This window comes from Lepisosteus oculatus, chromosome 14 (assembly GCF_040954835.1).
Source record: "Lepisosteus oculatus isolate fLepOcu1 chromosome 14, fLepOcu1.hap2, whole genome shotgun sequence".
Lineage (NCBI taxonomy): Eukaryota > Metazoa > Chordata > Actinopteri > Semionotiformes > Lepisosteidae > Lepisosteus > Lepisosteus oculatus.
Window position 1 is genome coordinate 27754076 of NC_090709.1, and position 72089 is coordinate 27826164.

Genomic DNA, 72089 nt, shown 5'->3' on the forward strand with positions numbered 1-72089 from the left:
GCGCACTCTTTCATGGAGAAAAAAGCGACATTAGCAAACAATTGTATGTTCTTACAAAGAGGCTTTAACGAACACATCTTAATACCTCGTAGCGGTGACCTTTTTTAAAAATCATAAGAAGTAATCAGTTTCGCATTGTCTAATTCTTAAATAAACAGGCATCAAGGGACATGTGAAGATTCGACCTGTCTGTCAAGCCACGTATTTAAAAAGACTTGAATTTGCAACATTCTGAACATTCTGAACCATTGTTGCTCTTTTTTATGCAAAGCCAAAGTGAAAAGGAACCAGGACTTCAGGACTTTTTTTTTTAAAGGGGCACTATGTACAAAGTTTACACAGTTCATAACACAACCGAGAAACAAGAGTCTATCATCTCACACATGAACACCGTGGCAATATTGGAAATTGTTTTTATTTTCACAGAACAGAAGTGAACATATATCTAGGTTCTTTGGAAAAACTGGCATTATCCACGTGTTTGTATTTACAGGGGTCTTATGCACAAACATGAAACGATTAGCTCAGTCCTTTTATCTGTATTTCTGGTCAGTCCTTGGTGTAGAAAACAGCATGAGGGCACACCTTGAGCTCTGAAGACACAGATATGACTGCCTTTGTTAGATCGCCAGATTTCTCCCAGGTGAAGTCGTGTCTTTAGCAGTATGCAATGTAATGACCCAGGACAGGTGGGCAGAATGCAGTGACACCTCTTAATTTGAAGGTCCCATTTAATTCCAGGTTATGTGGAAAATCTGAAAGTTGACTCTCAAAGATATTTTGAGACTGGACAGTGTTTTCTTCACGACTCAGCCAGTCAATGACAGGATGTTGCCCAGTTGACAAGCGGTGCTCTACAGTACCATTACACAAGATGTGTTCTGATAAAGCTGGGTCACAAACTTGCATTTCTATCGGAGTGTTCTGCACATCTGTAATTTGAACAAGTGTTAACAACACTTTTGCTATGATTTCTGAAATATTACATTCAGCTCTCACTTATTGTAGCTCTGACTCTGTTTTAATTGCACCAAAGATGTCCCTCAAAATTTTAGCTCTTAGAACATAAACATCTTTGTGCACACCTTTCTGTGCCAAATGTTTCACCAGTTGTAGATGCTATCTACAGCCTGATTAACATAGCTGCTATAAGACCTGCTATCGCAATAGGCCCTGCATAGGCACTGGCATCAAAGGCACTAGTGTTCAGTACACTCACAGTGTCTCCACTCACCTTTACTGGGGGCAGGTCTCTGCTGCTTCAGTTCCTCATCAGAGCCACTACAGCCTTTTTCACAGGAACCGAACAATCTATGTTGTAACCACTCAGAACAAGGCACAAGATAAAAAGATGGTTTCCGTTTTTTAAGTTGTGCTGGATGTCTCTGCCTCACAGGTTGTAGCACTGACAACGGCCCTCTCACACTGCTGGGAAACACTATGAACACCCATTGATATTCTCATACCTCCTATGTGTGCTAGGTGCTTCATAAGGAACCTGTCATCTCGCATTGGCATTGTCATGCTTCAGCACTGATTGTATTAGGTTTTTGAAATCCGCCTCCTCATTGGCTGAACTTGCAGTAATGTTCACACTTTTGAAAAGTGGAACCATTTAGCCTATCCAGAGTGGGAGATAGCAAGCAAGCCTCGTGAGATGAGGAACAATCTCCGGTAGGAAATGCAGGTTATGTCTATCACCACTGTCCACAGCAAGCAACCTGCATTCTTCACAGATTTCTGTTACCCAGTCTTCCAATGCTGTCGGGCATGCATCAAGGGTACAACTTGGCTCTTGGTCCCCAGCTACACCTATTTTTTCTAGAACTTCATCAGAAGGAAAAGCATCGTATCCTTCTGCTATTTTTTTGTGTGTGAGGTTTTAAGTGTGATTTTATCTGTTATGCATGTATACATTTATTCTTTGTTACCTTTGCAGTCCTGCAGCACTTGGGTATATTCTTTTGTCAGGTTATGTCTGGCAGCACAGCCTGAATGTTAGTACTGTTAAGTTCCTACCCTCCTAACAGTGCCCGTAGGTGATGAATCCTGGAATGAAGGGCAAATATGTAGAATGAGTACTTTGGTGCAACAACATACATTGTTTAAAATACAAAAAAACAAATCCTGTCCTCACATCGACTTTCGTAACCAAACAATGTGTAAAATGTTTAACAATGTCAGAATAACAATGAACAATGCAGAGCTTTAATCCAGTACATTTCCTTGGTCTCTTAAGTGTGGTAACAGTGTAACACACCAAATGATGCAATTTTATACCAACTCTGTACTTCCTTAATATACTCTGTTATGTGAGGGTATAACTTAATAAAGCTCACAAAACTAATTTTATCCTGTTCTATGCTCTGTGAAGGCAGACCTTAATCTATTGTCAAATGGTTAACTCTACTACATTTACTACAATAGTGGAATCACCAGTTTCGTGCCTGCTGCTTCTGGGACATGATACAAACAACGTAAACCGTGCAAACATTCCCAAAGATGCTCAGAACTTCAAAGAGGCAGGTACTTCAATGTACATTATAAACCCCTCTCCTCCTCTACAGGTAATGGAACAATAGAAAGTCAACAGGTCCTTAATAAGCTACTGCATGCAGTAGGTCTGATATCTACTTTTCATACACAATTAAGAATTAACAATCAAAAATCACAAATATGTAGTGCAGTACGTGGAATCTGACCGCTCAAGGTTTAAAAAAAATCAAGCAATTGATGAGTAGTTTAAATCCCCAGAAAGAAATAAGGATGAATGCAAAACACTGTATATTGCTTGGAACTGAAGTCTCAAACAACAAATCGTGGCGAGCTTTACACTTCTCTTTTGTTAGCTCCATGATGTCACCCTTTAATCTTAGTGTTCATGTGATGGCCGAATCCCTAGCTAGACCCATGGCCCGGGTATTATAGGAAATGTTTAATGCAAAGTATAGAGAAGTCCGATTAACACTCAAAAATGTAACAAAAAATGAATTTCACCAAACCTGGCTTAAACTGTGCTTCTTCCCAATTTTTACGTGATTTATAATAATATCCTTTCAGTTACATAGTGCTTCTCTGGAAACCCCAGTGAAAGCGCTCTACAGGTAATGGGGACTTCCCTCCACCGCGTAAATGAAAATAACTAAGTTTTTTACATTGTTATGGATTACAGTTTAAGTGCACATCAAAAAGTCTCTGTATATGTAGATAGAAATTGATAAATTAATATTTTGTAGACCTGCCTACTCACGTTAACTGCAATACCAAGGCCCATCACCACTTCTTTCATTTATGATATGTTTTTAAAGCATTGCATTCACCACTTAATAATTTCTGCTTTCACATCAGCAATTTCTAACATGTCAGAGATTTTTTGGGGTTCAGTTCTCCTTGTAACACTTACAGAAACAAAACATTATAATTTAAATTCAGAAGTGTGACAAATCCTTTCAAGTTTCACTTGCATGTGTAGAAATATCATGATAACGGCAAATGCAGCTTACTAATTTTTGTAGTATTCCCCACGATATAAAACAAGTTTCTCAAATATCTTTACTTTAAAATAAATTCATGAATGTCAACGTAGCATCATAATTACAGTATAGCATTTCTAGTTTGTAAAGTAACTTACGATTTGGAAGAAGAGGTCTTCGCCAGAGATGCAGATAATAAATCAAACATCAACTGCAAAGGCTGGGGTCAGCTGATCAAGAGATCACAATTGAAAGATCTGGTGGTCGTGAACTTGCGGTTTTGTATGGTGCCGACGGCACAGAGTGACGTCACGGCCAGAAAAAGAAGGCGCTATATTAAAATGTAAAACATCCACCCCCACCCGACCAGACAGAGTCGGAAAACAAATTGCATTCACTGTTTTCATCACATCTAGTAATTTAAGTACTGAGTGTGTTGGTACCTGTAAACGTCCTTGTAGTCATATCTGTGTATTCAGAGGTCAAGGTGTGCCCTCATGCTGTATTCTACACCAAGGACTGACCAGAAACACAGATAAAAGAACTGTGAGCTAATCGTTTCATGTTTGCGCATAAGACCCCTGTAAATACAAACACATGGATAATGCCAGTTTTTCAGAGAACCTAGATATGTTTACTTCTGTTCTGTGAAAATAAAACTATTTTCCAATATTGCCACAGTGTTCATGTGTGAGATGATAGACTCTTGTTTCTCGGTTGTGTTATGAACTGTGTAAACTTTGTACATAGTGCCCCTTTAAAAAAAAAGTCCTGAAGTCCTGGTTCCTTTTCACTTTGGCTTTGCATAAAAAAGAGCAACAATGGTTCAGAAAGTTGCAAATTCAAGTCTTTTTAAATACGTGGCTCGACAGACAGGTTGAATTTTCACACGTCCCTTGATGCCTGTTTATCTAAGAAGGAGACAATGCGAAACTGATTACTTCTTCAGATTTTTAAAAAAGGTCACCGCTATGAGGTATTAAGACTTGTTTGTTAAAGCCTCTTTGTAAGAATATACAATTTTGCTAATGTTCGCTTTTTAAGTCTACACCCGCAACTCTTCTAATTGGGGTATGATATTGGAGACAAATTATATTTTCTTGTTCACACAAACGCATAGAAGATAATGATATTAAATGTAAAATCCTCCACCGCCCCCCGTACCTGGGCAAACAGAGGAACAAAGTTGCAGAATTGTTACTCTCGCGCTGGTAACAGAGTGCTTGAACTTGGCAGACGGGGTTACTTGAGGTCCAAGTCACCGTGCATGGTCACGTGATCATCAGAAAAACAAGGCGCTATATCTCGGGAATGAAAGCAGCACAAACGCTACTTTCAACGGCACAAACACAGCACTAACGATTGAGACCGGTCTGGTTCCCCTACAACGTTGTAGGGGGGCTGAGTGACGTCACCACCTGAAAAAGAAGATGTTATATCTAAGGAACAAAAGTAGCTGGGAAGTTACTTTCAATGGCACAAACCGGCACAAAAGCAGCACTAACGAATGAGACCAGTCTGGTTCCGCTACGATCTTGTAGGGGGGCTGAGAGATGTCATGACCCCGAAAAAACAAGGCTCTATATCTCGGAATTGAAAGCAGCACAAATGCTACTTTTAACGCCACAAACGTAACACTAACGAATGAGGTGAGTTTAATCATTTGTGCTGTTTGTAGAGGGGTCAACTTCACGGAGCCAATTAACCCCACTCTCTCAGTGCAGTGATAATGTACTGTAGCGTTTGGTCAGTGTGTCTGTATGAACCCCCTCTCTCAGTGCAGTGTTCATGTACTGGAGTGTCCAGTCAGTGTGTCTGTATGAACCCCTCTCTCTCTCAGTGCAGTGTTCATGTACTGGAGTGTCCAGTCAGTGTGTCTGTATTAACCCCTCTCTCTCAGTGCAGTGTTAATGTACTGCAGTGTCCAGTCGGTGTGTCTGTATGAACCTCTCTCTCTCAGTGCAGTGTTAATGTACTGGAGTGTCCAGTCGGTGTGTCTGTATTAACCGCCCTCTCTCAGTGCAGTTTTAATGTACTGGAGTGTCCAGTCGGTGTGTCTGTATTAACCCCTCTCTCTCTTTCAGTGCAGTGTTCATGTACTGCAGTGTCCAGTCAGTGTGTCTGTATTTACCTCTCTCTCTCAGTGCAGTGTTAATGTACTGGAGTGTCCAGTCAATGTGTCTGCATGAACCCCTCTCTTTCCCAGTGCAGTGTTAATGTAAATGTATATTATTATTATTTCTGTAGTCTTACTTTTTACATGGTAGTTAGGTTTCTGACAAAGCTTGTATATCTAAAATCACATAATATTAGAAACCCCCTTAAACCCTCTTATTCCTCTATGCTTAAACAACCCAAATTGATTGCGAGTATACTAGACGTGTGTTTGTGTAGCTTAAAGCTTACAGCTTTAGCTTGAAGCATTTTGTTAGATCACATGGCCTCAGCTATCATTACTATGCTAATGATACTCATATAAACATACATACCAAACCTTATGCTGATGTGGGTGTCTCTATTCTAATTGCATCTCTGACATAAGAACTTGGATGACTCAAAATGTCCTTCATGTTAACTGTGACAAGACTGAAACCATGCTTATTGGCACCACCCATCAACTTTATAAAACCCGTAAGAAACCCTATCTGTAGATGGTCTTGTACTTGAGCTTCAGTCTAAACTGAAAAACTTGGGGATGATATTTGACGTTCGACCCACATGTGTAGAATGTTGTCAAAACATTTTCATTCACTTCAGAAATATTCCTCGACTACGCCCTATGTTATCACTAACTGTGGCTGAAAAGTGTTGTCTAATCTTGAATTGACTATTGTAACCCTCTACTCTCTGGGGTTTCTAAATCACCATTGAAGAAACTCCAGTATGTCCACAATTCGGCAGCCAGAATCCTAACCAGGTCTAGTGCAAGTGTTCACATTACTCTTATCCTGGAGTCCTTGCACTGGCTTCCTGTCAAGTTTCATATTGACTTAACAATCCTCCTGCTCACCTATAAGGCTCTCCATGGCTCGGTACCTGTCTGAGTTATCACCCTACTCCCCACCTCACAACCTTCGCTCTTCTAATTCTGCTCTCCTTACTGTCCCCCAAGCCTGTCTACATTGTATGGGTGACATGGCCTTCACCTGTTATCCCCCCAAGCTGTGGAACTCTCTCCCTAAGGATATCGGCGAGTCACCTTCTCTAAACTCCTTCAAATCCAGACTCAAAACCTTCTTCTTCAGAAGAGCCTTTATTTAACTGGTCTTTACCCCTCTGCTCCTACTGTACTTAGTACCACCATCTACCGTCTCCTCTAACTGTGTATTCTCATCGTGCTTAAATTGTGTATTTTTTGTTGTTGTCATTCTATAAAACGCTTTGAGAAGCCACCTTTAAAGGTGCTATATAAAATAGTTTTTTTATTATTATTATAAAGGTCTTGTTTTCTTGTCCTGTGTTTACAGGCTCAGAGGCCAGTACTCTCTCTGAAGCTGGGGAAAGGGCTCCTCTTGAACAGCAGCACAGTGAGGAGGAGTGGGGCTCCAGTCTGATGCAGGAGACAGTGCTCACTGCAGCACAAGAGAAAGAGAAACTCAGGGAGCAGCACACCAAGAGCAGACAGAGTGTCAAGGATCTGGACTCTGTGCCCACGATGAAGACAGACCCTGAGAGTGAGACTCCTGGGCTCTTAGTATGTGATGATTTTACAGAGATGAATAATCTGGACTCGAACAATATTACACAAGGTTGTAATGAACTGGGCTGTGTCTCTGTACAAGAGCACAGTGAAGAACTGGGTGTCTTTAATCTTACAGAGCAGGACATGGAGCCCCAGTTGATTGACTGTGCAGAGCAGCAGACTGATGTACCTGGTGAAGAGAACAGTGTTGAGATACAGCACCGAGAGGAGAGTCAGTACAGGGAGGAGCAACAGCAGCTCCTACAGGGCTTGATAATAATTAGGCCTTGTTCTGTTCAAGTGGAGAGACTGTCATTGCACAGTCTCAAACAATCATATGATCCCTTAGCATCTGATGACTTTACACACGGGTTTAATAATCTGGTTACTGAAAAAATCGTTGAAAGTTTTAATGAACTGGAGAGTGTGTCTGTTCTTGGGCAAAGAGAGGAACAACTGAATGAACTGGATGGTTTAAGTCTCAGAGAGCTGGAGATGGAGTCCCAGATGATTCACACTGCTGAGCAGCACACTGAGGGATGTAATGAAGAAAACAAATCTCACTTTCATCACACAGAGCAAGACCATTCCATGGAGCATTTGCAGAATAAGAGACCCCAGCACGATCAGAGGATGAGGAAGAATCACTCAAGGCCTTGCTCAGATGGAGTGGACAAACTGTCATTATGGCACAGGGAGGAGCAGGGTTTCTGTCATTCTAGCATTTCAAAACCCTACCAGCACCTTCACAGAGGAGAGAGACCTTTCAGCTGCAGTCAGTGTGGGAAGAGTTTTAGTCAATCACGCATCTTAAAACGACATCACCGCATTCACACAGGAGAGAGACCATTCAGCTGCAGTCAGTGTGGGAAGAGTTTTAGTAAGTCAAGTCACTTAACAAGGCATCAGCGCATTCACACAGGAGAGAGACCTTTCAGCTGTAGTCAGTGTGGAAAGAGTTTTAGTCGATCACACATCTTAAAACGACATCACCGCATTCACACAGGAGAGAGACCATTCAGCTGCAGTCAGTGTGGGACAAGTTTTAGTCGGTCAGGTGACTTAAAAACCCACCAGCACATTCACACAGGAGAGAGACCATTCAGCTGCAGTCAGTGTGGGAAGAGTTTTAGTAAGTCAAGTCACTTAAAAACCCACCTGCGCATTCACACAGGAGAGAGACCGTTCAGCTGCAGTCAGTGTGGGAAGAGTTTTAGTCAGTCAAGTAGCTTAATATCCCACCAGCGCATTCACACAGGAGAGAGACCATTCAGCTGCAGTCAGTGTGGGAAGAGTTTTAGTCAGTCAAGTAGCTTAATAACCCAATAGCGCATTCACACAGGAGAGAGACCATTGTAGCGGCAAGGTTTATTCAAATACAGGAATTAAGTTTGCTGCTCGCTTGCCAGTCTCTCTCCCTCACCTCCAATGGTGCTTGATACAGAGAGGTCATTCCATTTGGTTCACATTTAAGGTGTTTTTGTAGCTGATAGAGTGTCCTGATAAGGAACAACTCCCAAAGCTGAGACACATCAGCCACCCTAATGAATGGTCATCTCTGGTGCCTCACTGTCTGGGAGATTCCAAGGGAGAGTCTCATCCCAAGTGGTTTAGAACCCCAAGGTCAGAGTTCATGGCTACTCATCCTCACACGGGGCACCAATAAATGTAGGCAACCATTGAGCGACCGTAGTTCTCCAGGTAAAACTCCAGGTCCTCCTGGACATCCTCAGCTCAGACAGTCACGTAACTGCCAGTGTGTCCCAGTGCCAGGACTTTTCCTTGTTCTAAGAGTTGAGAACGGAGGTTGCCAGCGTGTAACCAAAGGATCCACCCGAGGTTAGCCCAGCAGCAAGCCTCGTGAACCCACCGCGAACGCTCACCTGATCAACGAGTGAACTACAGTCGGAACTGTGGACAGCTGTATATCAGTATTCAGAACTTGCACTACATCGGGAACGAACCGGTCTTCTTCCTGTCTAAAGATTGTGACTTTTCTGTGTGCAAACTCTGCTAGTTTCAGCCAACACTAACTAGCCGGTCTTCAGAGAGCATCAGCAGCGCACCGCAGCAGAAATCTCTCCCTCCTTCTCCTTCTCTCAGGTCGAACCAGCACTGCCTTGCACCAGGCCACAGAGCGCCGATTGGACACGGCAACAGCCTGCCACTGCTTCTTTGTGTCTGCGGGAGATCTGAATCCTACCTCTAACCATATATGTATAATACTCCTCTAAAGTTTACCGGAACTCCAACCATATATGTATAATAGTCCTCTAAGTTTATCCGTATACTAGAACTCCAACCATTTATGTATAATGAACATCTAATCACAGACGTATAACGATAGACGTATATTAGAATTTTAGTACTGTAATCCTTATATTTTAAAAGACAATTTTGCAGTTTTACACCTTGCACATTCAGTGGTTAACACATAGGTATCTATAAGCTCAATTCTGTGGATATGTTAACTTGATCAAAGTAAAAATGTAATGTAAAAACATTTTAAAAATCAACAAGCAATACCTTGACAAGACTGTGAACACACTTTCTCTGACATCACTGCCGCCTACTCTCCGAAGTTGGTTTATCTGGAAATAATATTATATTAGAAATAATGTTAGAAGCTACTAGATCTTCATTAATTAACTAATGAGACATACCCATTTACACATTCAGTGGAACAAACACATTTTCACATATTAACTGCTTTTTTGCAGTATTTTCTCAGTCTATAAATAAAAAGTGTCCATTTTTCAAAGTAAAAAAAAAATTGTATGAACTTTTTAGAACATGAAAGCACTTTATTTTGCCATTAAAGGATAAGCAAGATTATACATTAAAAACAGTAAGATCCATCAGGATTGCGAGCAGCTCAAACTCGGTCTCCCGGACAGTTGGCTGGAGAAGCTCTGTCCACAAGACGGGGCAGCAGGACCGGCTTGGCCGGAGCTGTGGGTGAGACGTGCCCAGATCCGAGCTGGCATGGATCTGGGCACGTCTGAGGCTGCCTTTCCTGCCCCAGAGATGCGAACAGCTGGACTTCTTCATCCGTCACAACTGTGTTTTCCCCAAGATGGTGCTGCAGTGCTTCCATGCTGGGGAGGACTTCTTCTGCCTGGTGTGCGTGCAGTGGACGGAGGGGCTGCTGCACCTCTTTGTCAGTTGTGATGGATTGAAGGATTTGAGGGTGTATTTGACAGACCTGCTGGATGGCCTGTTTCGCTCTGTTCGAGGAGCTGTTCTTGACGGGGTACCCTGGAAAGAGCTGTTCCTCTTTGGATACCGCGGGTCTGAGGAGGGGGTTAATGCCATTTTAGCAAACCTCCTCCACAGCCTAGTGAGGGCAGTTGTCTGGGAGAGGGGGAACCTGGTGATGTACAATAGCCTGAAGCCAGACCTTATCAGGCTGTACATCGCCAGGGTGAAGGACTGCTTCTCTCTCAGCCTGGCCTACTGCAGGGCTGAGAGGCGGATGGCCGACTTTCGCAGGATCTTCTTTAAAAATAACATTTTTGTGGAACTGCGAGAAAAAGACCTGTACTTCAGGCTCTGAGGTGGGGGTGTCTCCTAATAGAGAAAGATAAGATCCGAATATATTTTATGTTTGTGGTTTAGGGTTGTTATATTTATTTTGTTTTCTTGTGCCTTAATTAGCTTATTTTTTTCTTGAACTATGTTTTATATACACATTTGATTGGTGTTGTAATTGTCAATTTCTTATTTTCTTTTTGTTTTTAAACCATTTAAATACTTTATTGCATTATTGGTAAATGAAAGATAAAAAAGGCGTTGCATTTAGGTTGCAGTTTCCACTGGCGACATTTGTTCAAATCTCACTTCCGACAAAGAGCCTCTCTCGTTAGAATAGAAACGACAGAACTTCTAAGTAGAAAACTTTTTCACATCTCACATTTTATGTGTTTAATGTTAAGTGTCTTAGTGGTTGCCTCGGTGAATGATGGCTCTTCTCCCTTGCAGGGTGACGTTAAACTTCTTCAGAGGAGTCTCCCACGTACAGCTTTTCTTCATCAAGAGCCAAAGCAACAGAGACAGACTTCAAACTCAAATGAATTACTCATTGAGTGTTTATGACAGTCTTTAAAAAGATGAGAGCAGGCGAAACCGTCTTTGGAAATGAGCAAATTTAGTTCGTACAGTGCTGAGTACCCCCATTTGTTGCGCGTGAGACCGGGGTACGTTTCTGTAACAGGGCGCTGGTTTAATTTTTTTAATTGTTTGAATCAAATCTGAATGGCCAAGTGGTTAAGGTGTTGGACTTTAAATCCAATGGACAAATGTTAATGTGGGTTTAAACCCCCCTCCAGGTAGACTCTTATAAATATTCTGAAGTGATAGAATAGTTTGAAGATTTACACTCTATTTAAATGTCAATTTATTAAATTTCAGTTCTCCCCGGGATAACTGAACTCTCACAATCTCATACTGAAGGCTTTACATGCAGTAGCTGTGTTGCAGTTTCTAATAAAGATGGAATTAAACTGTTTGTTTTGTGTGTCCCTGATCCACTTCTTGATCCAAATGAAATGTTTAATATGATCCCTCGAGAAAAAAAAGTCCTTGAGTCATTTTCCACCTGGAATGATTGATGCCCCATCAAACCTTTTGTAATATCCCTGGAAGTTTAAAAAGTAGAATCCTGGTTCGTGGCTTAAATTCAAGGTAAACAAGACTAAGGAAATGAGTTGGAAACTTGTCCATTATATAAATGAACAGCACCTGAAAGCAAACGTTGGGTCTGGTTTCCTTTCTCACCAACATGAAATAGCAATCATTACAAATAGCACCAGCTTATGTCCAATAGGGTTAGTCATTTTAATTAACATGAATATACTGTAAGGTCCTGGTACATGGGAGTGGATTTCATCCACAATTAAAAAAGGGCAAATTATATTTACAGGCTTGATACTTTTTAATACAAAAGTGACCCAAAACTCCCTAACTTTCAGGTTTCCTTGAACCTGTGATAAAAAAGGGGTCTGAAACTTCCATTCTGTTATGTAACTGTCTCTAAAGTCGGACGTGGTGTTTCGCGGATGTGCCTTTTCTCTTGTCGTGTTCAAGATGATTCGCTCCTGACTGCATGTTCTGTACTGCTCTGTTATTTAGTTCAGATTACCTATGTGGTGTACAGATAAAACTCAACGGCCTGGTGTATTTTCCTGGTTCAGCACCAACAGAACCAGAAAACACATCAGGTGACTTTGACAGGATTTGAACATACAACCTTCTGAAGGGGAGTCAGACACGTTACCATTGTGCCACAAGGTCACTCCTGCTGAGTGATTTTAATTCCCCCAAGGAGAAAAATCCGCATCCCTGAATTTTTTTTTTTATTCTCTCCTGTGAGGAGCAGCGCTCTTCCGAAGGGGTTCTCTTCTTCCCAGATCACAGATTATTCTTCCTGCACATCTCTTACACATAGACCAGACACACCATCTCCACTAACATCTTCACTATATCTATAGATCTGACCCGCTACAGCCCCGATATTCCTGGACAGGATATTTACCACCAGCCTCATGAAATTTCCTTACGAGGATATGGACATAAGAATATTTGTGTTTGGTTAAAAAAATGGTGTAAATGGCTGTGAAAACATTCACATTGTATTTTATACACTAAGTGTTTTCGTAACTGTAAGATGTTTCGTGAAAATGTTACTGGCATGCCAAAATCGTTTTCGAACTTCAAGCTAACTTCACCGCGGTGTAGGGCAATAGGTCAGTGTGCGGCGGTTATACAGCGGTGTACTGGAGAGGTTGTGAGTTTGATCATCACCTGGAGCAGTCTCCGTTTTCAGCTGCAGAAACTTAATGTTGAATTTAAGTTGGTTCTTGTATTACTTTTTCCGCTCGATGGAGCTGTATTAATGCAGGCACACCTGCTTCCACGTACAGTTATTTTATCGTTGCTCACAAACCAACAGACTGCAGACATCTCTGATATTATCACTGCTTTTGGGCCATATGTTCCTGCTGTCAGCCTACCATGATCATACACCTATAGAAATATTACTGCTGTAGTATAGGAGCAAACGAACGAAACGAAAGCACACCAAGTTTAAAAAGGTCTTCATGAAATTCCTCGTATTTGAGCCAGCACTAAAATATTTCATTCGGGTTCGCCCAATACATCATGGAAACAGTATTTGCAGGGGAATGCTGTCACACACGAAATCTTATTCGGTTCTGAAGTTTGAGAGGTATATTACAAAACGAGTGGGTGAATAGAAAATGAAACAGTTGTCACTTCGTAGACTTAAAGAAATCCAAGCAGCATAAAAACCTGTGAATTTTAACAATGTAGAACACTCAAAAATTGCTTTGTGCTGCACCTTTCTGCTGCTGCTTTTATAATTCAGTCTTTCACATTTTAATGCCCATCTTACCGAACATCTTTTCTCAATTACAGAAAGCCCAAATAGTTCTTAAGGCAGAAATCGAAGGCTATCTAATTTTTCCTTTCTGCTAAAGACAGAGTTTTTGGGAAGCATTTTTCTGTCCATTATGTTCTTGCTAAGCAATTTCTCAGTTTTCCTCTTATTGTGATTGTCAGTGGGTACTGGAATAATGCTAGACAGGAAAAGCTTAGCTATTGGGAGTGACCGACGCCTCCGCTCAAAGACCAGAGCACATAAGCAACATGAAAAGACAAGAGTCCTTGTGGCTGGCACCTAAGACCACCCAGCCATCCTGACAAGCAACAGAGGTTGGTGTTTTGAATGCACCCGTTGCTTTGTCAACTCAAAATCAGGGCAGATTATGCTAGAACAACAGAAGGATTATTTACCACTACTGATAATTCTTTTCCTCTTATTACAGAGATTTCTACATTACAAGACAATCGACGACTTAGATAAAGGAATGTCATAGTAAACACAACAGGCAAGGAGAGGGTTCAAACCCGCACTCTTCACTTTACAAGAGCAACATCTTACTGCTTGGACACCACACTCCATGTTATTTCCCATCAAGGCTATCACGTTTTTAAAATAAAAGAAAATAAATCTGTGTGTACAAATTGTAATGAGGGAATAAAACAAATATAATTATTATATGATTGTTTAAATTAATTCTACTGAAAGTTTAATAAATCACATGGAAGCAACAAAAACAATACCGTGATTCTTAACAAGGAGATTTGGGGCAGCAGTGGGATTCCAGCTCACGCCCATGAAGAGACTGGAGCTTTAATCCAGCCAATTACCAGTTACCATTCATAGCGGCTTTTCAGCACTCATAGTCTGACTCTGTGGTGCTATGACGCTTCAACCTCCTTTTTCAGAGATGCTTCCTCTCACTTGGTGCAATATTCACTTCTTTGGCCCTCTGAATACAGTTCTTCTGCGGAACAGGCTCAAGATTCTGCTTATAGTGCTCGTGTAGATATTTTATTTTTACAGGAAGACGCATTTCGAAACCTCTCCTGTTTTGGAAAAGTTTGAACAGCATATTTTATACAACGCACAAACAGTATTCTAATTGCAGACTGCAGATCTGTGCAGCAATCAGACTAGATTTCACTGTGATTCTGAAATATTTTTAGCAAAGATATATAGGTTTCCTTGAACCTTTAATGGAAAACAACCTTGCTTCCAATCTCTGATGTCATTGTTAACCTGTTAGTACCAGTGACATATTTAGCCAATGTCCGCCTGGAATTTCCCCCCCTTAAACATTTGTTATATCTCTGCAGCAGAACATAGCAGGAGCCTGGTTCAGGTCTTAAAATTGAAGCTAACCCCCTTGGCTTTAAGTTTCTTATATTTCTTAATGTGTCCACTCAGCAGACAAACATGAATAAAACCCAAAAAAACAGCTGGCGAACATTTTTTTTTGGTCTTCAGAGGTCAGATTTTTCAACTATATGCATGTCAAGGGCCTGGGAATGATTTGAAAACCTTGTTCTAGGTGGCTACTAGCTTGGATAAAAATTTGGGACAAATTGATCAATTAGAAAAAATTCTACATCATGTTTTGTGAAGACTGGACCTGGAATGAAATTTCACGCCTATAATAAAAAAAAATCATAAAAATATTGAAAATAATAAGAATAAAAACCATTGCAATTGCTATAAAAACCTTAAGACACTGCTAGAGAGCCTTTATCTGCTGTTATGCAATGAAAAAAAACCTCAGAGTTGCCTTCTGGTGTGAAAAAAAGGAGCACTGATAAGAAACTGATAAAAAACTGATTGATTATCCCTTCTGAGTCAATGATTGACAGCTAAAAATGCAGCCTGAAGCTTCTAGAGGAAGTCTCACCTCCTAAGGGCTCTGAATGGCTGAAAATACAAAGAATGACAGCGGTTTTTACCAATCAAATCGCCTTATTTCTGGCACTCGTTCCTCAAACATTTACTACGTAATCAGTAACGTTTACTAGTCTCTAGCTCTTGAGATAAAATAGTCTGGGTTATTTTGGATATATATCATGCTCCAGAATAAGGTAAAAATGGGATATATATATATATTTGCTGGTTTTTGCTTTTGCGGTTTTGTTGGTAAAAATGTATGATATTGACATGCTGTGCTTGACGGGTTGCCGTGTGTTTTTATTGGGATTCTGCTAGCTAATTAATTTATTGGTTTATTGCATAATAGTGTCATGTCTGTGGAAACAAACTTTATGGTTTTGTTGTGGTGATATTTGAGAATACGTGCATGTGAGAAAATTTGTGGAGCGGTTTCAAACAAACGTTGTTTATCTCGCGTTTATCTTAAAAATAAAAAGTGTCATCTGGGGAGACAAGAGTGGTCCTCGGTGACCGCGATCCGGACTAAGTTAACAGGTGTGTAATTTAAAAAAAATAAAACAAGTTAAAAATAAATGCTAAATGGGTTTAACATTCAGGAATGTAATTGGTCAGATGCTTACGATAAGTGATGCTGGTGTTTCGTGTGATTTAGCGAATTCAAAAAAATATTCATTTTAAAAACGGCAAGAGCTCGTATGAAAAAAAAAGTATCTTTGTTACAACAGCCGCGCCAGAACTATTCAGATACTGTATATCAGAAAAGTACCTGAACTTGACTGGTTTATATTCAGTTATGTGCATTGGGAACGAAAGGGAAACTTAGATGGATTTTATTAGGGTTTTAGGAATCAGAAAATCTATTTTTACACGTTTATGCCTACGAGCAGAAATAACTTCCTGCTTTCAGCACTTTTTTTGTTTCTGCTTGTAACCTCGAACAGAGAAACCCAGTACTGACTCACAGAAACACCCCGGAGTTTCTGTGTTTCTGGGATTTAAGAGGGATGTATGCAGCGGTGTTACGAGTCTGGAAGGAGGATACGTGCATTCCGCACGGGGAGCGTAGAGCAATGAGCCGCACCTGCTGCGCGCTGAGTCCTGTCCTATATAACCACAGAGCACGGACACAGAGTCTCCAGCCAGTGTTGGAGATTTATGATTTCAATGTTTTTTTTTTCCTTTTGAGCAGAAGCTGGGTTTCTTCCTCTAGTTAAAGTTATTGGAGTTGTGGTTACTGTGCTAGACTGTCGGGAATAGCGCTTTTATTTTTTTTTTTCGTCAAGCAGTCTGCTGTATACTGTACGTGAAATAAAGATAAGAGTGCTTTGTTGATATTTCACAAGAGTATACATAATTTTTGAGCTGTATTAAAAAAATGAACTGGAAGAAAAGCAATAGGGCTGGAGTTTATAGACTGTGATGCAAATACGAGAGTAGGAGAGGAGGGGACTAGTTCAGGAGCACAACCGGCCCTCTCCTGCCCATTCTCCCACCAGGGTCTGTTGTAACCCAGTGTGAAATTCAGCTCCTTGCAGTTCAGCTTTCGATCACTCAGCTGCTTTGCCCTGGGAATATAGGGCAAATAAACGAGATAGCAACCAGACTAGAGGGAGAGTTTTTATTCCTAAGGGATGACTTGTTTTACAACAGCAGACAACTTAAAGAAACAAAAACCTCTGTTCTGCTGCTCCAGGTTGGTCAACAAGGCCAGGAGCTCATGAACAGTAATTAGGGGTTGTTTCCACAAGGGGGGCTGGAGTAAGTTAGATGTCAAGGGCAATAAAACTCATTAGACCTAATTGACCAGTTAAAGTGAGTTGTTCTGCTTTCTGCACAGAAACCAGTGCTCTCTTCTCAATGTGTGGGTGAGTCTGTCAGTGATATAACAGCTAGGCAGGACTGCCACTGTGGTCTATTTCATCACCTGTGACCCCATCTTCCAAACACAACAGTCCAATCTAGCATAGAGTGTCCCGGACTGCTCCGTCAGTGACAGTGGGAGGTTTATCTTGTCTCTTCTTCCGCCAGAATGTAACAAATAGTGACCCTTTAATGGAGGAAACTTTAGCTTTTGTAGGTAATTATACCACTTGACAATGTTACAGGTGTTGGGGGGGGGGGGAACCCCTAGTGATCCCACAGTCTCACATAGACAATGGCCAGTCTACACAAAAATCCAGTCAACACAGCCCTGACCTCTGTTATGTCACCCAGGTCTTCTCTGTGAGACAATGATTATTTAGAAAAAATTGTAAGGAATGCATTCCAAAGCAGTCAATGGAAGTATGGAATTAAAATAGTGAAGTCTTGATAAATAGAGTATATTATCTATTTATTATACCTTTACATTGTGACAAAAACAAATTTCAAGTCCATTATGAGCACACACAGCATATTAAAGATGGGTCTCTGCACTGTAAAGGGATCTCAGTTCACTTATAAAAACTTTAGCTAATAAACCTGAAATGTAATTTTTTACTGCTTGTTCTTTAAGGTACTAACTCATTGACATTATGTAGGTTAAAATAAGACTATTCACAAAGAAAAAGCATTCATCACAAATGTATCATGCCAAATAAACTCTAGTAATCAAGAACAATTAAGAAAAGGAAACAAAACCATCTTTTGAGGATGCCAGATAGAAATGTAAACACTTACACGTGGGGCCAATCTTACCAGAAATCAATTAACCCATCAATGATCTTGGACTGATGTCTGAAAACCAGAGCAAACAGTACAATATTAAGGTATTACAGCTATTAGTAGAACAGATCTAGCTTCTCAACATATTACTTATGTCTGAACTTCATTGAATGGTCACACTTCAATCTTTCATATTCAATATTTTTCACAAAATCAACAGCTGAGAACAGACCGCCATGTACCTTTATCCAGTGGTTTTCAGAGCAGAGACATCCATGTGGGCAAGAGTCTTTCCCTGAGGTCCACTGCACGTCAGCTAGCCACGTTCTGGCTGGGTTGTGTGTACTCCTGGGAACGTCGCCTGTAAAGAATATTGGGGACTTTGTACAAATGAATAACGTGAGCATATTAATATGATTTGTGTTGATGCCAAACATAGAGAATCACTGTTAAAACTTGAATTCAACCTCCATTGTCCACTCTTGAAATGCTGACCACCCATCTTCTGGCTTCTAGATGCACGTTAATGGATATTTCTTGTCATCTTTTTTTTCCCCCATATGCTCTTCTCTGCATCATTAAGTACTCTGGGTCATCTCATGTACCTCGTGGCATCCTGGCTGGTGGTGAATGGCAGACGGCTGCTATAAAAATAAAATGCCTATTAGTATGATGTTGAAGACAAAACCAAAACAATACAACTTTGTTTTGCACTTTAAAATTTATCACTAGCTTGTCATATTTACAGTCATCAACTGATTTAGGCTGCTTTTCCTGTGAAAAATGTCCTTTGTTTAAGAAAGATTCAATTTTAAATCTTTAGGTTTTAAATATAAACCACTGGCAATATGGTAATCACTTTTACAACTTTTAAGAAGTTGCAAGATAGCTCTACAACTATGTTGTCCTTAACCTATTCAGAAACTACCACTAATATTATAAGAAATTGTTCTCTAGACTCATCTTGTGGGCTCTCTTCTCGATGAATTGGAAAGGTGTCGTTCATGAAGTCCAGTACTGTCGATGTCTCTCTTATCAAGAGACTACCCATCTAACACTGCAGGAAACTCCAGTGCCTGGTCTGGGAATGCTGTGCTATTCAGATTCTATCAATACATGTCAAGAATGGTTCACCTTTTTGTTTACACTGTGGCATTTCTTTGCAGTAACAATTGAGTGGGATAGTTATCTGCCTTCTATACTCTTCTGAAAATCATGTATCTTTTTAGTACTCCCATATCCCTTCTTTATATCCTTGCTGATTAGAATGAGAAATGCTATTTTCAAGACATTAACACAAACATAATTTTTACATTAATTCCAAGGTACAAGAAAATGAATATCTTCAAAATATGCACTTTACAGAGGAGCTCTTCTCCCCTCAACAATGACCCTTTTTGTCACAGACAGAATTATGACAGGCTGTTCGTTGATTATATTTGACTTTCTTATAGCCCTAACATTGTCTTTTCTCTTTGATGGATTTATCCATCTTCCGATTTGCCTCCTTATCCGGGAGGCAGGCTCAGTGTTTTTCATGAGCATCAATGCACAGTTTTTGTGCAGGTTCATCTGAAAAGAAAAGACATCTCATCTCTCCCTCTGTCATCTGTGAGCTTCAGCAGTTGTCTTTGTGATGACCTTGCCATTGTAATCACACACCACCTCTCCCTTCTGGAAACACCTGGAAGTCACAAACTTCTTCCCCTTCACAGGATCGTCAGTTATGCTCAGGCCTTCCCAGATTTGATACTTTATCAACTTTTAAATTTGCATGTCATTTGGTGGCAGTCCTGTGTTGGGCTTCCACTTCTCTAGCACTTCGACACTGTTGATACATTGGCTGACCAGTCCATCTTCTTTGTCTCCTTTCACAGCTGCTGACCTGGGTATTACAGCATAGTTTAGTGAAGTAAAGATGAAACGGCTGATAAAACACAAATAAAATGCAATTAAGGTACATTCCAGATTTTCTTAAATACTATACATGATTGGAGCTATGCAGGTGGAGGTCTTTTGTTCTGTATTAACATGGATTTTAATTGGCTTCTATGAAAATTGGCCATGGTGTGAGTGAGTCCTGTGATGGACTGGTGTCACATTATGGGCGATGCAGTGCTTTGCATCCACTGCTTGCCAGGATAGTTCCAGCTCTACCACAATCCTGAATCGAGTGGATGGGTATATCAATGTAGCCATCAACTTGCATGTTCCCCTTCTTCACTAAATGTAAAGGAAGCCAGCTGCTGTTTTAGGTTGTGTGCTCTTTAACAGCAATTATGACCATTTTTGTGCCCACTTGTTGAAACAACTTTTTCTTTGCACCCATTCCTCGACCTGTAATAGCGAGAAAATAAAAATGAATACACCAAACTGTAAAAATCCCATATATGTAATTTCTTACTTTTGTTGTATGAAAGTATCCTTACTCTCATGTTCTTTACCACCCCTGGGTGCTGCAGGTGCTTCAGGTGGAGAAAGGCCTGCAGGTAATACAGTACAAGAAGCTGCTCAGGCAAGGTGATGTCTTGCCCAGTCTGTGTAACACATCTCTTTCTTTGCAATCTCTCTCTTTCTCAACTTGAATTAAAAAAAACAATACAGACTTTAAAGCATTTCTTCTGCTCCACAAAACACTAAAGGGTCTACCGCCCCTTTATTTAAGTGATCTGGTAAAAACAGACCAAGCAGAGCACAGCAGTTAGATAGTGGACCCTAGAAATTACAAAATAACTGCTGGGGGCAGTGTCTTTAGCTACAGGACCACTAAATTGTAGAACTTCCTGAAACAGTCTAAGAGATAACCCTGTGCTATCAGAAGTGTTTTTTTATCGTTTAACTGCTGTAAAAACAAACTTAATGGTTGGATTTAGAGGATATTGGAGATCACTCGCAAAACACTGATAAAACACGACAAGAACAGCAGACTTTAGAAAAATCAGTTGTGATCATTGTAAGAGGACCCAGGGAAGGGTCATTTATAACTGGTATTTCTGGAATGAAACACTGAAAATACTCAATATAGACCTGGGCAAGATGGCCACCCGGGATAACCAGCTGACCCGCTATTGGGAAAAGCCTATGCAGCGAAACAAGGAGACACAGCTGAACTACATCAGGAAACAGGATATAAATGCCCCAGAAGCGATGAGCCGGCGCGGAAGCCGATAAGGTGAAAGTGTTTAGATAAGAAGGAGAGATTTAGGAGTGTGCTGGAAGGAATTTAAGAATAATGGACAATTGGATACGGTTTTTGAATAAGATTATGGATAACGGCTTGGATACGGCGCGGAGTAGTGTGGACATACAGACTTTGGAATTTGGATCGTTTAAGGATACTGGCAACGGATTGCGGAACGGATTTGGGGAGATGTACGGACGAAGAACAAAGAAGTTCAGTGTGGTGTGAGTTAGATCTCTTTTACACCTGTTTTCCCCCGGTGACACCACAATTGGTGGAGGATGCGGGCAGCTCCCGCTCGGGTTTGAGAATCGGAGAAAGCAAGTTTTTTTGTGTGTGTGTGTGGGTTTTGCTTTGCGTGTGTGGAGAAAAAAACATGGAACAATTAATACAGCAATTGTCCCAGGCCACTCTCGCCCAATTTCAGGCATTAAAGGGACAGCAAGAAGCTATCCAAGTGCAACAGGAGGCGGAATCAAATTCAAAGCGAAACTAACGAACGAATTATAGAGGAGCAAAAATTAGTACGCAAAGAATTGCACAGATTAGGGGAAGAAATGCGGCAGACAGGGAGAGACCGTTCAGGCTGAACAAATTGGGCTACAAAAGATGACAGAACTTGATGATGTGGAGGCTTATTTAACCACATTTGAAAGAACTGCATCTCGAAATGCATGGCCCAAAGAGCAATGGGCTGGGAGAGTAGCCCCTTATTTAATTGGAGAAGCCCAAAAGGCATATTATGATTTAAAAGAAGAAGATGCCGAGAATTATGAGACTCTGAAAAAGGAGATTTTGGCAAGAGTAGGGGTAACCATGGCAATACGAGCCATCCGGTTACACAATTGGAGATACCAAATGGACAAGCCTACGAGGTCTCAGATGTTTGACCTGGTACATCTGGCAAAGCAATGGCTCCAGCCAGAAGAATTAAACCCAGGACAGGTGGTAGAAAGGGTGGTGTTGGATCACTTTGTGAGGAGTCTGCCTGTTCACCTGAGAAGGAAAGTGAGTGATAGGGATCCCCAGACACTAGATCAGGCAGTGGACTTAGTGGACAGACACCATGCCACAGAGGCCTTGATTAGGGAGGAAAAGGGGGACTTTCAAAAAGAGGAGAGAAGAAGCCCAAAGAGTCTGGAAACTGAGATGAAGAATTGGCCGATTAAGTACAATGATTTTCGAGGACCTATACAGTTTAAGAAACCCCTTCAGGAAAGATCAGACTCCAGGCCCCGACCATGGAAAGAAACCCGACGATGTTTTAATTGTCAGGAAGAAGGGCACTTAGCCAGCCATTGCCCCAGCCTGTCCAACCCATGCAGGTAGACCCCAGAGATGAACCCAAGTGTAACTACCTTACAGCACCGGTCCCAACCTGCGAGGATCCCCATCTTACGAAAATCGAGATAGGGGGAGAACCCGTCGAGGCCTTGTTGGACTCCGGCAGTACTGTGATCCTGGTGAGCCCTACAATACTTCCTGGAGAACGGGAGATCTCGTTCTCCAGGAAGAACAGAGGGGATACCCATTACTTGCATTCACGGGGATACCAAGGTCTATCCGACAGTAGAAATTAGCATCTCTACGGAACAGGGGACCTACCGTTCAACTGTCGGAGTGGTTGAGCAGTTATCTTACCCTGTGGTACTGGGACGAGACTGTCCCCACTTCCTCCAAATTTGGAAAACTGTGCCAACAGCTAGGCGAAGACCAATGCCCTGTCCGGAAGGCCGAGGTGACGCCCCTAATGATGCCCCAGGTGAGACGGACCCACAGGAAGGAGGAGCTGTACTTGGAGATGAATTTGTAAATATGGATTTACCGGACTTGGAGCCACCCGAACATCGTGGTAGGTTTGGAACGGCCCAATTAGAAGATGGAAATTTGAAGCATGCATGGGGACATGTCAGGAAAATCGATGGGAAGTGGTGTACTGATCCTAGTACATTGAGTTACTCCTATTTCATGATAAAAAATAATCTCCTCTACCAGGTGCAGCTGAAGGGACAGGAAGAAGTGGAACAACTCCTGATTCCCCAGGCCTACCAGATGAAGCTCCTTAACTTGGCCCATAGCCATCTTCTGGGTGGACACCTAGGGGTGAAGAAGACGTCCAAGAGACTACTCTCTAGGTTCTTTTGGCCAGGGATCTATAAGGCCATTGAGAAGTACTGTCGGGAATGCCCGGAGTGTCAGAAAACTGCTCCACAACCTTATTATAGAAACTCTTTGATTCCCCTCCCTATTATTGAAACCCCCTTTGAACGGATTGGGATGGATTTGGTGGGGCCCCTGATCAGAACCACCAAAGGTAACCAGTATATTTAAGTGATAGTGGACTATGCTACAAGGTACTCTGAAGCCATTCCGTTGAGAGCTGCCACTGCCAAAAATATAGCTAGGGAGCTAGTACAACTGTTTGCTTGGGTCAGAATTCCTAAAGAGATCTTAACTGATCAAGGAACTCCTTTCATGTCTAAAGTCAATGGAGACGTATGCAAGCTACTGGGAATACACCAGATCTGAACCTCAGTCTATCACCCTCAAACTGACGGTCTAGTCGAACATTTTAATAAGACCCTGAAAAGCATGCTGAGGAAGGCTATGCAAAAGGATGGGAAAAACTGGGATCAGCTGCTCCTGTATCTCATGTTCGCGGTACGAGAAGTGCCACAGGCCTCGACCGTTTTTTCTCCATTTGAATTGCTATACTCTCAAAAACCATGGGGCCTATTAGACGTCGTCAAGGAATCCTGGGAACACCAACCCTTACCTTTACAGACCATCATTGAACATGTGGAACAAATGAGAGAGAGAATAAACGTTATTGTTCCCATTGTGAAAGAAAACCTGGAAAAAGCACAGGCTCAAGAAAAACAAGTTTATAATAGGGGAGCTATTGCAAGAGAATTCCAACTGGGTGATAAAGTACTGGTATTAGTTCCGACCCCCGAATGTAAATTCTTGGCCTCCTGGCAGGGTCCTTATGAGGTGGTGGAAAAGATGGGACCGGTCAACTATAAAGTCAAGCAGCAAGACTGAAGACAGCAACATCAAATCTACCACATCAATTTATTGAAGAAATGGCATGGGACCGAAGTTCTGCTCACTCACTTCTTCCCCGAACCGTTGGAAGAAGAAATGGGAGCTGTAGCCGTGGGAGAAGAATTCCTGTCCCAAAACAAAGATGTTTTTTCCCGGACACCTGGTCGAACCCATCTTATACGACATAAGATTACAACGATACCAGGGAAGAAGGTAAGACTACCCCCGTATCGAGTACCTGAAGCAAAAAGGAAATTGATTAAAGAAGAGGTGGAAAAGATGCTAGAGATGGGAATAATAGAAGAATCCCATAGCGTGTGGGCTAGCCCGATAGTTCTGATCCCCAAGCCGGATGGAACTGTTCGATTTTGCAACAATTTCAAAAGGTTAAATGAGATCTCGCTGTTTGATGCATACCCCATGCCCCGTATAGATGAACTAATTGAGCAATTAGGCAATGCCCGATACATCAGTACCCTTGATCTTACGAAGGGATATTGGCAAGTGCCGCTGGCCAAAGAAGATAAAGCCAAAACCGCTTTTGCCACCCCTGAGGGGCTATATCAGTACAGGGTCCTACCCTTCAGTTTGCATGGCGCTCCCGCAACATTTCAAAGTTTAATGGACCGAATTCTGAGACCATATCGTGATTTTGCAGCCACCTACTTGGATGACGTCATGATCCATAACATGTCCTGGGAACAACATCTACAACACCTGGAAGCAGTGACTGGAGCGTTGCGAGCAGCAGGATTAACAGCCAACCCAAATAAATGTTGTCTGGGGGCCCGGGAAGCCAATTATCTTGGTTATACGATCGGGAGAGGATTGATCAAGTCCCCAGATCAGAAGGTGCAGTTAATTAAAAACAGGCCCAAACCTTCTACAAAGAAGCAAATCTGAACATTTTTGGGACTGGCGAGTTATTATCGACGTTTCATTCCAGGGTTTGCCTCCATTGCCGCCCCTCTGCACGATTTAACGAAGTTGATTTATCCGGAAAAAAAAATGGACCGAATTGGAAGAGAGGGCCTTTCAAGACTTAAAAACAACTCTCTCTTCTCAACCCGTCTTACAGGTACCGGACTTCATGGTACAAACTGATGCTTCTGACACTAGAATTGGAGCCATACTCTCGCAAGAAATTGAAGGACTGGAGCATCCTATTTTATATATCAGTCGTAAGTTGAATCCTGCAGAAAAACACTTTTATAATAATAATAATAATAATTGCTTACACTTATATAGCGCTTTTTCTGGACACTCCACTCAAAGCGCTTTACAGGTAATGGGGACTCCCCTCCACCACCACCAATGTGCAGCATCCACCTGGATGATGCGACGGCAGCCATAGTGCGCCAGAACGCTCACCACACATCAGCACACATCACCACACATCACCACACTTTTCTACGATAGAGAAAGAATGGCTAGCAATAAAATGGGCCCTAGACTATTTGAGGTATTATTTATTGGGAAGATGATTTATATTGTACACAGATCATGCACCATTAACATGGATGTTACAAAATATGGATAAAAATTATAGAATTACACGATGGGGTCTTAGTCTGCAAAGGTTTCAATTCCAAACGGTATATAGACCCGGAAGGAAACATGGAAATGTAGATGCCCTCTCCCGAAATGCACTGTTTATTTTTTTTCTAGACCGCCCGAGGACGGGGCTGATCTCAGGGGGAGGGAGTGTAAGAGGACCCGGGGAAGGGTCATTTATAACCGGTATTTCCGGAGCGAAACACTGAAAATACTCGATATAGTCCTGGGCAAGATGGCCACCCAGGATAACCAGCTGACCCGCTGTTGGAAAAGGCCTATGCAGCAAAACAAGGAGACACAGCTGAACTACATCAGGAAACAGGATATAAATCCCCCAGAACCGGTAAGTCGGCGCAGAAGCCGATAAGGTGAATGCGTTTTGGAGGAAGGAGAAGAGTAGGATTGTGCTCAATAGGAATAAGGCAGTGGTTCTCAAACTTTTTGGACCAAGTACCACCCCTAATCCAACCAAAGCATCCAAGTACCACCTACAAGTCATCATCTCATAGGAACCCCAGAAATTCTCAATGACCAACATGAGTGCGCGTGCACACACACTCACACATACATATAATAAATATTATAATAATAACTTTATTTGATATAGCGCCTTTAAAGGTGGCTTCTCAAAGTGTTTTACAGAAAAACAACATTAACAACAACTAATAAAAAAGCACCATTTCAGTGAGAGGGGTGAGCCTGTTTAGTTGAGCAAAGCAGATGTGAATTAATTTTTCGAGCCTTGATACAATTCACAACAGAGTCTAACGGCTATTAAATCGTCAGGCATTTTACTTGACGGCAAAGGTCTCGCGGTGGATGTTGTAATGCTTACATTAATTTCTGGAGCAACCTCTCTAATTAGTGCAACTACACCGTTATGTCGGCTTGTCATTGCTCTAGCACCGTCTGTACAAACTCAGACACATTTTATCCAGTCGATGCCATTCTCTTCGATAAATTAATTCAGAAGCTGAAATACGTCCTCTCCTGTAGTTCCTGTTGGTAGCGGCTTACAGAACAGAAAGTCCTCACGGGACGTACGCTCAAACTCGTATCTAACGTAAACGAGCAAATTGGCCAAATCGACTACAGATTTATCTAATTGCAGTGAAAAACATCTGCTCATCTTAACGCGCTCTGTCATCGTACTTTTGATATAATCCTTCATTTCAATAATTCTATGAATGACTGTCTTTCAGGGGGAGGGGGGCAGCAGGTCGAGCTGTTTAGCAGCTTTTTCTCTACACATAATACGTGTCAGCTCTTTTGCCAACGGTAAATAAGGTTCTTCAAAAATAGTGTAGCTTACCTGCTTTAGCAATCCGCAAGCTTGCATTTTTCCGCGTTTCAGTTTTTATTTCTGTATTTATTTAAAGTTTTTATTTCATGCGCATGGGAGCGAAACACAGAGACGCTCGGTGTATTTTTCTCAAATTAGAACAGTTCTTAAATATTTTTCTGTTATCACGCTTTCGTGTGCTCACAAGATTACCTGCATTTGCAGCACGTATTTCTATGCATTCCTGTGTTTACAACTTTGGCATTGTTCCAAAATCACGCACATTCTCCTTTCTCCCTATTTGCCGGAGATACAGTAGCTTTTTTTTAAATACAATTGGTCACTTGCATCCGTAGCACGCATTCCTATAGAGTGGTATAGAATTACAGAGTATCTCTTGTGTCCACTGAAGTATTAGCGCGTACTGTATCGTAGTACGTAGGCTGCATATTCGACATGTATTAAAATACAAAATATGAAAACCCGTCCCGATTTTTCAGCGCACACGGCACAGTTCCAGGGTGTGGGACACCACATTATATGGTTCAGTCACAGAAACAGGAGAGCATGCCTTCTTCTTATTATTATTTTGTTTTTGTTTCTGAGAGATCATGTTACATAGTATATATAAAACAATTTTACGTTGTACTTCAAAGTTCTGGATCATAAACATTTTACTTTTCCTTGCTGAAAGTCTAACGCACAAGAGAGAATGGCGATATACATAAAAACGTGGTACCAGATGATAATTTCTAGTGGCTTCCTGAATATTTGTCCCACAAAAGACACTTTTTGGGGAAAAAAAAACTTTGATTTGATGAGCTATCATGTGAACTCTTGCTCTTAAGATGGAAAGAGATTGCATTTGGTATTGCATGTAATTAGATGGTAATTCTTTTATTTGCTCTGTCCTCTTGTTAAGATGTGTTATATCAGGCAAATTAAGTATTTTTTTTTCATCAATTTCCCTACGGGATTAATAAAGTATTATCTATCTATATGTTCAGTAGAAGGGTTGTCATATTTTGTCTGTTAATCAAACATAAACAATTCTGGACAACTATTTTTTTTTATAATGAATATTATAATGCCTCTGAAGTCACATTAAAACTTCCTGTAGAATTAAAAAACACAGAAATACAAGCGGGCATGATTTGTGTCCAGGATACTCTAATGTAATAAGTCCTGCCAAGGAAAGTGCCCCCTTCTCTCGTTTTGAGCCACTGCCCTCCAAAAGGTCTCTGTGCAACTCTGTTTGGGAGATGTCAAGATGCTGAGCCCATGCTGTGCTTTACTGGCGGGTGTAGAGGACACGGAAAGCACATCGAGTTCCCTGGACATGAAAACTGACAGGTGGTTAAAACTTCTCTCAATAAACAGGAGATCCTGTGTCCAAAATCCTGAGGTGCCTTTCTTCCTGTCTTGACATATAGAATGTATTATTAAAGACAATCACATAGGGCTTGATTTAGTTTAATGCAAGTATTTATTTCCTATCTTGGAACAACTTGTTTTTCAACAACATTCATACTATTTGTGAAATATGAAATACAAATCTTGCTTATGGGTGCAGAAGAAATACTGCCAGCTGGAGAGAAAATTACGGATTTTTTTCTTTAAACAAACACCTGCATAGGGAGATGTAAAACAAAAATCCACTTGAGACGTTTTCGTTGGGGAGGAGGGTTGTGGAAGGGCAAAAAAAAATCTGTTGCGTTTCACAAAATTCACACTTACGAACGGCGCAAGTCGCAGATGATTCACTTCTCTTGACTAGGTGGCGCTAGGAGGTGCAGTGAAGTTTATATCCGGCTGCAGAAACTCTTTCTCAGCTCTGCTTCTCGATTGTCTTGAAGTCGCCGCCACGCTAACGAATGACGTCATCATACGGCGCGACACTGCATGTATTTCACCCACGTGTAGGTGAGTGAATCATTTTCTTTAGATAAAGAAGGAAGTTGTTTTTTAATAACTTCAGTTTCTGAAAACGTAGAGTCTTGTCGGTTGTGTTTATGCTTGAACAGAGCACAGGCCTGATAACAGAATCTGTGAAGAATAAAAATAAAGAAGTTGTTCTGTTTAAACATCGCAAGTCAGCCTTTGTTTCTGACCGACTCTGAAGAAGGATGGCGGAGTGCTTGTTAAATCTGCAAACCCAGCTTGACTCTTTTATGCAGGTTTTGCTCAAATCGATCGTGTATGAAGTGTCAGAAGTTTTTGGAAACAGGATGTCTGACTCCGAGAACGAGTTTCAAGAAAAACTTCGCAGCGTCTCCCAGATCCTGGTGAGACGGGCCGTGATTAAAATCACACAGTGTGTGAAGGACAGTGTCGGGAGTGAAATGGCGCAGCTGAAGAAGGAAAACGAGAGCCTGAAGTGGAGATTGCAGCTGTGGGAGAAGGAGTCGGGAGCAGGAGGAAATCAGGGGCAGACAGATCAGGGTACCCAGACGCTTCCTTGTGAAGTGACTGCAGGAATAAAAGAAGAAATGGACACGAAACTGGAGCTGTCAGGTCAGTGTGACCGGGGTAAAGTTATCTCGAAGTTCGAAAACGATTTTGGCACGCCTGTAGCGCTTTCACGAAACCTCTTAGAGTGGCGAGAATGTTTGTTTTGTGTATAAAATACATTGTGGATGCTTTCTCAGCCTTTACGTTTTCGTTTTTATGACATTTTTTGGACCGAGCACGAATATTCTTTTGTCCATATCTTCGCAATGGAAGCACAGAACGCCTTCAAACCAAAAGCATTTTAAAGACCACGACTCGTGGATATTTCCACAGCCTTTACATCAAACTATCAGTGAGCTAATTATCTTTTTTTAAAACTCCGGTTTTTCATTGATGCGTAATTACGTACGAACTAGAACCCGGGGGACCGCTGTGTGCCCACGTTCACAACGCGAGAAATACTGTTCAATACGGCTTCGTGCGAAAAACCCGTATATGACCATAGGAAGCAGAACAGCGCAGTCTCCCATTACCCAGACTGTAAGCACGGGAATAAAGCTTTGTTTGATTTCTGAAACCCTTCCTTTACATCCTGTTTTCATTCAGGTAAGGGTCAACTATATTCACAATACTACTGACAACAGGAAGATTAAAATATTCTTTTCGCAGCAGCTTATTAAAAACAGCTCCCATGATGTTCAAACCGACTTTTTACACAGAACACTGACACAGCTTTGCATTCTGAATCTCTTTTTCTCATGCTTTTATTTAATATGGCACAATGCACTGGGATAGGGGTATTCTGTTCACAAACCAATAGCATTTAAACCACAGCACCCACAATGCTGCAAGTGTTTTGCACACTAAGCAGGTCCTCTGACTTTTCCCAGCTTTGTTTTGGGTTGTGGAACCTTTCTTTATATTTTTTAGGATTTTCTGAAGATAACAATACAGGTAACACACTGGGACAGGTGGGTCGTCTTCATGGCTCAATAGCATTTCAAATACAACAGCCACACTGCTGAAACCAAGTGTTTTACACACCACATGTGCTTCCATTGCAGAGATATGGACAAAAGAATATTCGTGCTTGGTCAAAAAAATGTCATAAAAATGTCATAAAAACGAAAACGTAAAGGCTGAGAAAGCATCCACAATGTATTTTATACACAAAGCAAGTGTTTTTGTAACTCTAAGAGATTTCGTGAAAGCGCTACAGGCGTGCCAAAATCGTTTTCGAACTTCAAGCTAACTTTACCCCGGTGTCAGTTTGGTGACTTGTATGAAGTCAGAGTGTGTTAAAGAACAGTGTCTATAACTAACTCAATGGTGAGATTTTTTATTTTATTTTAAAGAAAACATCTCACAAGAGTTAACATTCTTGTTATCTAACAAACTATCAAACTGTCATAAAAACTTTCCTCACTGGTGAGAACATAGTGCAGAGATGCAGAGTGAAGTGGGAAAGACTTGTGTGATGTAGCAACGGGATTCTTTAATAGAAACTGAACTGTTTTGTCCGGTTACAGTGCTGAAAACACCTCGTTCACATTCAACAATTGTTCCACTGAATCAATTTGTATTCCAACGTCATTATGAAACAACATTTATAAATGAACAAGTAATAGGTTTATTCCATGCTGACAAAAACACAACGTTTCGGCCGTGGAGCCGTGTTTTTTCTCTCTTCTTTTTTTCAGCATAGAATAAACCTGTTTCTTGTTCCTTTGCAGCCTATACATGCTGACACAGCTATCCACATGAACATTTATAAATATTGTATTTAAGTTGTATTGGTCTAAATTTTTATAAGTATACTAATGATTGTGTATATAAACATTTTTTAATTGGTTTAAGTATTACTGTCGTCCAGGGTCTGTGTCTGTATTGAGTCCTCTTGAATATTAATCCAGTGTGTCTATATTAACCCCTCTCTTTCTCAATGCAGTGTTAATGTACTGTAGTGTCCAGAAAGTGTCTGTATCAACCTCTCACTCAGTGCAGTGTTAATGACCTGTTGTGTGCAGTCAATGTGTCTGTATTAACCCATTTCTTTGATTGCAGTATTAATGTCCTATAGTGTACAGTCAGTCTGTATTAACTCCTCTTTCAGTGCAGTGTTAATGTGCTGTAGTCTCCAGTCTCTGTGTCTGTATTCACCCCTCTCTCTCAGTGCAGTCTTTATGTCCTGCAGTGTCCAGTCAGTGTCTGTATTAACCAGCCTCTCTCTGTGCAGTTTTAAAGTAATGTAATGTGCAGTCAGTGTGTGTCTATTAACCCCTCTCTCTGTGCAGTGTTAATGTACTGTATTGTGCAGTCAATGTGTCTGTATTAATCCCTCTCTCAGTGCAGTGTTAATGTACTGGAGTGTCCAGTCAGTGTGTCTGTAATAACCAGCCTCTCTTTGTGCAGTTTTAAAGTAATCTAATGTGCAGTCAGTGTGTGTCCCTTTCTCTGATTGCAGTGTTAATGTGCTGTATTGTCCAGTCGCAGTGCCTGTGTTAAGCCCTCTCTCAATGCAGTGTTAATGTACTGTATTGTGCAGTCAATGTGTCTGTCTTCACCCTTCTCTCTCAGTGCAGACTTTATGTCCTGTAGTGTCCAGTCAGTGTCTGTATTAACTCCTCTCTCAGTGCAGTGTTAATGTACTGGAGTGTCCAGTCAGTCAGTGTGTCTGTATAACCCCTCTTTCAGTGCAGTGTTAATGCACTGTAGTGTCCAGTCAGTCAGTGTGTCTGTATTAACCCCTCTTTCAGTGCAGTGTTAATGCACTGGAGTGTCCAGTCAGTGTGTGTGTATTAACCCCTTTCTCTGATTGCAGTGTTAATGTACTGGAGTGCCCAGTCAGTGTGTCTGTATGAACCCCTCTCTTTCAGTGCAGTGTTCATATACTGGAGTGTCCAGTCAGTGTGTGTGTATTAACCCCTCTCTCTCAGTGCAGTGTTAATGTGCTCTAGTGTCCAGTCAGCATGACTGTATTAACCTCTGTTTCGGTGCATTGTTAATGTGCTGTAGTGTCCAGTCAATGTGTCTGTATTAACCCCCCCTCTCTCTCTCAGTGGAGTGTTAATGTAAATGTAATGTAATAGTGATATTATTACAGAAGTCTTACTTTTTACATGGTAGTTAGGTTTCTGATTAAGATAAATCAGAACATGCCCTTATACCCACTTATTCCGCTATGTTTAAACAACCCAAATTGATTGTGAGTGTACTTGTATGAATGTGTGTAGTCTAAAGCTTTTAAGATCACATGGCCTCAGTTATCACTACTATGCTGATGATACTCAAATATAAATCCATTCCAAACCTGACGTTGATGTGGATGTATTTAGTTTTATCTCCGATATAAAATCTTGGATGATTCAAAATGTCCTTCATCTTAACTGTGACAAGACTGAAGTCATGCTTATTGGCACCACCCATCAACTTTATAAAACCAGTGCTGTAACCCTATCTGTAGATGGTCTCGTACTTGAGCTTCAGTCTAAATTGAAAAACTTGGGGATGATATTTGACGTTTGACCCACATGTGCAGCATGTTGTCAGAACATCTTTCATTCACCTCATAAATATTGCTCGACTACGCCTTATGTTATCACTAACTGTTGCTGAAAAGTGTTGTCTAATCTTGAATCGACTACTGTAACGCTCTACTCTCTGGGGATTCTAAATCCACATTGAACAAACTTCAGTATGTCCAAAATTCAGCAGCCAGCATCCTGACCAGGTCTAGTGCAAGTGTTCACATTACTCCTATCCTGTAGTCCATGCACTGGCTTCCTGTCAGGGTTCATATCGACTTAAAAATCCTCCTGCTCACCTATAAGACTGCAAGTCTTGGCTTGGCACCTCCATACTGGTCTGATATTACCACCCTACTCCCTACCTTGCAATCATAGCTCTTCTAATTGTGTTCAACAATTTTTCCCCCCAGTCTGTCTACACTCTATGGGTGGCATGGCCTTCTCCTGTTTTGCCCCAAGCTCTGGAATTCTCTCCCCAAGGTATCAGAGAGTCACCTTCTCTAAACTCCAAATCCAGACTCAAAACCTTTTTCTTCAGAAGAGTCTTTATTTAACTGTTCTGTACCCCTCTCTTCCTACTGTACTTAGTACCACTGTCTACTGTCTACTGTCTCCTCTAACTGTGTATTCTCATCGTGCTAATTTTGTGTATTTTATGTTGTTGGCATTCTGTAAAATGCTTTGATTAGCCACCTCTAAAGGTATGAAACTATAAAATAAAGTTTATTCTTATGAAGGTCTTGTCTTGTCTTGTATTTACAGGCTCAGAGGCCAGTGTTCTCTCCGACGCTGGGGAAAGGGCTCCTCTTGAACAGCAGCACAGTGAGGAGGAATGGGGCTCCAGTCTGATGCAGGAGACAGAGCTCCCTGCCTCAGAAGGGAAAGAGGCACTTAGTGAGCAGCACACAGAGAGCAGACAGAGTATCAAGGATCTGGACTCTGTGCCCATGATGAAGACAGAGCCTGAGAGTGAGACACCTGGGCTCTTAGTATGTGATGATTTTACAGAGAAGATGAATAATCTGGACACAACCAATATTACACAAGGTTGTAATGAACTGGGCTGTGTCTCTGTACAAGAGCACAGTGAAGAACTGGATGCTTTAAATCTTACAGAGCAGGATATGGATCCCAAGTTGATTGACCCTGCAGAGCAGCAGACTGATGTACCTGGTAAAGAGAACTGTACTGAGATACAGCACACAGAGGAGAGTCAGTACAGGGAGGAGCAACAGCAGCTCCTACAGGGCTTGATAATAATTAGGCCTTGTTTTGTTCAAGTCGAAAGACTGTCATTGCAGAGTCTGAAACAATCATATGATCCCTTAGTATCTGAATGCTTTACACACAGGTTTAATAATCTGGTTACTGAGAAAATTGTTGAAAGTTTTAATGAACTAGAGAGTATGTCTGTTCTTGGGCAAAGAGAGGAACAACTGAATGAACTGGATGGTTTTAGTCTCAGAGAGCTGGAGAAGGAGCCCCAGATGATTCACACGGCTGAGCAGCACACTGAGGGACACTATGGAGAAAACAAATCTCAGTTTCAGCACACAGAGCAAGACCATTCCATGGACCATTTGCAGAATAAGAGACCCCAGCACGATCAGGGGATGAAGAAGAATCACTCAAGGCCTTGCTCAGATGGAGTGGACAAACTGCCATTAAGGCACAGGGAGAAGCAGCGTTTCTGTCAGTCTAGCATTTCACAACCCTACCAGCACCTTCACACAGGAGAGAGACCTTTCAGCTGTAGTCATTGTGGGAAGAGTTTTAGTCAGTCAAGTAACTTAATAGCCCACCTGCGCATTCACACAGGAGAGAAACCATTCAGCTGCAGTCAGTGTGGGAAGAGTTTTAGTCAATCAAGTAACTTAAAAACCCACCAGCGCATTCACGCAGAAGAGAGACCATTCAGCTGCAGTCAGTGTGGGAAGAGCTTTATTCGGTCAGGTGACTTAAAAACCCACCAACGCATTCACACAGGAGAGAGACCGTTCAGCTGCAGTTAGTGTGGGAAGAGTTTTAGTCGGTCAAGTAACTTGATAGTCCACCAGCACATTCACACAGGAGAGAAACCATTCAGCTGCAGTCAGTGTGGGAAGGGTTTTATTCAGATAAGCGCCTTAGAATCACACCAGCACATTCACACAGGAGAGAGACCATTCAGCTGCAGTCAGTGTTGGAAGAGTTTTAGTCGGTCAAGTAGCTTAAAAACCCACCAGCGCATTCACACAGGAGAGAGACCGTTCAGCTGCAGTCAGTGTGGGAAGAGTTTTAGTCAGTCAAGTAGCTTAATAGCCCACCAGCGCATTCACACAGGAGAGAGACCATTCAGCTGCAGTCAGTGTGGGAAGGGTTTTATTCAGATAAGCAACTTACAATCACACCAGCACATTCACACAGGAGAGAGACCTTTCAGCTGTAGTCAGTGTGGGAGGAGTTTTAGTTGCTCAAGTGACTTAAAAACCCACCAGCGCATTCACTCAGGAGAAAGACCGTTGTAGTGGCAAGGTTTATTAAAATACAGGAATTAAGTTTGCTGCTCCCTTGCCAGTCTCTCTCTCCCTCATCTCAAGTGGTGCTTGATACAGAGAGGCCATTCCATTTGGTTCACATTTAAGGTGTTTTTCTAGCTGATAGAGTGTTCTGATAAGGAACAACTCCCAAATTTGAGTCCCATCAGCCACCCTAATGAATGGTCATCTCTGGTGCAGATTCCAAAGGAGAGTCTCATCCCAAGTGGTTTACAACACCAAGGTCACGAGACACCAATAACTGTAGGGTTTTGTGCATTTCCTGGGACAATTGTTTATTGTAGCAGTAAGTCACAAAATGATTCTCAAATGCCCATGGATCTTTCAACCAATGAGCGACCGTAGTTCCTCCAGGTAAACCTCCAGCTCCTCCTGGACATCTTCAGACTCAGCTCAGACAGTCACGTAACGGCCAGTTTGTCCCAGTGCCAGGACTTTTCCTTGTTCTAAGAGTTGAGAACGGAGGTTGCCAGCGTGTAACCAAAGGATCCACCTGAGGTTAGCCCAGGAGCATGCCTCGTGAACCCACTGTGAACGCTCACCTGATCAACGAGTGAACTACTTTTGGAACTGTGGACAGCTGAATATCAGTATTCAGGACTCGCGCTACATCGGGAACAAACCGGTCTTCTTCCTGTCTAAAGAGTGTGACTTGCTCAGATCTGCAGTCACTTTTCTGTGTGCAAACTGCTAGTTTCAGCCAACACTAACTAGCCGGTCTTCAGAGAGCATCAGCAGCGCACCGCAGCAGAAATCTCTCCCTCCTTCTCCTTCTCTCACGTCAAACCAGCACTGCCTCAATGCCAGTTGATATCAATTTAATTCCTATGAGTTATGTACTTGGTTTAGAGTATTTAGTGTAGAAGTTGTAACCAAGTTCATTTACGAAATGGTCTAAATGAATGATATACTGAATGTATGTCCCTCTTAGTATTTGTAACTCTTCGTGATTGAATGTATACCTTTTGTATTCTGCTAACCCTCACTATAAGATCTGTTATGTTCAAATGCACATTTTATGCATTAATAAATGTATTCTCTTGTATTAGTATCCGAGTGTGTGTGTTGCTGAGTATCCCGCTGGGACGGTCTTCTAATAGCCATCAAAGAATCATTTTCTGACTTAATGCTACAATTAATAATTGTGCCTGTAAATGCACAAACACCTACATTTACTGGAGCCTCGTGAGAGGATGCCTATAAGCTCCTCCAGTCAGGACAGGAGCCTCTACTGTATACAGAGAGGGGTGGGAGGGGGGAACAAGCTGATACCCTGGCTTCTCTCCAGACACAGCTGGATGAACTCCTCCAGTTGGGATATGTGGCTCTACTGTACACAGAGGGGGGAACAAGCCGATACCCAGGCTTCTCTCCAGACACACCTGGATGAGCTCCTCCAGTCAGGACAGGAGGATCTACTCTACACAGAGAGAGGTGAAAGGGGGGAACAAACTTCCCAGCCCTGTTGTTGAAATTGATACCCTGGTTTCTCTCCAGACACAGCTGGATGAGCTTCTCCAGTCAGGACAGGAGGATCTACTGTACACAGAGAGGGGTGGAAGGGGGGAACAAGCTGATACCCTGGCTTCTCTCCAGACACAGCTGGATGAGCTCCTCCAGTCACGACAAGAGGCTCTACTGTATACATAGAGGGGTGGGAGGGGGGAACAAGCTCCCCAGGTCCGTTGTTGAAGCCGATACCCTGGTTTCTCTCCAGACACTGCTCGATGAGCTCCTCCAGTCAGGACAGGTGGCTCTACTGTACACAGAGAGGGGTGGGAGAGGGTAAAAAGCTGATACCCTGGCTTCCCAGTGGGCAGTGATTCGTCAAATATACGTATATATCACAGCGATAATATAGCTATGCATATATATATACATTGGCGCGATGTATAATCAATGTTGAATTGCAACCGTAAAATTGACGACATTAATAAATGCATATATATAACGTCAAAAACACATCTAACACAGTGCCAAAGGCTTTTTATACATTGTTTGTGCTGCATCTAGGAGTATACGGCAATCTGCATAGTGTACGAAGTAAATTATTTTCGCAGTAATTAATTTATTTACACAGCTTTGCATACAAGGGTTTTGTGGAGGGGTCTTGCCCCTTGCCTGAAAAAAAAAATGTTTGAGTGCCTATAGATTTTCTATTTTTATTTTCTTAAGAAAAGTTGATACCATTTCCTGGACACCCCGTCCCCCAACAGAGCCGGTGCCCAGGGAAAAATCTGTAGGGGGGCGTCTGAAATTCTGAGGGGGGGTGATATTTTGGTTGAAACTGAGCTGTATGGTGCAGCTACCCAAATGAAATCTCGCAGCTATGCCATTTATTAGTGCTTCATGATAGAAGATAACGACTAGCGATCTGGTATTTTCCATGAAGTTCAATTTCACATTTTTTGTCACTCTCGCAGTTTGGATTGCCTGGAGCGCAAGTTAAGTTAAGTAAATCCTTTTGCCCAAAACTGAAAGGGCGACACTCCTCCCTCCCCCCGTGACTCCAGGCCTGTCCCCATCTTATTCCATAATGTCATTATATATAACACCTTACAACAGTGACCGATCCTTACTAACTGCATGCGTTAAAATTGCACATCAGGGGGGCACATAAACGCGATGTATTATCAATGTTAAATTTCAACCATAATATCGACAACATTAATAAACGCATACGTTGAGAAAATATCTAACCCAGCATATTTTCTGGTTATATACCACAATGCATTGCTAGTATTCGTTGGTCACCATTTTGGAGACGTTTTTCAATCGTAGAAGATTGAAGTATTTATCCGCAAATATCTCAACAATCCTCTTTTGACGAGTAAGTATAAATAATAATAATACTATCTGAATACATACAGATCTTACTTAATATTATTTTGATTAAAATAGTACGTGAATAAGCAAAAAATGGCACATAAAAATAGTGCGAATGGGGAAGATGACACAAAATCGTTTTGCTGTTTCTTACATTGTTACATTGGGTCTGTTTCCTTTTCTTTCCAGCATGAAATAGCAAATTGTTACAAAAGCACCAGCTAATGTCCAATAGCGTTTTTTTTTTCAAATTACATTTAAAGGCTTCACACACTTTTTAATGAAACAAAAGTGTCCTGAAACTCCCTAACTTTCAGGTTTGTTTCATTCTCTGATGTAGCTGTCTCTAAAGTCAGACATGATGTTTAGCAGATGTGAACTGTGCCTTCTCTTTTGTGTTCAAGGGTATTCGCTGCGTGAGCTCCTCACTGTGTGTCCTGAACAGCTCTATTTTGTTTAGATTATCTATGTGGTGTACAGATAGAACTCAACTGCATGGTGAGAATTCCGGGTTCAGTACCAGCAGAACCTGAAAAACGTATAGCTGACCTAGTGATTTGAACATACAGCCTTCTGATCTGGAGTCAGACACGCTACCGTTGCACCAGGTCACACCAAGCAGCTACTTTTAATCCCCCAAAGGAGAAAAAACAGCGTCGCGATTTTTTAAATTTTTTATTTCATTCTCTCCTGTGAGGAGCACCGCTCTTCTGAAGAGAGTCTCTTTTTCCCAGAACACATTTTATTCTCCCTGCACAGCTCTTGTGTAGGTGTTGTTCTCAATAACAGATCCAGAAACATTGACCCCATGGTGCATCAGTAGCACGGCTGTCTCTAAATCCAGACTAAGTTTTCAAAGTATATCGGAGTCAATTGATACTGATCAGGTTCTGCTGCTGCTGAGCCCGCAGCCTTCACCGAAAGGTCCAATTCCCCAAGTCTGCTGACCTTACGATGTCCATCCCTTCTCGTCAAAACTCGTATTTTCACAGGGTACCCTTCAGAAATCGCAGTACAGAATGAAAAAACTCCAGTAGATCTCAGCCGCAGTTGGTGAGTTTCCTTTAAAAACAAATTAATCTCCCGAAATTTTACGGAGTGTATCACTTTCACTGAGACCGAGAAGTGTTAAGCTGTATAATGAGTCTTGTGGCTCGGTTGTTAACCAAAAGGGTGGTGGGTTGAGCCCTCCCAGGGACGCTATGAGCCTTTTAACGATCACACCCTCCTCACTTCATTTCTCCACCAGTCTTGTACCACAATCAAATACAGAGCCCGTAGGGGGCAGTAGGCTTGTATATATAGCTCACTGTGTATATAATGAAGAAGCAGAGATTAGTTTCTCATCTGCATGTTGCAGAGCCTTATGCAACTCGTACCAACAGCTAGGGTTTGATCCCTGCATGGGCTATTAGTTGAAAAACCATTGTAAATGACATGTAACAGATTTATCCAGCGTTCTTTTATGTTTCACACTAAATTGAGATCTTGAAACCAAAATAATTAGAAATATGGAACACAACCGTTGTTCCCCAAGAAGGAAAGCTATTTTACACTGATGTCACTCCTTTTTATTTAACCCAGATTGTGAAGACAACTCCACCCTATCAAAGGAAAATGTTACACAAAAGTTGGAAAGCACACTCTGAACCTATCTGTATATTTGATTTCCGTGATCTGTTCAAGGCTGCTTAGTGCTTCGCAAGGAAATTATTTCAGGGAAGAAACTCAGTTTAGTGAACTACTTTTGTGTTTTCACTCATTGAATTTGATCTTTGTACTCTCTTTGCATTCTCAGCAATAATATTTCAAAGTTACAGTTCGGATTTATTGGAAAACTTCACAAGCATTATGAGGTTAGGACTGTAAAATAGTTTTTTAATATCTTGGTATATTTACCTTCATTTTAATATAGACATAACCATAAATGTTGTTAAGCATATTGTACTTTTGTCGTACTTTTTAAAACATTTTAGCTGACGACGCACGGTGACTATTATATGATACATGCAAGACATCTGAAAACGAAGATGTAATTACAATAAAATTAACAATTAACAGAAAACCACAATTTGTATATTATTCCTCGATATCGATGATCAGTTGAATGATTTGAAGAAACTATCAAAGAAACAGCAGCAATAGCAGATGATTTTGGTTTTGAACCCAACTTTACACCACAATAATCCATTTGTCCTCGAAAAAAGAAAAGACAGGCATGTTTTGAGTCTCATAATTATCCTCTTCTAGATCCAAAAGAAACGTATAAATTGATTGCTTCGTTAGTATTTTGGATTTTCTTACGAAGATCACACGAAGTATTGCCAGGATCTATATTTAGCGTTTGGTAGCGATAACACTGCTGATATTGATTGAGTAAAAATCTATGATGTATTGACAGCTTTATCTGAAGCGAGAAGTCCTCGAACGCCGCTTATGAAGTGTTGGGACTCATACCAAGAAATACTTTTTGTTTTCCCACCCAAAATGCTGCTATTGCATTACACATTATATTGTAACGCTTACGGCCGACAGGCACTGTGTAAGAGCCGGCGTACCAGAGCAGGTGACGTCACCGCCCTTCCCTGTGATAGTAGGACCACAGCTACTGGGCTGTACCGAGATCTCTCTTTGGCTCACTGGGCTGGGTTGCTGCAGAGAGACGTGGGAGTCGTGGGTTCGAGCCCCCGATGGTGGGGGGCCGACCTAATGCGGCAAGGGCGCCCGCTTGCGCCCCCGTTGTGTTACATTATGAACATTACCAGTTGTGGTAGCTTCTGGGTGCGATTTTCCAAAATTGAAACTAATTACAAAATTATTTAAGATGAGCCATGTCCAAAAATTTTAAATCATGACTAATATTAATATCAACTGAAATTACTACAGAAAAAAAGATTTAACCGAAACATTTATAAGGCTATGCAAGCCTAAAAAGTAGAACAATTAATTTCATATAACTTTTATTTTTTTAGAAATGGTGCTCACACACCTGAAGACACTAACGTTTCTCTCCGCTAGAGTATGTGAATAATAGTTTAACCCAAAATGTTTCTAATTGTGATTTTGTTAAAATGCAATAAATCGTCTATCAGCAGTAAGAAATTATTAAGAAAGTAAGAAATTGTTTTATTTCATAAACTGTAAGACGTGAAGATAGTTTACAGTTTGCATCTTTCGCTTTGTCTTTTAACTTAAGCGTACAGGATCGAAGCCTGTGTGCGGACGGTTGTGCTTCTTGAATCTCTTGTAATCATCAAAAGACGTTGTTTAGTCTTTCAGTTTTTTCTCGAGTTGTACCATGGATGTTTTATATGATCCATACTTTTCATGCTCTTTTGAATTTTCCTTCACTTATGGAAAAAGTTCAAGGTCTTGTTGTCGCTGTGCTCCACATCTAGACGAGAGCACCTGTAACAGTACGATGCAGCTTTCAGTTTAGTGCGGAGTGCAGAAGGAGGACTCGCTCGCTGAATGATCTCTCAAGAAATCCCGGGTGAGATTCAACAGGTGGCTTCTGCAACAGCCACGACAAGTCTGAAGACTTTCTCTGAATTTCCTGAATATACTGTAACGTTAAATTAGTTCAAATAATTTGGTAGTTAACATAACTAAATGCTTTGGAGGTATATTTACAGCAGAGCAAGACTTCAGGCACTTCGAGTATGCATGAAATTAATTGTGTAAACCTGGATCTATATGAACAAGAGTTCTCTTGTTCATAATATATTTTTATATTTGTTAATTGATAAATATCAATTGAGTATATCTGTTATATTTTTTAATGGGATAGGACTGTACACTGGTGGTTCCCAGTGGAAAAAAGGGTTATTGAACCATTGGACATTCAGAGATTATATGTTGTGTGGGCGAATGTAACCGTGTGCGAAAGTAACAAAAAAATCCTCTTAGATGATCAAAGAATAAGTTGGGTGGGTGAATGTAACTGTGCTCTAACAATCCTCTTAGATGAAGCCCTACAGATGCAGCCCCTGAAAGTGTATTCGACTTACCTGTATAGTACTGCTGACACAAATGTAGCCTCTACATCAGACAGAAAAGGCAATGTGTTCGCTTAATCGTGTGAAGGATCTCCTTGTGAATCTGTCTCATTCATCAATGGAAATAGAAGCCATTAGAATACGATACATGTTCACCTTCAACCCCGCAGCTGCCGGACGTGCTTGTTTTAGGACTATTTGCGATGAGTATCGCATTAGTAGGTATGTGTCCTTAAAAATGTAAGGGACATTCAGTTATATACAGACGGTACAGAGACAAAGTAATAATCCTATTTTAACGTGTCCTGCATTTTAACTTACTGAACAGATAAATCGAAATGTTCTTATTCAGAGCCCCTGCAATTCATGCAAATTAGAACCACAACAATACTCCTGAGTCCTGAGCACCACACTGAGCACACGTTCAACTGGGCTCTGACTTTGTTCAGCACGACTTCTTGTTGCAGTTGAGCTCAGAGCTGGAGATGATCTCCATATTCTACCGCACTAACTAGTCCTAAACGTAGAACACAGTACACACTTTCTTTAAAACAATTTAAAATATTACACAAAGGCTGTAAAGCACACTCTGAATCGATCCGAATATTTGATTTCCACGATCCATTTAGGCAACAACAGGCAGCGTGGAGCTTCTCCAGCAAAGCATTTCTCAGTTTTGTGAACTACTGGTGTTTTTAACAAACTGATTTGCATAGCTTGTCAGCATGGCTGAGTAGTGTAAAGCGCCAGACTCAAGGGCTCCTGCCTTTCCATTGCTTGGGTGTTCTGGTCTCTGAATAGAGGTGTGGGTTCAAATCCCACTCCTGACAGCTGCTCCCTTTTCCCGTCTTCTTCTGCTCGCTGACAACAACCGGAAGAGGAAAACTGAGAAACCGGTTTGCGGGCACATGATGGGCAGGGAAATGCTTCGTGAATACTTACACGTTATTAGCAGAAAGTCAAATAGGCTTCGATTTCTGCCTTAAGAACTGTTTCGGGTGCCTGTAATCGAGTAAAGATTTACAGCCAAGGTATGCATTGAAAGGTGAAAGACCGAAAATATAAATCCAGAAGAAGATTTATTAAAACATTGTTTTCCTTGCGGTTTCTCCTGTATTTAATTAAATGTGGCATTGTGAAATCAACCTGTAGCCATACGGAATGCAGAGTGACAGCAGAAGGAACAGAGAAGATTATATAAGAAGATCATATAAGTCTCACAGTCTTATAAATTTACAATTAGATGAATTATTGTAACAGTTATACCGTTAATTTAAATAATCAGACTACCTATGGAACTGAGAGCAGTCTGGAAATAAAACCAGGAAACACATTTTAACCTCCAGGATCAGGTTCCTGATCCTCCTGGCTTCTATACTCTGATGATTCGTTTAAAACATTTAAAAGCACGTATTACAGGGACTTGTGCTATTTCTCTACTGCTCCACACGGGTACGCCTTGTAACACATTAATCTGTGAAGTAAACAATTTTTTTCCTGTTTAATGAATTTCAGTCCTTGGTTTGTCGCTCTCCTTTTACAACTGTTATGATTCGCTTCTTTTCACAGCCCGGTGTTCTTTTTTGGGGGGGATGTTATATCTGTAAGAAAAGCCGCCCGGGCTCCGGACAGGAGTCTCCTCCAGCGGAGATGCACTCTGCTCTGTCAGAAAGAGCACTGTGACGTCATAGACACCAGCCTGAGCGCCTGGATCAGAGAGCGAGGGCACGCACAGAGGAGAGTTATTGATCACTTATCCATCGAAAACCAATTAATTCAACTGAAGAACCGTAGAATAAACGATTAACTTCACCGATTGGTGAGTACTGATTCTTTTTCCGTTTTTGACCCTGTTTTAAATACCTAGAAAACAGTCAATAAAGACTGTATCCATCAATTACCATAGTGCGTTTAGTGTAGAAAAAAAATAGGTAACTGTATCCTAGAGCTAAAAAATTATATTCCAAGTTGATAAATGTATGTAACAGTTTACATGTATTTTTTCCTGTGTTTATAAATCAAAGAGCGATGTGACGTCATGGGTAGCAACAAATACTAATACTAGTGTATTCATATTAATATTAATGAGAGTACATCTGGTTGTTTTAATGCTAGTGTTCATGTGAGTATTAATGATGATAGCGCTACTGATAGTTTTAGTTTTAATGTTCATATTCATGTTAATATCAATCATAATTATACTGTTACTGTTATTAACAGTAGTAGTAGTAGTAGTAGTAGTGTTAGTTTTAATAATAGCATTACTGTTATTACTGTTATTATAAGTAGTTTGTGTCAGTGTTAGTGATAATGATAGTGTATGTCTTAGTGATAGTGTTACTGTTGTAATATGAGTGGTATTTGTGTTAACGTTAGTTATCGTGTATTTGTAGATACTGGATGGTATAGCTCTCGGTATAGCCCTCGGTATAGGGATAGCCCTCCTGCACATCAAACAGTCCGAGTGACTGTTAGTGTCAGTTAGTGTTGTCTGACCATTGACAAAGTACAGCTATTTTTTAGGGCGCAAGTTAAGTAAGCAAAAGTGTTCAAAAATCCTTTTGCCCTGTTCTGAGGGCCTGTCCCCATCCTATTCCATAATGTAATTATATATAATATAATACCTTACAACAGTGACCATTTCCTTACTAACTGAATGCGTTAAAGTTGTACATTAGCACATAGCAGGGGGCTCATTGCCACAATGTATTATTAATGTTAAATTACAACCGTAATATTGACAACATTAATAAACGCATATATTATTGAAATTGAAAACATATCTAACACAGCATCTTTTCCAGTTATATACCAAAATGCATTGCTGATATTCGTTGGTCGCCATTTTGGTTAAATACTGTCATGTTTTTCAACTAAGGAGAAATCTGCAAAAATCTCAGCAATCCTCTTTTCACGAGTAAGTATAAATAATAATACTATTTTAATGCATCATGTCTTACTTAATATTACTTTGATGAAAAATAGTATGTTAATAAGCAATAAATGGCACATAAAAATAGTGTGAAGGTGAAGATCACACAAAATCAACTACAAATGTGGGAATTTTAAATTTTTAAGATTATAAATTACATGTAGCACATTAGCAACACTACAGTAATGCTAATATAACAATAGTGTAAGAAAATCCTGACCTAATTCCTTTCAAATGCTGATACAAAATGTGAATGATTTCAGAAGTGGGTATTGAGTCTCCTATAGAGATCAGAGATGAATTGAGGCATGTGGGAAGGTGTACAGAACAGGTGGACTCCCAATTCCACATCAAGAGGCTGAGCACAATGGAAGAGTTCTGTACACACAAGCGAGTCTATGCTGCTGGTATGATATTATATTCTCTCTGTGGTGTAGAAAATATTTACTACTAGTATTCTTGGTTACAGATAGGTCATAATATGACAGCCTACATCTGATTAATAGGATCCATCTCTGGCATACTTTCTTATTTTGTGTTTATAATGTATAATCTTGCTTATCTTTTAATGCCAAAATAAAGTGTTTTACAAAAAGCTCTATGTTCTAAAAAGTTACTACAACTTTTGAACTTTGAAATATGGTCACTTTGTATTCTAGGACTGAGCAAATACTGCAAAAAAGTGTAGTTAATATGTGAAAATGTGCAATGGGTATGTCTGATTAGTTTATTAGTGAAGATCTAGTAGTAAAAATAACTTCTAATATTATTTCTAATATAATATTATTTCCAGATAAACCAACTTTGGAGAGTAGGCAGCAGTGATGTCAGAGTGTGTTCACAGTGTTGTCAAGGTATTGATTATTGATTTTTTAAATGTTTTTACCTTACATTTTTACTTTGATCAAGTTTAAATATCCACAAAATTTAGCTTAAAGATACCTTGTTAACCACTGAATTTGCAAGGTGTAAAACAGCAAGTGTCTATTTAAATATAAGGATTACAGTAGTACATTCGATCCTAAATATTTGAGTGAATAAACGTTGAGTGGAAACTCACTTGAGAAATGTCTAAGCTCAGTGAGAATTCAGTTTTCAGACTTATGACAAATGAACTGATGATGGAATTCAACTTCGCTGGCACAAACCGGAAAGATCAACGGCAAAAGAGGGGCCTGGGAGACACAAATCTTTATAGAGCAATTAAAGGTACTCTTATTCAATGTTGTACTTTCAAACTTTGGGTACTCTTTAATTAGGACAGACTATTGCTCAATTACTATGATGCAAGTTAAATTTAATGTATTGATTACGCTTTGAGTTTAGTAAACCTTAATGGTTCTTTTTTGAGATTATATTCAAGAAGATATTAATCATCATTTATTTGAGAACTAATATTATAAAATTTTCTCTTAGCTGCGGTGCTGAAGTCCCATCCAACAGCACCAGAAAAAGAAATAAAGGAGCACACAATGCGTATGCAAGGCAGGGGGGCTGGAAGTCTGGACACTGAAAATGATAAGTTCCTGGTTCTAACTGTTAGGACAATTAGATGGTGTTGTAAATAGTGGACAGTAAAAATCGCCTTAACTTCACATTGTAATAATATTTCCCTGGAAGTATAGAAGTTGTACATTTTAAAACTTATATTTGAATCAAAATGTTGTTTTGATTTAGATATTAGCGTGTTCATGTAATTAGTTTGTGTTTGTAAATATATTGCCATGTTACTAGAATTTGTAGCTGAAGTTTACTAGTTGTGTTTTTTTTATGATTTTTGATGATTAGCCATATGTTGATTACAATATTGTACAGATGCAGCCATTCAAAGTGCGCGGTACAGACATGTACCGGAGGTAATTGGCTACGGCGTCGTGCATCGTGACGCGCGATGACGCAATATACCGCGGTACATGTTTGGATGACCAACAGGGGCACTCGTGGTCCGTTGGTCTGTCGTAGAAAGACTTACTGTAAACGTCTTTACTGTGCCCGTTGTAGATATTGAATTTTACCACTGAAGGGAAATCTTAGTAGCTGAGCATAAAAAGAATAGGAGCATACTGTAACGCGTGTGAAGGCCATAAACGATATTAATTTTGGAACATAAACATACAGTATATAGCTGGTCTTGGTACTTTAAAGAAAAAAATACACACCAGTATTCCATTTCTCCCTAAACATTGTAAGCTTCGAAGTCTTTAACGTGATACCGGAGTCAACAAGCATACTTTTAGAATTTGATTAAAAGGGAATATAATATGGAATCGCGTATCTCAAGAATTTAATAACGGTATGATTATATCCGTGTACTGTGACAGGGCTGTGTAGGGCTGTTTCGCCTGCCTGTTCATGCGAGCTGTCTTGTAGCCTACTGGTCTAGGTGACTACCAACTGGCAGGTTGTGTGTTTGAATCCAGCTGGTGCTGGACTTTTCATTTTTATTTATTTATTTTTTAATCGCGTAACATAAACATATTACTGTATGCAAACTGTACTGTATACAGTATGTATATGTATATTTAATGTCTTAACTGTGCCCGTTTAATTGAATTTAAAAAAATTATTTAACACGAACATTAAGCTGTTTACATCTTCCGCCTGAGAACAGTCACCCGTTGCTACCCAACGCAGAAACACAGCCACTAACTAGCAAAGAGAGGACATTAGCTACCCAAAATGATAAAGAAATAAATGATTATTTTGTTTATTTCTTTTGCACATTTATTTGAACATTTCCATCGATTGTACAAGCACTTGGAAACTGTCCAATCCCTAGTTCATCAGGCATTTTACCGGTCTGGTGCCGGTCTTTGTCTTCCAGGATATAATGCCAGCGAACTCTTGTTTTTATGTCCACTATAACAGACAATCTCCTTTGCTTTTAACTGAGCGTTTAATAATTTCCTAAAATGAAAATGATTTACTTTATTTCCCTCACGGGATCAATAAAAGTATCTATCATCTGTCTAAACTATGGGACAGAATTCTGGGGTCTCCCCATACCAGAGATTATGGTAGGGCTTCAGAATGGTGTTTGGCTGACACCATCTGACACCCCTGTGATTGGAGAAAAAAGACGTGCTGGTTTGCTAAACATACTGTACAAGGAAGAGGATTTCTTTCTATTCAAAACGTGTATTTTAAAAGTTTAAGAAGTAAAAACCTTACAGCGTACACAGATTTCTAAACTGATCAGGATCGTTATCTTTGTCTTATGCATAATAATGTTCACCGCTCTGTCCAGCAAATTAATAATAAACTTTATTTTATATAGCGTTTTAAACGAATAAGTAATTAGATTCCTCATAAACCTAATCACTTGCTTTTTCTTTTTATTTAGGCTCAGATTTCAACTATAGATCGTATTATTAATAACCATAATAACAACCAACCAACAAAAACAACCATATAAACATAATACCAACCAAAAACATAGATAACGACCACAAAACAAAATCAAATAATCAAACCATTTTACTCTCGCAAAGTCCTCCAATTATCATAATCCCGCCCCTTATGCAAAACAAAACCTTCCTCCCATCCCAGTTTATTCTGTTGATCATAAACAAAATCCACCTCAATTTTCAACATAAAGCATTACACAAAATCAATACCTCAACACTCCATACTCAACAACGATAATTCACAAACAGCCAGAACATGTAACTACACATTCCCAAACAGACCTAATTTCCATAGCCCCGCCCCTTATGCAAAACCAACATCCCTCCCCTGTTCTCTCTCTCTCCTGGCGGTTGTAATTGTTTTTATTTTCAAATAAATTTTAGCAAAGTCATGTATTTTAAAAATGTTAAGATTTGTATATTTATGTCTTTATTTAGTGGTTTCATTAGTGACAAAGGCTAAACTTTCTTGGAAAAATGTCTTTTATGTAAACCATGTTTGCTATTAATTCATTCAGGGCTAAAATATGTTCATTGTCTTCTAATGAAAGAAGGGTTCCTTTCGCCGTAGTTGGGAGCCTAGCCTTTAACTAGTAAGTACTGTAATTACTGGGTTTTTGAAGGGGGGGGGAGGTGTCTTTCGCTGGAAATCTCGCCTCCTACTTTGAAAATACCCGTGAAACCGGTTCAATTCGTCACAGCCAGCACTCCTGCAGAGAGGGGGGTTGTACTTGCAGTGTATACAGTACACGCGTTATGCTCTTCGTTAATGTCTGTGAAGTTTTATTTAATCTCTGAGCCATACTGATTCTTCTGGAAGCCAGTTTCCGCCAGGGAGTAAAAAAAAAAACACACTATGATATTCTCTCCAATGCAGTGCAGTTAAAAACATACCTCTGATGCTGTTCCTAAATGAATATCGTTTATGACCATCAGAAGCTTCATGCTCCTTTTCTTTTTTCCAGTGGATTGAACAGGGAGAGGCATTTCATGATGTACTTTTCACTGATGAAACAACAGTGGCTCTGGAACAGTTTTCAACCAAGTCGTTTTATAAAAAGGGGAGATATGTACACGTTACTGAAGCTAAAAGTTTAGCCTTTGTCACTAATGTAACCACTAAATAAAGACATATAGAAATCCCTACGTTACAGACTGTATATGGCTGGTATTGGTAGTTTAAAGAAAAAATACACACCAGTATTCCACTTTCTCCCTAAACATTTTAAGCATCAGAGTCTTACATGTGGTTATTTCGGAAACGTTTGTACGTGCTCCTTCTGACCATGTTACTGTTTACTGTTACTGACCATATTAAGTTTAAGTGCCTGTGGGCACTTTTCCTGTCCGTGGGGGGTGGACCGTCTTTCATTAGAAGGTTAGTCTGTTCTACTCTGAGAATGTAGAGGGGGTGGAAAGTGCCCGCGGTCATTTAATTAGTATTAAAATTCACACTGATTCCCTTGCGAAGATACGGACATAGGAATATTCGTGCGTGGTCAAAAAATGGCATAAAAACGACAAAGTGAAGGCTGTGAAAACATTCACAATGTACTTTATACACAAAGCAAATATACCCCCCCCCCCCTCTCTCAATTCAATTCAAGCTGCTTTATTAGCATGACAGATGGGTACAATCAGTGTTGGGTATTTACTTTGCTTTGAGATGCCACTTTTGAAGGTGATATATAAAATCAAGGCTTTAACTTGCTTTAACTCCGCAAGTCTGAGTTCTTGTGTCTGTCCTATCCGACCCGAAAGTATTACAATATGTATCTTTATAGCAGGTGGTGTACAGCTTTTTAGTATAGATTACACTTTTCTAAAATGTATTTAAAAAATAAAAACGATTACAATCTAATCTTTCCACGTTTGATCTCAAAATAAATCTAAACGGGGAGAAAGCTATGCTGAAAATTTATTAAGATACTTAGAAGACAAAGATATCAATTTATGTTGCATTTGTCTGATTGTGAATCAAAAAACACATATATTTAAACCCGCATTTGCGATTTAAATCAAAACGTAATTTAAATCAATATAAATGTTTATATTGTAACGCCTAGGTGACTATTCATTGTTAATAAAATGACTTAAATTCGATCATGTTGTGATATTTAGAAATATAAATTTGTTTGGTGCGAGTGAGGTTTTATTTAATCTGTGACTCAGTGATAGCCTGGCATGGTGAGGTGCGCTGGCAGCTATGTGGTGTTACGCAGTGGTGGCCTGACACGGTGAGGTGCCCTGGCAGCTGTATGATGCAGTGGTGGCCTGGCACGGTGAGGTGCGCTTGCAGCTATGTGACGCAGTGGTGGCCTGGCACGGTGAGGTGCGCTGACAGCTGTGTGGTGTGGCGCAGTTGTGGCCTGGCACGGTGAAGTGCGCTGGCAACTGTGTGATGCAGTGGTGGCCGGGCACGGTGAGGTGCGCTGGCAGGTGGGTGATGCAGTGGTGGCCTGGCACCGTGAGGTGCGCTGGCAGCTGTGTGGTGTAACGCAGTGGTGGCCTGGCACGGTGAAGTGCGCTGGCAGCTGTGTGGTGTGACGCAGTGGTGGCCTGGCACGGTGAGTTGCGCTGGCATATAATGAATATATTCATTTGCATCCAACACACAGTTCAACGCTAGCAACTACACAAAATCTAAAATATGAGCTCTACTTGCCACTTACAATACCAACAGTACCAGCTAACTTCAGTAGTGACATTTTCATGGATTTTTTTAAACAATAAAATTTACAACATCAGACTTCAGACACAATTAAACACGCCTCAAAAAAGTCTGGTACAAACATTTTCAGCATGGTGAAACATGGTGAACATTTCCACCACTGCGTCACACCACACAGCTGCCAGCGCACCTCACCGTGCCAGGCCACCACTGCATCACAAAGCTGCCAGCGCACCTCACCGTGCCAGGCCACCACTGCATCACACAGATGCCAGCGCACCTCACCGTGCCAGGCCACCACTGCGTCACAACACACAGCTGCCAGTGCAGCTCTACATACCCGACCACCACTGCATCACACAGCTGCCAGCGCACCTCACCGTGCCAGGCCACCACTGCGTCACATAGCTGCAAGTGCACCTCACCGTGCCAGGCCACCACTGCATCATACAGCTGCCAGGGCACCTCACCGTGTCAGGCCACCACTGCGTCACACATATTTCAGCGCCATATATTTCATGGATATTATGGAATATAATGGATGGATATCTTAGTTATCTTTCTAATTCACAGGTTTGCATGCATAATTTAATTTTGAAAGCCACTGAGACATCAGGTACTACTGTTGTATTTATGAAAAAGAAACAAAACAAAAAACATACTAACAACTGTGCCATCCTACTCCTTAGTTAATACATTTTATTATTCATAAACAGTTAACATTGTTAGCAAAATATTTTGAATTATATTTAACCCTATTTTTTCTTTAGTTTTGTATTTAACTTATTATATGATAGTCAGACTTAATGTATATTTGAACAATGAAAATATATTTTTACAAGATTTTACATTAAGCACTTAAAATTAATATGGTAAATAATAGTAAACTTTAACATGCTGTAACAAGATCGGTTAAACTGCGAAGAAAATGCTTTCAGAGAAAATGTTTCAGGTGTGAAGAACATAGATCTCCAATGCAATTTCAACCAAACCTGTTCCCACACACCCTGCCCCCACTACCATTAGAATATACACAAACATTTTAGCGTTTCATTCTGAGCAGAAGACCCTCACACCTGAAGAGTGCTGGCTGTGACGAATTAAACCGGTTTTACAGGTTTCAATCACAGACCATGTGACATGAGAGTCAGGAAACTACAGTAACACCGTATTTGATAACGCTATAAAAACGCTATAAAATAATGTGACTTGGCACAGAACAAGTTTACAGCACAGTACAAAAATAAATGCTGACCATGACTTTAGAAGCATAATTTGCCTTACACTCAATTTAAACACAAGCTGTCTTTAGCCCTCTAAGCTGGTTCATACAGAAATGTAGAGATCCAGGCTCAGAACACACAGCTTCATTAGCGAATACATATGCAGGACAACTAGAGAAGACGTTTTACAGAGGATGGATTTTTAGAAACATCCCATCAGACATCCCATCATATTCACAACGTGAAATCTAGAAAATAATATTACGTAACCAAAATCCGCAATATGGAAACAGAACCTGTGTAATTGTTGATAGATGATGTACTCGTAACATTTTTTCAAGACGAACTACAACATTTAAAAAATGACTTGTATGTACTTGATATCTCTAATCAATCCACGGGTCCCAGCACAAAACGAAACTAAAACGCATACCGTTTCGCGCTTCTTATTAGTTGCTCAAAAGTAATTCTAAAAGTATGCTTGTTGACTCCGGTATCACGTTAGTTAAAGACTTCGAAGCTTACAATGTTTAGGGAGAAATGGAATACTGGTGTGTATTTTTTTCTTTAAAGTACCGAGACCAACCATATACTGTATGTTTATGTTCCAAAATTAATATCGTTTATGGCCTTCACACGCGTTACAGTTGTCACGGACGTCCGAAGGGACAAACCGTGGGGAGCAGGAGGGCAGAAAAAGACCCATATGCGTAGCGGCGAGACGGGAAAAAGGCCCGGGCTCATTAGTGCAAAGAGTTCAGGAATGCCGTATAGAAACCTATGCCCTCAGGGAGCGGACGTGGGGCGCCCTGGTGCTAGGCGGGTCTCAGGACATCCGAACCTCAATGCTGAGCGAGGACAGAGTGCAAGACCCGGAAATATATAGCCCAAGGGAAAGAGAAGGACAGGAAGGACAGCAGACCGGAAACTAGGGACAGGACAGAGAAGGAGCGCCCTCTGGCTGCAGAGGGCGTGACAACAGTATGCTCCTATTTTTTTATGCTCAGCTACTAAGATTTCCCTTCAGTGGTGAAATTAGATATGATAGGTGTCGCATTTTAAATCATTTTCGTAGTTAGAAATTATGAAACGCCCTGTTAAAAGCAAGGACGTTTTTATGCCCGTTGAAGTAAAACAAAATGCCTGACAAAGTATGGCTTGGACAGATTCCAAGTGCTTGTACAAATGTGCTAAAGAAATTATACTTTGAGTATACAGCTTGTCCAAAGTCATCCATTATTAATACAATTAGTAATATCTTCAGTAAAGGCTTTGATGCATAAATATTTCTGATAAAGGTAGGTTGTGTACTTTTGTCCAACTGAGCAATCTTGCTTTCATAAAATATACCAACATTTTAATGACTGATGATTAACATGCTGTAATACACAGTTCAAAATTAAAGGCTCAAATGCTGTACATGAGAGGTTAAGCTCCCCCTGGCGGTTTTACAAGGCGAAGCCGGATAGTTAGTCACGTGACACACGTGAACTGCGTGATACCCCGGTGGGCGTGTCGCGGTATGCAGCGAAATACCTCACCCATTTTGAATGGCTGCATCTGTACATAATGTACTATAATTTGAACTAGATATTTTTCAGGTGTGAATGATTGTATATTTTCAGGATACATTTCTAAACCAAATCATTGGCTTGATTTACTTGTTTCTATGCCTATAAAACCTATCTTTGATGTATAATAGATCTCTATCCATATGTGTATATGTGTATATAGTTCTCTATAGTTAATTGTATAATAGAACTCCAACCATATATGAAAAAAGAAAAGACAGGCATGTTTTATCATTATCCTCCTCTTCTTGATCCAAAAGAAACGTATACATTTGATTGCTTCTGTAGTATTTTGGATTTTCTTACGAAGATCTCACGAAGTATTGCCAGCATCTATATTTAGCGTGCGGTAGCGATAACACTGCTGATATTGATTGAGTAAAAATCTATGATGTATTGACAGCTTTATCTGAAGCGAAAAGTCCTCGAACGCCACTTATGAAGTGTTGGGATTCATACCAAGAAATACCCTTTGCTTTCCCACCCAAAATACTGCTATTGCATTACACAGTATATGAACATTAAGAGTTTTGGTAGCTTCTGGGTGCGATTTTCCAAAACTGAAACTAATTACAAAATTATTTAAGATGAACCATGTCCAAAAATTGTAAATCATGACTAATATTAATATCAACTGAAATTACTACAGAAAAAAAAGATTTAACCGAAATATTCATAAGGCTATGCAAGCCTAAAACGTACAACAATTTATTTCATATAACTTTTATTTTTTATTTTTTTTAGAAGTGGACTCACACACCTGAAGACGCTAACGTTTCTCTCCGTTAGAGTGTGTGAATAACAGTTTAACCCAAAATGTTTGTAATTGTGATTTTGTTAAAATGCATCTATCTATCTAATCGTCTATCAGCAGTAAGAAATTATTAAGAAATAAGAATTTTTTTATTTCATAAACTGTAAGACGTGAAGAGAGTTTACAGTTCGCATCCTTCACTTTGTCTTTTAACTTAAGCTTTCAGGATCCAAGCCCGTGTGCGAACGGTTGTGTTTCTTGAATCTCTTGTAATCATCAAAAGTCATTGTTTAGTCCTTCAGTTTTTTCTTGAGTTGTACCATGGATGTTTTATATGATCCATACTTTTCATGCTCTTTTGAATTTTCCTTCACTTATGGAAAAAGTTCAAGGTCTTCTTGTCGCTGTGCTCCACATCTAGACGAGAGCACCTGTAACAGTACAGGACACACAGTAAGGAGTTCGTGCAGCTTTCAGTTTAGTGCGGAGTCCAGAGGGAGGACTCGCTCGCTGAATGATCTCTCAAGAAATCCTGGGTGAGATTCAAGAGGTGGCTTCTTCAACAGCCATGACAAGTCTGAAGACTTTCTGCTGAATTTCCTGAATATGACGTTAAATTAGTTCAAATAATTTGGTAGTTAACACAACTAAATGCTTTGGAGGTATATTTAAAACAGCAGAGCAAGACTTCAAGCACTTCGAGTATGCATGAAATTAATTGTGTAAACCTGGATCTATATGAACAAGAGTTCTCTTGTTCATAATATCTTTGTATATTTGTTAATTGACTATATTGAGTATATCTGTTATATTTTTGAATGGGACGGGACTGTACACTGGTGGTTCCCAAGGGAAAACAGGGTTATTGAGCCATTGGACATTCAGAGATTATATGTTGTGTGGGCAAATGTAACCATGTGCGAAAGTAAAAAAATCCTCTTAGATGATCAAACAATAAGTTGGGTGGGTGAACACCTCTATGCTCTAACAATCCTCTTAGATGAAGCGCTACAGATGCAGCCACTGAAAGTGTATTCGACTTACCCGTATAGTACTCGTATAGACACAAATGTAGCCTCTACATCAGACAGAAAAGGTAATGTGTTCGCTTAATCGTGTGAAGGATCTCCTTGTGAATCTGTCTCATTCATCAATGGAAATAGAAGCCATTAGAATACGATACATGTTCACCTTCAACCGTGCAGCTGCCGGACGTGATTGTTTTGGGACTATTTGCAATGAGTATCGCATTAGTAGGTGTGTGTCCTTAAAATTGTAAGGGACATTCAGTTATATACAAACGGGACAGAGACAAAGTAGTAATCCTATTTTAACGTGTCCTGCATTTTAACTTACTGAACAGATAAATTGAAATGTTCTGATTCAGAGCCCCTGCAGTTCGTGCAAATTAGAACCACAACCAATACCCCTGAGTCCTGAGCACCACACTGAGCACACGTACAGCTGGGCTCTGACTTGTTCAGCACGACTTCTTGTTGCAGTTGAGCTCAGAGCTGGAGATTATCTCCATATTCTACCACACTAACTAGTCCTAAACGTTGAACACAGTACACACTTTTTAAAAAACAATTTAAAATATTACACAAAGGCTGTAAAGCACACTCTGAATCGATCCGAATATTTGATTTCCGCGATCCGTTTAGGCAACAAAAGGCAACGTGCCGCTTCTCCAGTAAAGCATTTCTCACTTTTGTGAACTTCTGGTGCTTTTAACACACCAACCTATGTACCTCGTCAGGATGGCCGAGTGGTCTAAGGCGCCAGACTCAAGGACTCCTGTCTTCTCATTGCTTGGCTGTTCTGGGGTTTCCCAAAAACGATGAATCTTAGAGACTAACGAGCAACTTCACGATGTACGTACAAGCTACTTTTTCGTGGGTTTCCCAAAACCCCTCTTAATCGATCATTTAACGAGCAAGTATAAAGTACTTCTTTGTTAACCCCTTTTGTGAAAAGGAATATGAAGTAAACATGACATAATTTAACAAACATTTAAGCGAAAGCGTATAGATAGGCACAAAATGGGACCCTTATTGTTTCTAAGAGAAAATAAAATAAATGACTGACATGCCGTAAAAGAAAACCAAGTTTAACTGTGTGAACAGTGTATGCGTCCTGCACGACGTCTTTGATTTAAAGCAATATTTTTTGTCACACTGCCATCGTTAGGAATCACAGTGTTTCAAGAGAAAATACTGTTGTTATTTAAAGTTGTTGGGTGTGTTGGAACTCCTTTTTGATTGGTCTTATTAACGTGACATCTGGAAAAATTAACTACTAAGCTTGGCACATGTCACTCAACAAATACAAGACCTATAATCAAATTTAAAAACAAGTAGGTCTAAGCTTTACCGTAAACAATCAAGACAGAACATAAAACGGCATTCGAACTTAAAGTATTGTATCGACCGCGGGTTTCGGTACGGAATGGAGCAGGCGTGGGACTCAGGGAATGGGGTTGAACAACACATTTAATAACTCAAATCGGGAAAGGTACACACACAGGGACAGGGGTTACAGCGCTGCACCTACGCTAACATACACACACACGAAGGGAAGAGACTGTATCTTAGCCTCCGTCCCACTATATACAGTCCGGTAGTCCCCAGGTGCCGTTCTCAGCCCGCCCTGCGTGGCGCTACATTGTAATGTTACATGTTTTACGTTCTTTATGGAATTTAAATACAATTTAAACCCCATCAAAAGTAATAAAAGTGGGAGTATTATTAAAACATTTGACTTATGAATATGAAATTTACCCAAGATGACTAATAAATTCATAACTGTATAAATAAATGTTATTTTTTCGAATTTACTCTTACATAGTACAACAAAATATCAAAATCCTTAATATAAACACTTAGTAATCCATATTTCCAGAGAATTCCCATGACGTGAATTGAATGTGCTCTGTCTGGCGATCTCTGTCACTAAGGTTGGTGCAAGAGGTAGCCAGGTTTAAGAAGCACTTAGTGATTAACGAGTGGGTCGGGGAGCATGCATATTACGAAGGATTTAACGTTCTACTTTAGTTACGATAGGTTTTGGGAAACACTCGTAAATCAACGATCGATCTTAAGAGCGAGTTTACGATGTTCTTAGCGCTAAGATGCTTTTGGGAAACTCACCCCTGGTCTCTGAATAGAGGCGTGGGTTCAAATCTCACTCCTGACAGTCGCTCCCTTTTCCCTCTCTTGCATTTGTCCCATCTTGTTGTGCTTGCTAACAACGACAGGAAGAGGAAAACGGAGAAACCGGTTTGTGGGCACATGATGTGCAGGGAAATGCTTCGTGAACACTAACACGTTATTAACAGAAAATCAAATGGGCTTCGATTTCTGCCTTAAGAACTGTTTGGGGTGCCTGTAATCGAGTAAAGATTCACGGCAAGGTATGCATTCAAAGGAAAAAGACCGAAATATAAATCCAGAAGAAGATTTCATAAAACATATTGTTGTCCTTGCGGTTTCTCCTGTATTTAATTAAATGGCATTGTGAAATCAACCTGTAGCCCTACGGAATGCAGAGTGACAACGACAGGAGCAGAGAGGATTATATCAGAGCTCGAACAGGGAGTTCGAAAATATAGGCAGATCGATTTATAGAACATTTGATTTAAACTTTCCTATCTGCTCGGCCTTAGTGAAGTATTTGTAGCTGTATTTCATCTTCTGTCTATTTCTATACTTTACAGTAGATAGTGTTTAGCCAGAGACGAGAGATACAAATGCTATACCCCCACAGCAGCTGCCGATTCCGATAACCTTAACTAAAGCAGAAAGATCAGTTTCTGCTCGAGACAGACGTTTTCTGAACTGTAAATCTCCAACACGGACTGGAAACGCTTTGTGTCCGGACTCAGTGGTTATATAAGAAAAGACTCAGAGAGCTGCAGGCGCGGCTCATTGCTCTGCGCTCCCCGTGAGGAATGCGCGCGTCCTCCCTCCCCAGTGGGCAAAAGACGTATAATATACGTCTATTAAACGCATACCTTAGACGTCTAAATGTGGTCTACGATTCGTCTAGAATGAAATTCTAATATACGTCTAAAGTTATACGTCAATTATACGTCTATGTTTAGACGTTCATTATACATACATGGTTGGAGTTCTATTATACGGATAAATTTAGAGGATTATTATACATATATGGTTGGAGTTCCGGACAACTTTAGAGGTCTATTATACGGAAAACTTTAGAGGACTATTATATGTATATGGTTAGAGGTCTATTATACGTATATGGTTAGAGGTCTATTATACGTATAACTTTAGAGGTCTATTATACGTATATGGTTAGAGGTCTATTATACGGATAACTTTAGACGTCTATTATACGTATATGGTTAGAGGTCTATTATACGGATAACATTAGAGGTCTATTATACGTATATGGGTAGAGGTCTATTATACATCAAAGATAGGTTTTATATGTGTAGAAACAAGTAAACCAAGCCAATGATTAGGTTTAGAAATTTATTCTGAAAATACACATTCACACCTGAAACATATGTATTTCAAATTATACATTGTATACAATCAATCAACAATCAACATATGGGCAATAATCATAAAAAACACAACTAGTCTTAAACTTCAGCTACAAATTCTGGCAACATGGCAATATACAGTATAGTAATGACAAACACAAAACTAATAACATTAACACACTAACTCAAAACCACATTTTGATTCAAATATACATTTTAAAATGTACAACTTCTATATTTCCAAGAAAAAAAAATATTAACACGATTTTTGTCCACTATTTGCAAACCCTGTCTAATTGTCCTAACAGTTAGAACCAAAAACCTATTATTTTCAGAGTCCAGATCTCCTGGCCCCCTGCCTTGCATATGCATTCTTCAAGTAACACATTGCGTGCTCCTTTATTTCTTTTTCTGTTGATGTAGGGTGGGACTTCAGCACTGCAGCTAGGAGAAAATTATATAATATTACTTCCCAAAAAAATGATGATTAATATCTTCTTAAGTATAATCTAATATAAAATGAACGGTTTACTAAGCTCAAAGCTGAAATAAATGTATAAAATTTGGCTTGCATCATAGCAGTTGAGCAATAAAGTCTGTCCTAATTAAAGAGTACCCAAAGTTTGAAAGTACAACATAGAATAAGAATAAGAGAAACGGCAAAACGATTTTGTGTCATCTTCCCCATTCACACTATTTTATGTGCCATTTTTTTGCTTATTCACGTACTATTTTAATCAAAATAATATTAAGAAAGATCTGTACGTATTCAGATAGTATTATTATTGTTCATACTTACTCGTCAAAAGAGGATTGATGAGATATTTGCGGATATAGTTCTACGTTTGAAAAACGTGTCCAAAATGGTGACCAACGAATACTAGCAATGCATTGTGGTATATAACCGGAAAATATGCTGGGTTCAATATTTTCTCAACGTATGCGTTTATTAATGTTGTCGATATTATGGTTGAAATTTAACATTGATAATACATCGCAGCTATGTGCCCCCTGCTATGAGCTGATGTGCAATTTTAACGCATGCAGTTAGTAAGGATCAGTCACTGTTGTATGGTATAATATATAATGACATTATGGAATAGGATGGGGACAGGCCTGGCATCACGGGGGGAGGGGGGAATGTTGCCCCTTCAGTTTTGGGCAAAAAGATTTACCTAACTTAATTTGCGCCCTAAAAAAATAGTTGTACTTTGTCAATGGTCAGACAACACTAAATGACACGAACAGTCACTCAGTCTGTTTGATGGGCAGGAGGGCTATCCGTCCAGGAACTGCACATATCAGTGTCGTTATTGAGTGTCAACATTACGATCCTGTTTGCTCAGGTGGACCGATTCCTTGCAGTAGTTTATCATTATACTTAAAATTGTTATATAACTAGGACTAGTTATAGCAGTCTGTGCTATAAGTCTTTTTCTTAACGATTCAGAACGTCCATGTAGCTGCAAAAATGAACGCTTATGGTACTTTTCGCTCCAGGCAATACAAACCGTGAGAGTGACGAAAAATGTGAAACTGAACTTCATCGCAAATACCAGATTGCTAGTCGTTATCTTCTATCATGAAGCACTAATCAATGGCATAGCTGCGAGATTTCATTTGGGTAGCTGCACCGTACAGCTCCGTTTCAACCGAAATATCACTCCCCCCTCAGAATTTCAGACGCCCCCCTACAGATTTTTCCCCGGGCACCGCGCACTGATGGGGGACGGGGTGTCCAGGAAATGGTATCAACTTTTCTCAAGAAAATAAAAATAGAAACTCTATAGGCACTCAAACATTTTACTGTTTTTTTTCAGGCAGGTGGCAAGACCCCCTCAGCAAAACCCTTGTATGCCAAGCTGTGGGCATTGATTCGTCGAATATACGTATATTTACGGCGAAATTACGTCTATACGTATATATACGTCGCCTCGACGTATAATCAACGTCGAATTGCAACCGTAAAATCGACGACATGAATAAACGCATATATAACGTCGAAAACACATCTAACACAGTGCCTGAGGCTTTTTACTGTATGTATCGTGTGTGCCGCAACTAGGAGTATACGGCACTCTGCACAGTGCACGAAGTAAATTATTTTCGCAGTAATTAATTTACACGTGTATAATAAATATAGTAAATATAATAAATTAATTACTGCGAAAATAATTTACTTCGTGCACTGTGCAGAGTGCCGTATACTCCTAGTTGCAAAGTTATCTTTACCTAGCACTAAATGTAGCTTTAAATAAGAGTACATTTTAAAACATATGTTAAAATAAACGGTATTCCATATATTGTTACTTTGTGGTATTTAGAATGTTTATCTGAGGATGCAAGGGAAAGTATTATACCTTGCGAAACATCCAAGACAAAGGTAAAAGAGGCTCATATTTTAATAAACTTTTCGATCAAAAGAAAACCACAATCTGTATGGTATCATCGTCAATATCCCAAGAAGTTCAGTTGAAAGATTTGAAGAAACTCTCCAAGAAGCAACTGCAGTAGCAGAGTTTTGATTTGAACCGATGTTTGCAGCTCAAAAGTCCTCAAAACAAGCAAAGACAGGGATGTTTTGAGTGTCACCATGATCCTCTTCTCAATCCAAAAGAAAGGTTTTGTATGGTACTGATCCCACTAGAAAAAGAGTCAATTTCCGCCTGCACTGTTGTCCCTCCAAACGTTTTGTAAAACCTCTGGAAGATTATTCAGTAGAATCCTGGTCCATTTCTTCTACTAAACAAGACTATGGGAGTGCGTATTTTGATGTCGAACTGAGATTTAAATAAACAGAAACACTACACTACATTGGGCTACGCGTATGACAAAACGTGTGCGTTTGGAGTCGACCTTTCGATAGCTCAGTTGCTAGAGCGTAAAACTGTTTAAAAAAGCAGTGGGTGATTGTTATGTCGCTGTTTTGAATCCGGCTCGAAGGATGGTGTTTTCTTGTTCCTTAATTAAAAAGTGAAAATAGTGAATTTGTTTTTCACTTTGACGTTCACCGAAAGCTCAGTAAACAGAGAAGCAGAGGCTCCTGTTCTGAATTCTCTTCACATCTAATTGTCTTGCTTTGGCCTTTAAAATGCGCTCTGTTGACTGTTCACTCTTCCTAACACAATTAAAGACCTGCAGAAAAAGTTCACTATCGGGAGTTTAATTCAGTGGTAGCGCGCACGTACTATATGAAGCTTCTTTTTCATTCGCCGGCGTCTCCACTCTGGATGTTCCTATCTCTACAGGAAAGATATTGCTGCTCCCAACACAATATACTGCAGCCAAATCTGATAGTGATATTGTCAGTGATTGTGGGCCATGTGTTCCTGCTGTCAGCCTACTATGTCATGTTCATCCACACCCAGAAACATTACTGCTGTAGCACTAGCAATAAATAGGCGCAGTTGATAAAGCATGAATCTCTTAATCTCAGAACTGTGGGTTCAGTCCCCACATTGTGTCCCTCTGTGTCAGTTTGATCCCCCAAATCCTCCTAGCATGACCTAATGGTGTAACAGTGATACCCAGTGCCTTATGACCTTTGCGGAATTCAGCTTTCTTTCCACTTGATTCAGATTTTGATCTGAAATCATCGACCGAACAAGAGTTTGTCTAAATTGTGGGAGATCTGCTCACAAGCATTAAACACTTCAGCATTTACTTTTCGAATACCACACTTTGACAAAACACTGCCTCTTCTTAAGCTAATAAGAAACGGTTTTTGAGCACGCATTGTATTGTTAATGCTTATATTCAAAAAAATAAATTCACATATTGGAATTTGGATGGAACAAAGTATTCCAGCCCCTTTACAACATTACATACCCACTGTTTAAAACTACAGGAGCAGGGGTAACAATAATAGCAACAACGTGTTTGGAGTTTGGCATTTCTCATTTCTTATGCAGAAACATCGTATCGGAATGAGCTGCCTTAGATAAAAGAGGAATTGCGGCTTCAGATCATTTTTACAGAGCATTGTGTTGTTCTGTTCATGCCGACTACACGCTTTAAATTTGTCATTTACTGCAAGCGTTGCTTTTCCAGGTTTTTCTGAAATTCCTCGCATTTGAGTCAGCACTAAAATATTTCATTCAGGTTCGCCGAATACATCGTGGAAACGGTATTTCCAACGGAATGCTGTCACACATTAAACTGTTTTGTTATTCGGCTCTGAGGTTTGAAAATGAAAATGAAACGGGGGTCACTTCATAGGCTTGAAAGAAGTCCAAGCAGCATAAAAACCTGCGAATTCTCACAAATTGCATTGTGCTGCACCTTTCCTCTGCTGTTTTTATAATTGAGGTTTCAACATTTGAATGCATACCTTACTGCTGCTAATCACATTCACGTGCTCATGAAGCTTTTTCCTGTCCATTATGTTCTTGCTAAGCAGTTTCTCCGTTTTCCTCCTGTTGTGATTGTCAGCGAGTACAAGAAGACTGAAACAGTGTAAAGACAGGTAAAAAAAGACAGGGTAAAATGCCTGACTGTCGGGAGTCGGATTTTAACCCGTGCCTGTATTTGGAGAGCGGAGCACAAAGCTTTAAAGACACAAATCTATAAATTTTCTATTTTAAACCACTCGACTATCCTGAAGAAACGCATGCTGAATGCACCAGTTGAATCCGATTTTCCTTAACTTTAGGACAATTGACACGACTGGACGAACACAATTTGTGGCATTTAGCATGACATAGTCTTGCAGGCAGGCAATGTTCTGTCCCATTACTTATATTATTTTATCGTTTACTTGTTTATAAAAACACGGTCTTCTCGTTCCTAAGTCAGATTTTTAGTGCTTTCGAACGTTACTTTCAACCTAGACTGACAGCTCACCCGATCTGTTTGTGATCAGACTGTGGAGTGGGGGCTGTACCAAACGCACGTTCCTTCCTAATGCTGAGGCGATCATTCGGAAGATGGGTGTGAAGAAACACAGGCTTTGTCGACTAAAAAACAGGGCAGGATATGCAAGAACACTAATCACTGGCAACAGTTACATTCTCTTACTATAGAGACTCCTACATTGCAAGTTTTTTAAAGACTCTGTAACTCAAGGAAAGTAGTGACAAATGAAACAGGCACAGGTGGGGTTTGAACCCACAAACGTTAGTTTACAAGACCAACACCTTACCACTTGGCCACCGCAACCGAATAATGTTGTTCAAATTATTCTTTTCTGAATCTGGTTTACATCTGGAGGCAGCAACAAAAAAAAGGGATTCTTAACAAGGAGATACGCTGCAGCGGTGTGATTCCAAGAGATGCCCCCGAAAAGACTGGAGCTTTAATCCAGCTCTTTAAGCGTTCGGCCGCAATACTCTCGAAAGCGGCTCTTCAGCTCTTGTTGTCTGACCTAGTAGTGTTATGATGCGTGGAAGCGACTGCAACTTCATTTTCTGAGATGCATTCTCTCACGTGGTGAAACCTCGACTTCTTTGGCATCTCTGGATATAGTTCTTCTGTAGAGCAGGCTTTCACACCTCTGCTTATAGCGCCCTTGAAGTAATTTTATTTTTATAGAAAGACGCATTCCAAAACGATATCTCCTGCTTAAGAAATGCTTTATGCGGTGTGTTTGATTAAACGGACAGTTTTCTAGTTGTAGAATGCACATCTGTGCAGCAATTGTACTGGATTTGACTGGGATTCTGAAGTACTTCTTGCAAAGGTATTTAGACTTTCATGAACCTATAATAAAAAAGCAAACCTGAAACTCCCTAGCTTCCAATCTCTGATGTTACTGTCCTGAAACTCAGACGTGATGTTCTGCAGACATGCAGTGTCCCTTTGCTCTTGTTGTTTTCAAAATGACCTCCGTTGTCGGGAGCAGTTGAAGTGGAACTGGCCTGACTGCACAGGAAAGTACGGAATGATAAAATGTTTCTACGGCTAAAAATGCCCCTTTAGACACTCGTCACGTCTCTGTGAAGAACGGGCAGGTAGAGAGGTTTTACAGATGCTCATGATGTTTCGCACGGGGTGTTACCTGTTGTAGTGTCTCCCCAGTGGGCAAAAGATGTAAAATATACGTCTATTAAATGCATACCTTAGAAGTATAAATGTGCTCCGTAATTTGTCTAGAATGAAATTCTAATATACGTATATCATTATACGTCAATTACACGTCTATGATTATTTGTCCATTATATATAAATGGTTGGAGTTTTAATATACGGATCAATTTAGCGGACTATTATACATATATGGTTGGAGTTCTATTATACAATTAACTATAGAGAACTATTATACACATATGGATAGAGATCTATTATACATCAAAGATAGGTTTTATAGGCATAGAAACAAGTAAATCAAGCCAATGATTTGGTTTAGAAATGTATCCTGAAAATATACAATCATTCACACCTGAAAAATATCTAGTTCAAATTATAGTACATTATGTACAGATGCAGCCATTCAAAATGGGTGAGGTATTTCGCTGCATACCGCGACACGCCCACCGGGGTATCACGCAGTTCACGTGTGTCACGTGACTAACTATCCGGCTTCGCCTTGTAAAACCGCCAGGGGGAGCTTAACCTCTCATGTACAGCATTTGAGCCTTTAATTTTGAACTGTGTATTACAGCATGTTAATCATCAGTCATTAAAATGTTGGTATATTTTATGAAAGCAAGATTGCTCAGTTGGACAAAAGTACACAACCTACCTTTATCAGAAATATTTATGCATCAAAGCCTTTACTGAAGATATTACTAATTGTATTAATAATGGATGACTTTGGACAAGCTGTATACTCAAAGTATAATTTCTTTAGCACATTTGTACAAGCACTTGGAATCTGTCCAAGCCATACTTTGTCAGGCATTTTGTTTTACTTCAACGGGCATAAAAACGTCCTTGCTTTTAACAGGGCGTTTCATAATTTCTAACTACGAAAATGATTTAAAATGCGACACCTATCATATCTAATTTCACCACTGAAGGGAAATCTTAGTAGCTGAGCATAAAAAAATAGGAGCATACTGTTGTCACGCCCTCTGCAGCCAGAGGGCGCTCCTTCTCTGTCCTGTCCCTAGTTTCCGGTCTGCTGTCCTTCCTGTCCTTCTCTTTCCCTTGGGCTATATATTTCCGGGTCTTGCACTCTGTCCTCGCTCAGCATTGAGGTTCGGATGTCCTGAGACCCGCCTAGCACCAGGGCGCCCCACGTCCGCTCCCTGAGGGCATAGGTTTCTATACGGCATTCCTGAACTCTTTGCACTAATGAGCCCGGGCCTTTTTCCCGTCTCGCCGCTACGCATATGGGTCTTTTTCTGCCCTCCTGCTCCCCACGGTTTGTCCCTTCGGACGTCCGTGACAACTGTAACGCGTGTGAAGGCCATAAACGATATTAATTTTGGAACATAAACATACAGTATATGGTTGGTCTCGGTACTTTAAAGAAAAAAATACACACCAGTATTCCATTTCTCCCTAAACATTGTAAGCTTCGAAGTCTTTAACTAACGTGATACCGGAGTCAACAAGCATACTTTTAGAATTACTTTTGAGCAACTAATAAGAAGCGCGAAACGGTATGCGTTTTAGTTTCGTTTTGTGCTGGGACCCGTGGATTGATTAGAGATATCAAGTACATACAAGTCATTTTTTAAATGTTGTAGTTCGTCTTGAAAAAATGTTACGAGTACATCATCTATCAACAATTACACAGGTTCTGTTTCCATATTGCGGATTTTGGTTACGTAATATTATTTTCTAGATTTCACGTTGTGAATATGATGGGATGTCTGATGGGATGTTTCTAAAAATCCATCCTCTGTAAAACGTCTTCTCTAGTTGTCCTGCATATGTATTCGCTAATGAAGCTGTGTGTTCTGAGCCTGGATCTCTACATTTCTGTATGAACCAGCTTAGAGGGCTAAAGACAGCTTGTGTTTAAATTGAGTGTAAGGCAAATTATGCTTCTAAAGTCATGGTCAGCATTTATTTTTGTACTGTGCTGTAAACTTGTTCTGTGCCAAGTCACATTATTTTATAGCGTTTTTATAGCGTTATCAAATACGGTGTTACTGTAGTTTCATGACTCTCATGTCACATGGTCTGTGATTGAAACCTGTAAAACCGGTTTAATTCGTCACAGCCAGCACTCTTCAGGTGTGAGGGTCTTCTGCTCAGAATGAAACGCTAAAATGTTTGTGTATATTCTAATGGTAGTGGGGGCAGGGTGTGTGGGAACAGGTTTGGTTGAAATTGCATTGGAGATCTATGTTCTTCACACCTGAAACATTTTCTCTGAAAGCATTTTCTTCGCAGTTTAACCGATCTTGTTACAGCATGTTAAAGTTTACTATTATTTACCATATTAATTTTAAGTGCTTAATGTAAAATCTTGTAAAAATATATTTTCATTGTTCAAATATACATTAAGTCTGACTATCATATAATAAGTTAAATACAAAACTAAAGAAAAAATAGGGTTAAATATAATTCAAAATATTTTGCTAACAATGTTAACTGTTTATGAATAATAAAATGTATTAACTAAGGAGTAGGATGGCACAGTTGTTAGTATGTTTTTTGTTTTGTTTCTTTTTCATAAATACAACAGTAGTACCTGATGTCTCAGTGGCTTTCAAAATTAAATTATGCATGCAAACCTGTGAATTAGAAAGATAACTAAGATATCCATCCATTATATTCCATAATATCCATGAAATATATGGCGCTGAAATATGTGTGACGCAGTGGTGGCCTGACACGGTGAGGTGCCCTGGCAGCTGTATGATGCAGTGGTGGCCTGGCACGGTGAGGTGCACTTGCAGCTATGTGACGCAGTGGTGGCCTGGCACGGTGAGGTGCGCTGGCAGCTGTGTGATGCAGTGGTGGTCGGGTATGTAGAGCTGCACTGGCAGCTGTGTGTTGTGACGCAGTGGTGGCCTGGCACGGTGAGGTGCGCTGGCATCTGTGTGATGCAGTGGTGGCCTGGCACGGTGAGGTGCGCTGGCAGCTATGTGATGCAGTGGTGGCCTGGCACGGTGAGGTGCGCTGGCAGCTGTGTGGTGTGACGCAGTGGTGGAAATGTTCACCATGTTTCACCATGCTGAAAATGTTTGTACCAGACTTTTTTGAGGCGTGTTTAATTGTGTCTGAAGTCTGATGTTGTAAATTTTATTGTTTAAAAAAATCCATGAAAATGTCACTACTGAAGTTAGCTGGTACTGTTGGTATTGTAAGTGGCAAGTAGAGCTCATATTTTAGATTTTGTGTAGTTGCTAGCGTTGAACTGTGTGTTGGATGCAAATGAATATATTCATTATATGCCAGCGCAACTCACCGTGCCAGGCCACCACTGCGTCACACCACACAGCTGCCAGCGCACTTCACCGTGCCAGGCCACCACTGCGTTACACCACACAGCTGCCAGCGCACCTCACGGTGCCAGGCCACCACTGCATCACCCACCTGCCAGCGCACCTCACCGTGCCCGGCCACCACTGCATCACACAGTTGCCAGCGCACTTCACCGTGCCAGGCCACAACTGCGCCACACCACACAGCTGTCAGCGCACCTCACCGTGCCAGGCCACCACTGCGTCACATAGCTGCAAGCGCACCTCACCGTGCCAGGCCACCACTGCATCATACAGCTGCCAGGGCACCTCACCGTGTCAGGCCACCACTGCGTAACACCACATAGCTGCCAGCGCACCTCACCATGCCAGGCTATCACTGAGTCACAGATTAAATAAAACCTCACTCGCACCAAACAAATTTATATTTCTAAATATCACAACATGATCGAATTTAAGTCATTTTATTAACAATGAATAGTCACCTAGGCGTTACAATATAAACATTTATATTGATTTAAATTACGTTTTGATTTAAATCGCAAATGCGGGTTTAAATATATGTGTTTTTTGATTCACAATCAGACAAATCCAACATAAATTGATATCTTTGTCTTCTAAGTATCTTAATAAATTTTCAGCATAGCTTTCTCCCCGTTTAGATTTATTTTGAGATCAAACGTGGAAAGATTAGATTGTAATCGTTTTTATTTTTTAAATACATTTTAGAAAAGTGTAATCTATACTAAAAAGCTGTACACCACCTGCTATAAAGATACATATTGTAATACTTTCGGGTCGGATAGGACAGACACAAGAACTCAGACTTGCGGAGTTAAAGCAAGTTAAAGCCTTGATTTTATATATCACCTTCAAAAGTGGCATCTCAAAGCAAAGTAAATACCCACTGATTGTACCCATCTGTCATGCTAATAAAGCAGCTTGAATTGAATTGAGAGAGGGGGGGGGGGTATATTTGCTTTGTGTATAAAGTACATTGTGAATGTTTTCACAGCCTTCACTTTGTCGTTTTTATGCCATTTTTTGACCACGCACGAATATTCCTATGTCCGTATCTTCGCAAGGGAATCAGTGTGAATTTTAATACTAATTAAATGACCGCGGGCACTTTCCACCCCCTCTACATTCTCAGAGTAGAACAGACTAACCTTCTAATGAAAGACGGTCCACCCCCCACGGACAGGAAAAGTGCCCACAGGCACTTAAACTTAATATGGTCAGTAACAGTAAACAGTAACATGGTCAGAAGGAGCACGTACAAACGTTTCCGAAATAACCACATGTAAGACTCTGATGCTTAAAATGTTTAGGGAGAAAGTGGAATACTGGTGTGTATTTTTTCTTTAAACTACCAATACCAGCCATATACAGTCTGTAACGTAGGGATTTCTATATGTCTTTATTTAGTGGTTACATTAGTGACAAAGGCTAAACTTTTAGCTTCAGTAACGTGTACATATCTCCCCTTTTTATAAAACGACTTGGTTGAAAACTGTTCCAGAGCCACTGTTGTTTCATCAGTGAAAAGTACATCATGAAATGCCTCTCCCTGTTCAATCCACTGGAAAAAAGAAAAGGAGCATGAAGCTTCTGATGGTCATAAACGATATTCATTTAGGAACAGCATCAGAGGTATGTGTTTAACTGCACTGCATTGGAAAGAATATCATAGTGTGTTTTTTTTTTTTACTCCCTGGCGGAAACTGGCTTCCAGAAGAATCAGTATGGCTCAGAGATTAAATAAAACTTCACAGACATTAACGAAGAGCATAACGCGTGTACTGTATACACTGCAAGTACAACCCCCCTCTCTGCAGGAGTGCTGGCTGTGACGAATTGAACCGGTTTCACGGGTATTTTCAAAGTAGGAGGCGAGATTTCCAGCGAAAGACACCTCCCCCCCCCTTCAAAAACCCAGTAATTACAGTACTTACTAGTTAAAGGCTAGGCTCCCAACTACGGCGAAAGGAACCCTTCTTTCATTAGAAGACAATGAACATATTTTAGCCCTGAATGAATTAATAGCAAACATGGTTTACATAAAAGACATTTTTCCAAGAAAGTTTAGCCTTTGTCACTAATGAAACCACTAAATAAAGACATAAATATACAAATCTTAACATTTTTAAAATACATGACTTTGCTAAAATTTATTTGAAAATAAAAACAATTACAACCGCCAGGAGAGAGAGAGAACAGGGGAGGGATGTTGGTTTTGCATAAGGGGCGGGGCTATGGAAATTAGGTCTGTTTGGGAATGTGTAGTTACATGTTCTGGCTGTTTGTGAATTATCGTTGTTGAGTATGGAGTGTTGAGGTATTGATTTTGTGTAATGCTTTATGTTGAAAATTGAGGTGGATTTTGTTTATGATCAACAGAATAAACTGGGATGGGAGGAAGGTTTTGTTTTGCATAAGGGGCGGGATTATGATAATTGGAGGACTTTGCGAGAGTAAAATGGTTTGATTATTTGATTTTGTTTTGTGGTCGTTATCTATGTTTTTGGTTGGTATTATGTTTATATGGTTGTTTTTGTTGGTTGGTTGTTATTATGGTTATTAATAATACGATCTATAGTTGAAATCTGAGCCTAAATAAAAAGAAAAAGCAAGTGATTAGGTTTATGAGGAATCTAATTACTTATTCGTTTAAAACGCTATATAAAATAAAGTTTATTATTAATTTGCTGGACAGAGCGGTGAACATTATTATGCATAAGACAAAGATAACGATCCTGATCAGTTTAGAAATCTGTGTACGCTGTAAGGTTTTTACTTCTTAAACTTTTAAAATACACGTTTTGAATAGAAAGAAATCCTCTTCCTTGTACAGTATGTTTAGCAAACCAGCACGTCTTTTTTCTCCAATCACAGGGGTGTCAGATGGTGTCAGCCAAACACCATTCTGAAGCCCTACCATAATCTCTGGTATGGGGAGACCCCAGAATTCTGTCCCATAGTTTAGACAGATGATAGATACTTTTATTGATCCCGTGAGGGAAATAAAGTAAATCATTTTCATTTTAGGAAATTATTAAACGCTCAGTTAAAAGCAAAGGAGATTGTCTGTTATAGTGGACATAAAAACAAGAGTTCGCTGGCATTATATCCTGGAAGACAAAGACCGGCACCAGACCGGTAAAATGCCTGATGAACTAGGGATTGGACAGTTTCCAAGTGCTTGTACAATCGATG

The 72089-nt window shown here is 40.3% G+C and overlaps 1 pseudogene; it reads left to right on the forward strand.

The window, feature by feature from the left end:
- The first annotated feature begins 6945 nt into the window (after positions 1–6945).
- On the forward strand, positions 6946–36694 carry LOC138243018 (zinc finger protein 271-like; annotated as a pseudogene).
- The last annotated feature ends 35395 nt before the right edge of the window (positions 36695–72089 follow it).